The sequence below is a fragment of the Canis lupus genome, chromosome 33 (assembly GCF_011100685.1).
Source record: "Canis lupus familiaris isolate Mischka breed German Shepherd chromosome 33, alternate assembly UU_Cfam_GSD_1.0, whole genome shotgun sequence".
Taxonomy (NCBI): domain Eukaryota; kingdom Metazoa; phylum Chordata; class Mammalia; order Carnivora; family Canidae; genus Canis; species Canis lupus.
The window spans coordinates 15,293,911-15,365,999 of NC_049254.1; the positions used below are offsets into that span (position 1 = coordinate 15,293,911).

A 72,089-nucleotide genomic window follows, 5' to 3' on the forward strand; every position below is an offset into this window, starting at 1 on the left:
ATTCTGACACATTACCACACAGATAAACCTTGAAGATATGCAAAGCAAAATAAAAAACCAGTGACAAAAAAAGAGATATCGAATGATTCCCTTAAATGAAGTAACTAGAGTATTCAAATTCATAAAGAAAGAAGGGAGAATGGTGGTTGTCAGTGTTGGAAGGTGGGAGGAATGGAGAATTTGTGTTTAATGGATAGAACATTTCAGTTTGAGAAAATAGAAAGTTCTGGAAATGGTGGGGGTTGCTTAGGAATGCTAATGTGTTTAATGCTGCTGAACTGTACACCTAAAAATGTTTAAAATGGTGGCTACAATAAAAATGTTTCTTAGAAAGATAATAAAGAAGGGGGACATATTTGTTGTTTTTATTGGGATTGAAAAAATTGATGGCTTTTAAGTACTGTGTCTTACTAAGAATAAGATATATCCTTCTAGTATTTATTTTGTATGTTTCTCAGTAGAATGTTGAATTTTTCTTCATTTAGGTTCTGAACTCTTTTCTCTCTTAGGGTTTTTTGTTGTTGTTGTTTTTGGTCTGCTTTTCTTGTCCTTTTGAATGCAACTCTTTTTCCAGTGTTTAACTGATTCTTGGTCAGGTGGGTAGGGAATGGGCGAAATAGGTGAAGTGCATTAAGAAGTACAAACTTCTAGTTACAAAATAAATAAATCATGGAGATGAAAAGTACTGTATAGGGAATATAATCAATACAATTATGATAATGTATAATGACAGATGGTGACTATACTTCTTTGGTGAGCAGTGAGTAATGTAGAGAATTGTTGAATCATTATGTTGTACACCTGAAATTAAAATAACACTATAAGTTAATTATACTTCAATAAAAAAGTAATCACAATGTTCAGTTATTTTATATTATTTTTTAATCAGGTATCTTCTCTCATATTATTCTCTAATACTCTGTTAATTCTTTCAAATAAGCTTTTAGTGAGCACTTTCTTGAGTGTAAAGAAATATTAGTATATTCTTGACCTCAAAAAACTTACAGCCTATCTGGGAAATGAAAAAACACAGAAGATGGGATAGGGAGAGAGAGAATCTCAAGCAGATTCCCCATTGAACACAGAGCCCAGCTCTGCCTCCAGGCTATATTTCATTACTCTGAGACCATAACCTGAGCCAAAACCAAGAAGTGAACACTTAACCCACTGAGTCACCTAGGTGCCTTCTTGACATGTTTAATAAATTAAAACAACCTCTAAAATGGTGGGCTAATTTTTATGTGATACTTTCTATTTCACATTACATTTTACTGTAATGGTAGCAGAAACAAAAAATAAATGCAGGAAATCACTTGTTTAATGTATGGTCCCACTAGACTCCTGGGAGGATCTTGGTGGTAGCAATAAATAATCTGGGTAGTGCCCGTACTACCTGGCTTAGTGTAGGTAGAGGCTGCAGATCCCTTTCCAGCTCTGTCCTTGACCAGCTTGAGTCTGGGTCTTGGATACATAGACAACCTTATAGTCTTCCTCATCTCCAGTGCAGTATGTTTCAGTCTTGAGTGTGCACCTCAATCATGTTGGAAACTTGTAAAAGCTTTTTCCTATACATGGCAAGGAGTTTCTGACTCCAATCTTCCATGGGGCCTATATATCTCTATCTTAAATATGTATCCAGATAATTCTTCTGATGCAGGTATCCATGAAATACATTGCTCTTCTATAGTAATGAATTCAATTACCAACTCTAAACTGTTTTTTGCTGAGACTGGTAGGCATTGTAAGATTTTTCTTTTTAAATGTCCAATCTCATGTTCTAGTCCCTGATATAATCATGACTCCCACTGTACTGGACCTTTCTGATGGCAGTGCACATACTGAGTCCTCCTATCCTTTTCAGATAGCTTCATATTTCTGCCTCCACTCTCTTTCTTGGAATTACTTCAGTCTCTCACTATTGTGCCCAGTGCACCTAGTTTTCCCTAATTTTAACAGCCTCTCAGCAATCCCCAGCTGCCCTGGCACACAGTGTTACCACCTCTGCCATTTCAGCTTGGTTAAAGCTTCAGAAACCCTATTAACCTTATGAATCTGTCATTTAGCTCTCCAGATACCACTGTATTCAATTGCTCTTCACTTCAAACCCACATATTCTAAATCTCAAGGAATCTACTGGGACAGTAGTACTCCCCAGCTCTAGCTATGGTAATTTTTACAAATATAGAGCATTTTGAATCTTGTCATTTACCTGCAGACGCTACCATGCCCAGTTATTCTTCACTTTCAAATCTATATAATCTACATTTCAGGCAACCCACTGTTAATTACACTTTTCCTCAGTTTATTTTTATAAATCCATTAGTTAAATTAAATTTTTTCCCCAAATAGTATGCCTCCTCTTGTCACTCTAGTGGTTGTATGTGTTGATAAAATTGAGCTATAACATGGTAATTTTGTTGCTCAGTATATTTATAAAAATTGCATGCCATCTGTACATTCCCCATAAACATATTTCCAACCCTTAGTTTCTGAACTCATTGTAATGAAAAGTTCATATAAAGTCACCTGATCCTATGTAACATTCCATGTGGCAACGTGATGAAGTCTGCATACGCTATTCTACTCCGTTCCCCTACGCTTTCAGAGTGGTGCCCAGTCTCTGCTAGGCTGGAGCTTTCTCTGACCACTTTTCCTCTTTCCTCATGTTCCTTACTCTCCCTAGCCCAACTCCTTTTCCCGCTATCCCTTTACAATGACTGAATAGCTGGCATTTGTAAAGCAGTCTTAATGTCGGGGCTGGGAGATTTGAAAATGATAGACATCAGTGTGTTGAATAAGAAGGATGTGTGGGCAGGAAGGAATTCATTGTCATCATCATGTATTATCTTACTTTTTAATCTTGAAATCAGTTCTTTAGGAACAAGGAGGTTAAGCTCCCACTGTCACAACTTCAGAATGTGAGGACTCCTCTTTTCACAACCGTCTATGCATCACTTGGAAACTGGTTTTTCTAATGGAGCCCTGGGAAATCTTAGCCTGTTCACTGGTTTACAATAACCAAAAATGTACTCAGAAAAAGTGGTACTTTGACCAATATAACCAGAGAATATAGCCCAGTGGTACTTCAGCTCTTTCCCTGTGACTGTGACTATGACTACTGGAGTTTTCAGCGACCTGCCTAAATGTCTTCATCTTCTCCAGAGAGTTAGCTAGCAACCTGTACAGTTTCCCTCTTCACTGTTATTTGCAAATTGGCCTTAAATATACCACAAGTAAGAAATGGCCTGGGACTTGACATATTCTTTCTAGTTTTCCAATCCATGCCCTGATCAAATCAAAGGCAGTATTAAGAAATAGCACAGGTTCTTAGAGCAAGGTATCTCAACTTCAGCATTATTGATATTTTGGGCTGGAGAATTTTTTTGTTGTAATGGACTGACTATCCTGTGCATTGTAGTATGTTTAGCAGCACCCCTGACTTCTACACACCAGAATCTAGTAGCACCCTCCTCTCCAACCAAAAATGTTGCCAGATGTTGCCAAATGTCCCCTGCAGTATAAAACGGCCCATGGTTGAGAAAGTGAAATTTAAGTAATGTAATTCCCACTTTTACTTCTTTTGAAAATGATTTATGTATTTTAATCTTTGATATTTTTTAAAGATAATTTACATGACTTTAGGGAATTAGCAAGAGTTCACTCTTGGTCTAAAAGTTAACAGAACAGGGCAGTAATGGATTTCTCAAAGGAATAGAAATGCTAATACTAAAGAAGGTGCTCCATGCAAATGAGATGCCATTTAAATTTATTACAGCTGAGGGCCTAGCCTGGGCCACAGGCATTTAATGTTAACCTTCCATTCAGTAACGTAGTAAACCAGGATGTTCAGACTATAAATTAGCTCACTTGGAAAGACAACATAAGGTGTTTCTCTAAAACAAAGCTGTTATCTTTTCAGATGTCTAATTTTTGAAGCTTCTGTTTGGCACTCATCTGATAGGATGCCTCACACAGTGGAGAATGAAGGAATGCTATGCTAGTTCATAGAAAAAAAAATGGGAGTATGTGGGTAGGTGGCTGTAAGGCATATTTCAAGCTTTTTTCTGTTCCTAAAGTATTTTCTTTATAGTATTAGGACTCAAAGTGTGGTCAGCAAACATGCAGGACATATGAGAAATGCAGATTGTACGAAGTGAAGAATCTCAGGTCTCATTCTTGATTTACTAGATCAGATTATGAATTTTAATACTATCCCCAGGTAATTCTTTTACAAATTAACATTAGCCCCCAAACATTAGTTCCTTAGATTACTAAAAGATAAATTCTGGGAAAGGATTCTGTAAAAAATAAGTTTGGAAAAAAGTGGGTTTAGTATAGAGATATAAGTTCTTATATGATACCACCTCTCAAGAAATATCCATATTTAAATTTTGACTTTCTAATTGGGAAGTAGTGGAAGATGTTAAGCAGTGTTTTCTAAACTTGTTTTATAATGGGACTTTTTTCTCATAGACATCACTTTAGAAAATGTTGCTGTAGTTACTTGGTATAGGCATTTACCTCAATTAAATGTCAACTGCATCTTAAGAAAATAAATTAATCAGCTAGCTAATCATGTTTAATGATTACTAATAATATGCTGAGGAGAAGGAAGAAACAAAATGCAGAGAAGAAAAACTAATCACATCATGATCATCATAAAACATAAAATCAATCAAACATAATCCCTTAGATTACTAACTACTTACATTTAAAAATTATTAAAATAAAACAATTATAAGAATAGTAGTTGGTGCACGCGGGTGGCACAATTGGTTAAGTATCTGAGTCTTGGTTTTAGCTTAGGTCGTGCATGATCTCAGGGTCGTAAGATTGAGCCCCATCTCTTATTAGATAAGATAAACAACTTAAAATAATACATTATTTTTAAAATTTTATTTATTCATGAGAGACACACAGAGAGGCAGAGACATAGACAGAGGAAGAAGCAGATTCCCTGTGGGGAGCCTGATGCAGGACTTGATCCCAGGACCCTGGGATTATGACCTGAGCCAAAGGCAGATGTTCAACCATTAGGCCACCGAGGTGCCCCAAATAACACATTTTTAAATAAAAATCACGTTATTAAGGTATGAGTGACATACGAAAACTGTACGAATTTGATATAAAAAAACTTGATGAGTTTGGAGATAAGTATACACACCTGTGAAACCATCACCATAATCTATGCCATAAACATAGCCGTCATCTCCAAAAGTTTCCTCCTGCCTGCTCTCTTAAAAAATATATATCTTGGGGTGCCTGACTTGCTCAATTGGAAGAGCATGCGACTCCTGATCTTCGGGTCATGAGTTTGAGCCAGTGTTGAGTGTACAGATTACTTAAATAAATAAATATTTTTTAAAACAAACATTTATGTTAAATAAAAGTATTACATATTTGGGGAACCTGGATGGCTCAGTTGGTGGAGTGGGCAGCTCTTGATCTTGGGATCATAGGTTAGAGCCACATGTTAGATATAGGGATTACTTAAATAATCTCTTTTTAAAAAGTATTATATTTTTATCACAGGAAATGGATAAAATATACAATAGCACAAAAAGGAAATTATATAATCTTACTATTCATAGAGAAGCACAGATGCCATTTTAATTTATTCCTTTCTAGTCCTCTTTTCTGCATTTATGCATATGAAATGTTGAGAAGTATAAATACTATCTTGTATTTTACTTTTTAAACATTATACCATGAACATTTTTCTAAGATATTAAAAGTTATTTTAAGACATGATATTTCAAAAATGAATGATATCCCATTAGGTGCATTTGCCATAATTTACAAATCGTATTTTAGTGAGAAGAATTGAGTCTACTGATACAATTTAATTGTCATAAATAATGCTCAGAAAAAGTCCTAATTTGAATAGAATTCTAATTATTTTCTTAGAATAAATTCCTAGAAATGTAATTGTTTCAAAGAGAATAAATATGTTAAGGGGCAGTTTTAAAAAATGAGAGATTTTAGAGTTTTACTATAGTCTTCATTTTTATTTATACTTTCTCAAAAGTATATCTTCAGTTTTATTGCTTAAGGCAAAAATAATATTTAACTTACAAGTATTTACATTCATGAGAAATATTATAATGAGGTTTTTTTTTTTTTTGGTATTAAATTCATATTCTTACTGTTCTTAAAGGACTCTCCTGGTTTTATAGCAGGAGCATCTGGCCTAGTGGTTGACTCCATCACGATGATTGACTGATCAAAGGACATTCTATAACTCACTTTCTGTTGATAGATCCATAATTATTAAAAAAGAAGAGAAAATTAATGATTCAGAATCTACCAAAAGCTGTTCTTCAGTGACATCTTGGAAAGTTCCCCAGGAATCTCCTAATTTTTTATTATGCATATGGATCGTATCATAATGGTACTGACACAGGTTTTCTTACCATCGTTCAATCACATCAACCATTTTTGTTTAACAAGAGATTTAGATGGAGAAAAAATTCTATAATGTTCTGAATGAAGAATGTTAATGTTGTGAGCATATGTGTATACACGAGAGTAGGTGCATTTATAAGCATGAATATAAGATATAAATAGTGAGATCTTTCATAATCGTTCATACTTTGAACGAGCTTGATTCTCTATATAAATGTTTCTAAGGAAGTTACATTCTTGGCTGTAGGGCTTTTGACTGCAAGGAAGAAATTGAATTTGCCCTAACAGTCTATTTACTTGCAATTGCAAGATATGAGAGTAGATGATTAGGGTCATGGTGTTTCTGGTTTATTCCCTTTCCTTGGATATTATTTCTGAGAGCAGCTCAACCTAGAACAGCAGAGGAACAAGTTTGTCAAAAATCATCTTTTTGAGGCTATTTTGTTATAAGCCTCTAAGATGTGGAAAGTACGTGGAGTATCTCAAACAGGATTTGGCACGTAGTAGGTACTTAAACACCTTATTCTGATTTGTTCTACTTTGGCTTAAGTATATAAATAGAGGCCTAGGGAGTGGATGAATTTCTTATGATTGGGACAATAAGCCAGTAGTAATTTAAAAGTGTACCTAGGTTTAAATCTCTGAATTTTAGAAAATATGAATTTGCAATTCTTGCCCTTGGTTTGTTGTAGTTTAATTAAATTCTTAACCTACCTAGTAGGGGTTTTTCTTTCTCTTCCTTTTTTTTTTTTTTTGTAGTTACAATTCTTAAAGGGTGTCGACTCTTCTTCAGAAATGACTCTTTTAGAATATACTTCTATTAATTACAATAAATCTCAGCCATATGGAACTTTAATCTATCCAAACTGACAAAGAAAACAAAAATCTAAGGATATTATAAATTATTTATGGTTTAATTTTTAAAACTGATGAAATAATTTTCATAGAAAATTTGGAATCCATTTTTTCTCCTCTCCTCATTTTTACTGCCCTTGCACAAAACCCTGCCTGAGATATTTGGGATATTTCGGAAATAAAGGAGATAGCCTCAGCGAGGCCAGTCCCCATGAATGTCATGCCTTTTGACATGCATATTTTTACATGCATTTAGCAAAGATATTCCCCTTGATGAGGTAATGGATTATTTATTTTAAGATGTTATTTATTTATTTGAGGAGGGGCACAAGCGGGGGGGGGGGGTGCAGAAGGAGAGGGAGAAGCAGACTCCCCACTGAGCAAGGAGTCTGATTTAGGACACAGGACATTATCCCAGGACCCTGAGATCATGACCTGAGCCAAAGGCAGACACTTAACCGAGTGAGCCACAGAGGCACCCCTGGTAATAGATTATTTATGACAACCTTCAAAAACCTTCCTTTTTCTTAGAAGGTGATAGATTACTTAGTTAATACAGCAATAGAAGAATTTCTAATAAAATTATTTAGAAAGCCCAGAGTGGTGTATTTTTAGCATAAAGCTATATGATTTGGGTTGTTTAAAACAAAACCTGGGAAGAGATTATTTTAAATGTTCTTATTTGCTTTAACAGTCCTACGCTGCACATTGAGGACATCTCTCTCTCTCTCTCTCTCTCTCTCTATATATATATATATATACATATATATATATATTTAAAGATTTTATTTATTTATTCACTAGAGACACAGAGAGAGGGAGACAGAGACATAGAGGGAGAAACAGGCTCCATGCAGGAAACCTGATGCAGGACTTGATCCCAGGACTCCAGGATCACTCCCTGAGCCAAAGGCAGACTCCCAACCGCTGAGCCACCCAGGTGTCCCGGACTATATAAATACTAATATACATAAACATTTGGTGTGATTTTTAGCCAGCAGAGCACTTGTATTTACATGACACCATTTTAAGTAACTTTGCCTCTGTTAAAGACAGAATGACTGAAAAATCATTTTTAGGGACACCTGGGTGTCTCAGCGGTAGGGTGCCTGCCTTCAGCTCAGGTCCTGATTCTGGGATCCGGGATTGAGTCTTGAATCAGGCTCCCTGCGAGGAGCCAGCTTCCCCTCTGCCTATGTCTCTGCCTCTCTCAGTCCGTGTCTCTCATGAATAAATAAATCTTTTTAAAAAATCATTTTAGTCATGTCTTTTTTTAAATTTTATTCATTTATTCATGAGAGACACAGAAAGAAAGAGAGAGAGAGAGAGAGAGAGAGGCAGAGACATAGGCAGAGAGAGAAGCAGGCTCCATCCAGGGAGCCCGACGTGGGTCTTGATCTCAGGACTCCAGGATCACACCCTGGGCTGAAGGAAGATGCTCAACCACTTAGCCACTCAGGCATCCCTCATTATGTCTACTAAAAATGCATATGTTCTTCTCCCGTACCCATACCTCTTTACTCTTGATGAAATGAGTTAGGGGCTGATGGGGCTAGGCAGGGAAAGATAGGGAAAGGCCCAGAGTCAGGCTTCTACCCATCCCAAGGAAACAGGGCAACAGAAAAAGAAAACAATAACAACAACAACAACAAAACAAAACAAAACCTGGCTCTCTAGCTCCAAAATGTTAGGGAGTATCTCCATTTGATGGTTACTAAGTAATCACAGAAACTCACCAGACCACAAAGAAATAAGTCATTATCATTAAGTTGTTATCAATAGTCCCTGCTCAAACCAAGACTGCACAAGAATCTCCAGGCCATGGCTCCCTGGCTAGGTTCTCAATAAAAGACTTGCCACTAAAAGCCCTCAGTGGCAACCCTGTCGAGACCCCTCTCACTTCTGAGAGCTTTCACTCTACCTTTGCTTAATAAACTTCTGTCGCTTTGCTCACTCTGTTGTCCTCGAGTCATTCCTCGACTGCATGAGATAAGAACCTAGCTATCCTGTATCACTTTCCCTAATGACATTTATATCTGGGAATACTTTTGCCTCTAATGGTCATGGCATTCCCTTAGTACTGGCTGATTGTGCTGATTCTAGTTTTTTGTACCCTTTAATGATAATTATTCCATATATTAACTTTATCAGAGATTTTCCAAGACAATTATGTCAACTACCTGGAGTTAGGGTGGGTGTTTGTATCTGTTTCTACTTAAATCCTTGAGGGATATTTCTTCCCCTTGAGGGCTAGGACATGATTTTCCTTATTTTGGGTCTTTGGTTCTTGGCATGTAGTCAGAGTTCAATAAACTTTGTGCTCAATAAATTTGTCACTTTTGATATTCCTTAAACATGCAAGCACATTTCCAACTCTCTCTGCTTAAAATGTTTCTTCCTTATGTACTCCCATGACTCATTTCCATATTTTATTCAGAGTTATGCTGAAACATCACTACCATAGAGGAGTCTATCCTAAACCACCAAATCTTAAAATCCTAAACAGGGTTCACTTAGACATGAACTAAAAATACTCTGATCACTCCTTTGTTGTTTTTTCCCATTGGATTTGTCAATACTTTAAATATTAGTTGTTTATTTATTGCTTCTCTCCTTAGAATGTGAGCCATCCCCAAGTAAGGAGATGTGTTCGTTGCCAGATGTAGAACAGGTCTGGCATATTGTAGTCATTTGATCAATATTAGTTCAGTGACACACATACTACCCTATAGATTTCATGAAAATTAGAGAAGAGTATCTTTCTAGTTTGTCATGTGTCTAGGCAGCCGATGTTAAAAATATTTGTTGAATGACTAGACGAATGAGAGTTATATCGACTGGTCAGTTGCTTTGCAGACATATTTTGTGCACTCTTTGGGATGGCAGACTGTCAGGTAGTTTCTTTTAATCATTACTATGCTAAAAGGAAATGCTTATCTTGCTTTGCATCCATTTTGTTTCTATATGTCAACATGAAATTTTTGAGAATGGAAATTTCACAAAATATTCACACTTGACCCTCTGGGGGTGTTTAGTGGGTTAGGTCACATTTACTTTCTGTCCTTTGTTGGTCTCTGAAAGTGATAATGGGACTTAACTTTGCAATTACAGCTTGTGTAAGAGCTGGAACCTCCAACCCTCAACTTCCAAACCTTCGACTCCACCCTTATTGCCTCTCCCCAGCCCTGATTCAAATTTGAATGATTACAAAACCTATTTGCTAGGGGCAAATGGCCCAGTTCTCTACGCCTCAGATCCTTCGCTAGTGCATCTATTTCGGGGTCAGCTGCTGGAGGTGAACATTTCTCCATCCTTATTCAAAGAACAGTTAACCCTGAGGCAGCCAGGTGGCTATAGAGGCCACATGAAAAGAGACAATAAAACGGAACAAAGAAAGGAACGGCCCATGGAATTTTTACGTAGTGAGCTGCCTTTCTAACTCCCAATTCTCATTCTATGACTGTATTTTAAATAATTTTAGGGGATCCCTGGGTGGCGCAGCGGTTTAGCGCCTGCCTTTGGCCCAGGGCGCGATCCTGGAGACGCGGGATCGAATCCCACGTCGGGCTCCCGGTGCATGGAGCCTGCTTCTCCCTCTGCCTGTGTCTCTGCCTCTCTCTCTCTCTGTGACTATCATAAATAAATAAAAATTAAAAAAAAAACAAGATTTAAATAATTTTAGGGCTGTAGGTAACTACAAACTGATACTGGAACTATTCCAAACTGGATTTTTTTTTAAATACTGTATTCTTGAGTATCGTTGCTTCAATTTAACAATTTTGGTTGGAAATACCATGTGCATTGACATCTTAGGAGCTGATGTTTCTAAGGATGGGTCATACAGGGAAATTCCATATTGGGACCAGCTAGCACAGAAGTGTGCATTTTCATCGTAATTATTGTTATGTTTAAGAATAATTCTGCTAGCTCGCCCTCGGAGGGAGCGTGGGACAGACGAGGAGGAGGCCTTCAGGCTATGAAATCTTGGTGCCAGTCCGCCGCAATCTCTTGATGGAGCTGGACTCAGAGCACGTGCGGGCATCACTGGCACCTGCTGCTGAACCTGGGCTCAGAGCGCACGCGCGGTCGTCGCTGGCGCCTCCTGGTGGAGCCGCACTCAGAGCGCACGCGCGGGCGTCGCTGGGGCCTCCTGGTGGCGCTGGACTCACAGGGCACGTGCAGGCGTCGCTGGTGCCTCTGGGTGAACCTGGACTCAGAGCGCACGTGCGGGCGTCGCTGGCGCCTCCTGGTGGAGCTGGACTCGGAGCGCATGCGTGGGCATCGCTGGTGCCTCTTGGTGAGCTGGACTCAGAGCGCATGCGTGGGCGTCGCTGGGGCCTCCTGGTGGAGCTGGACTCAGAGGGCACGTGCAGGCGTCGCTGGTGCCTCTGGGTGAACCCGGACTCAGAGCGCACGCGCGGGCGTCGCTGGCGCCTCCTGGTGGAGCTGGACTCAGAGGGCACGTGCAGGCGTCGCTGGTGCCTCTGGGTGAACCCGGACTCAGAGCGCACGCGCGGGCGTCGCTGGCGCCTCCTGGTGGAGCTGGACTCGGAGCGCATGCGTGGGCGTCGCTGGTGCCTCTTGGTGAGCTGGACTGAGAGCGCATGCGTGGGCGTCGCTGGTGCCTCTTGGTGAGCTGGACTCAGAGCGCATGCGTGGGCGTCGCTGGTGCCTCTTGATGAGCTGGACTCAGAGCGCATGCGTGGGCGTCGCTGGCGCCTGCTGGTGGAGCTGGACTCGGAGCGCATGCGTGGGCGTCGCTGGCGCCTCTTGCTGGGCTGGATTCTGAGCGTACGTGCGGGCGTTGCCGGCGCTTCCTAGTGGAGCTGGACTCACCATGCGTGGGCGTCGCAGGCGCCTCTTGTGAGCTGTACTCAGCGCATGCGTGGGCGTCATTGGCGCCTCCTGGTGGAGCTGCGCTCAGAGCGCACGCGCGGGCGTCGCTGGCGCCTCTTGGAGCTGGACTCAGAGCGCACGCGCAGGCGTCCTTGGCGCCTCCTGGTGAACCTGGCCTCAGAGCGCAGGTGCGGGCGTCGCTGGCGCAGGCGCGCCTTGTGGTGCGCCTCAGCCCTGGTCCTTACTTGAGGCGCCACGTTTCTGAGTCTGTGCGCTTTGGCCGCGTGTCAGCAGCTCGTTGGGGTTCGTCTGTGTGCGGGATGTGGCGCCGCAGCTCGTCGCTGCCCCAGGTGAGTGCGTGGCCTCGGGCAGGTGGGCGCCCACGTGTCCCTGGTGCGCGGACGGGGGTCGGCCACCTCCTCTCCTGACTCGAGGTGACTTCACAGAGGGCCCCTGGGGGGGCCACGGGCGGTGTACGTCTCTCGGCTCAGTTTACACGTGTATAAATTTCCCCTCAGCGAATCTCGGCTAAGTGAGGCCCTGGGGAGGGACCGGTTGCTAGATGAGCCCGAGGGTATAATCCGCACATCCAACTGGCTTGAAATTGTAATTTAGGTGAATTGAGTATAATTCTGGAAAAATGAACAATATATGCCTGCAATTACCAGTCAAATTAGACACATTCAGTTAGCGGCCTAACCGTATGTGCCAATTTAAAATTGATGTTCTAATCTATGAAATTTATGCAAGTTTGAGGACTAAGAATAATATGGGCCTCATAAAAAGTCATATTTAATCCAGAGTAGAGCTAATTTATTTAAAATTAATGTGAAGATTCTTACTATGTAATTTAAAAAAAAAGTAGATTGCTAATGACAGTTTTAATGGCTAGGTGTTTGTAATGGAAGATGTAGCTCTTATAGAATAATACTTACACACTTTTTCCCAAAGTATGAATATAAATACCATCAGATATAGACCCAGAATATATTCTTTTTTTTAATCTTTTTTTTAATTTTTTATTTATTTATGATAGTCACACACACAGAGAGAGAGAGAGAGAGAGAGGGGCAGAGACACAGGCAGAGGGAGAAGCAGGCTCCATGCACCGGGAGCCCGACGTGGGACTCGATCCCGGGTCTCCAGGATCGCGCCCTGGGCCAAAGGCAGGGGCTGAATCACTGCACCACCCAGGGATTTCCCCCCCCCTTTTTTTTTTTTTTTGAAGATTTTATTTATTCATTTGAGAGAGAAAGAAGAGAACATGTGAGCAGGAAGGGCAGAGAGAGAGAGAGGGAGAAGCGGACTCCCAGGAAGTGGAGAGCACCCCTCGATCTCTATCCCAGGATTTTGAGACACCCTGACCCTGGACCCAGAATGTATTCATACTGATATCTTTATCATGAAAGAAAACTTACCTATGATTTACTGAGAATTATATTAAATTACCTTGAGAACATATGTAGTTTTAAGCTAATAAATTCGTCTTTGATCTTTCTTAGGGAAGCCATTTTTGGAATGCCGATTATAGAATCGCTTGGCTTCTGATAACCAGGTATGCAAGATATGCTCTTCAGGACACAATTCAGGTATGTAAGGTGTGTGTGTGTATACACATTTGTAATTCTTCTTCCTTTAATTGTCTATAATTTTTATGATTCTAGTTCTTATTTATTTTACACTTTGATTTGATATCTATCTTTAGTCTGCCATTTTACAGGGTGGAAGAAATGTAATCCCAGTCATTTTAATAGTAATCACCTGTGCTCCTTTTCAGCGGGATGGATTCTTGTGTCCTTTGTCCTCACAAAAGTGTACCTTTATGTACATCTTCCTATCTAATTCTTAATCTTTATAGGTCTTTTCGTAACACATCTCTTTTTCCTATCTTGGTGACCCCTTCAGTCTTGTGTCTGGTACTATGGAATCCCATGCTGTGTTGGGACACTGAAGTTCACCATAGTGCTGAGACCCATCTGACTAGATTCTTTGGACATCCTTTCTCTCTGGGATCCAGAGGTTTGTCTAGAAAGAGCACACAACCCAGAAATGAGGGCTCTTTGCCACCCTTCCCCACCCCATTAGCCTTCCTGTCTGATCCTTATATCTTCAGCTTTCTTTTTTTTTTTTTTCTTAAATGGAGGAATCTTTCTGTCTAAAGGCTAGAAGCAGAATTCTTCATTTGTTATTATTTTTCTGATTTCACCAGTTCTTCTGAGGACCTAAGGCTTCCGAAAAGGCTGGGGAGTGAATTTTTAAAATTTTGCTTAACTTTGCCATATTCTCACACCACATAGTAGTTCTGCTTAGTCCTTGTGTAGGAGGATGGGACTAGGGCTGAGTTGGGGGGAAAACAAAATAGAAGAAAAACATGACTTGATATTTCAAATATATTACTCTGTTCAAAGGTAATAATGACATCAAGTTCTGGATTTGAGACTGACTTGACTTAGTGTCCCACAGTCTATAGAATCTGTAGCCTTACTGAAGTCAACTGCACCATTAGTGAGTATATCACAAAGATCAGTAAGACTAGCAGTAATCAGGGAAGAAACTGGGGACATGACAGCATAAGTCAACAAAAATTTCAGAGAAATAACTGTTAAGTTCCCTGCCAAACTGTCCTAGTAACCTTGGCCCTCGTTATCCTGTGCCTCTCATTTGGCCGAGAATAATTTATATATTTAAGTAGGCTCCACGCCCAGTGTGGAGCCCAATATGGGGCTTGAACTCACAACCCTGAGATCAAGAGCTGAGCTGAGATCAAGAATCAGACAGTTAACTGAATGAGCCACCCAGGTGCCCCATCCCTATATTTTTGTAAAAATTATAAAAGTAAGTTTTTGTTCACCACAGTCATGTATGACATTTTCCTTTATAACAAGTAGCATTAGAAGTGGCCGCAGGCATTGTTGGAGGTCCAGCTAAGGGGAAGGCCAGTCAGGGATACAGTTGACATTTGTGGAGTAGAAGAGCAAGGCCAGATGACATGTAGCAATTTCACTGTGTCCTACAGTGCCTGGTGCAGGAGTTATGAGGGTTGTGGGGAACAAACAGTGGTTGAAGTGTGGAACACCAGAAGCTGATCTATGGAAAGCTATTTTAATCACCAGATGTATAAAGTTATAATTGGAGAATGTGATTACCATTGATTCCTAATAAAAACAGAAATGCTGTCCTATTAGGAGTATACTTAATTGTACATCATATAACAATTAGATAATGAAAACTGTCTTTTTAAAAGATTTTATCTGAGAGAACCAGCATAAGTTGGGCGTGGGGCAGGCAGAGGAGGAGGGAGAGGGATAGGTAGACTTCCCAGTGAGCCTGGAGCCCGATGTAGGCTTCGATCTCAGGACCTTGGAGCATGACGTGAGCCAAAGTATCTGGCCCAACTGTCCGAGCCACCCAGGCACCCTGAAGATTTTGTCTTTTTTTTTTTTTTTATTAGAATTCTATAAAATAGAATTTTATTCTCTGTGTTTTAACGTAAAAACTTACACTGTAAAAATTTACATGACTATCAATAATGAAATTATTGTGAAATTGTGAAACTGAAAAGGATGTGTCTAAATCACCAATAATAATGAAAAAAACTCACAAATTTTGATAAACTATTCCAGAGGAAACCCTGAATTAGCACCTTTTTATATAGAAAATATTACCAAATAATACAAAATAATTTTTATAGTCATTAAAGTTGTAGTCAAAAAAATGTAGTAAAACATGAATTATAGAATGTGTCAGGAAGGTAACTAATAAAAAGTTTATGGCATTTTTCCTGAACTTTGTGATGTTTTTCATTACCAGTTTTGTAAGATTAATAATTTATTTTCCTATTCTAAATAAGTATTAGCATGTATATCTAATTTTATATTTATTGCCTTTTGTGGTTTTACTTTTTTCTTTTAATAAGGGTCATGAAAAATTTTAGGCTTAAAGTTATTGGAATCCCCCCAGATTTATATTTTTCTATATTAAACTGTTCACATGTTTATTTTCTGTCACCTCCTACATAACACATGCTCTATGTGTGCATAAATTTTGTTTTGTCCTTAACTGCATCTCCAGCCCATGGAACCATGATAGCACACAGAAGGTACTTGATAAATATTTATTGAATGATTGGATGAATCATCTTGTTAACCTCAAAGTATGGGTTATTGCTGTTTCTTCAGTTATTTTGATAATTCTTATTGATGGCTTATACTGTGAATTTGAAATAGCCTGCTTCCATTAAACATAATAAATTAAACATAAGAACAGCATTTTTGGGCTGTTTTCAAAAATAACCATTTAGAGTGTTTTTCTTAACAGAAAAAAGTGAGAAGAAAACAGTGCTGCCATTAACTCAGCTCTTGCTTCCCATCGGATCATTTTATTTAGACAAAACAGTGTACGTATCAAATCTGTCTAGTGTTCAGATCAATAATAATCAAATTGGGTGGAAATTAACAAGGTCACTAATTATTTCATCAAGTATTTATTGTGTGCCTATTTTGTATGTAGCAGAGAGAGGTGTTTTGGGGGAAATAGGAAATACTTTGTTTACATCAGGCTTAATCTCTTTTAAGGGTGGCAGTCATGTCATCTTTGTCCTTTGCACTACATGCTGTATATGATGACTTTTTGATATAAACTTGGCTTGACATCTATAGTCCCCAGAATTCTTTATTGAGTATGTGTCTGGTAGGGCAGATTACCAAGGATATTCTCTCCTGAGAGTAGGAAGACAGGAGTCCTTTTGGAACATACACATAACTTCTTCCAGTCAATGAAACACTGATCTAGGTGCTGCTCTGAAGGGATTTTGCAGATGTGATTAAGTTCTCTAATAATCTAAGGTCTCTTTATAATAAAAAAGAATACTCTGGGCGAGCCTAATTTAATCAGTGGCAGAGCCTCTTAAAGAGGACTTAGGATTTCCCTGGAGTTAGGACTTCATACAGCATCTGCCTCTGTAATGCTCTTCTTTCTGGATCTTCCTTCCTTCCTACCACCTGTGAACAGAAAGCTTCTGTTTGTGCTTGTGGATTCCAGACTGCTTGCTTGTCATCTTCTCTTCCTGACTTCCTGTTCTCCTTTCCCTGACTTCCTGTTCTCCTTTCCCTTTCCTGCTTGACTCCCTTCCTGTGGACTTTGTGCTTGCTTAGCCAGGAAGGTAGTACTAGGCAATCCCTTACAATAAATATATGTGCTAATGGTTCTACTTTGGTTGAATCCTGACAGATATGCTCAATAAATAATTCTTGACAAAACACAGTCTCTCTCAAAAGGCTCTCAATCTTGTAGGAGAACTGGTCTATGATGATGAAAGTATAGACATTAGGTCAGGATCATTTTTAGTTATAAGGTGAAATATGTGCTGTAGAAATAAGCACTATAAGATGGCAAGATACTGAGAGGTCAGTGTGGCCATAGATTAGAAAACTTTCACCAATAAAATAGAATTGGAATGTGTTCATGAAGGATGGATAACATTTAAGAGGTCAGAAAAAAGAGAAAGCCATTGTGTTTAGTGAAAAGCATTTCCAGAACTATTGAGATTAAATCAGTATGATAAGTCTAGAGTATCGTAAATTAATTTCGCTTTGGAGCAACAGTTCATTTAAACTTTCATGTTAGGGGATCCCTGGGTGGCACAGCGGTTTGGCGCCTGCCTTTGGCCCAGGGCGCGATCCTGGAGACCCGGGATTGAATCCCACATTGGGCTCCCGGTGCATGGAGCCTACTTCTCCTTCTGCCTGTGTCTCTGCCTCTCTCTCTCCCTCTCTGTGACTATCATAAAATAAACAAAATAAATAAATAAATAAATAATTTAAACTTTCATGTTGTCATTCTACAAGAAGCTAAAAAGTCTAATAATGTCCTTAAATTATTGTAAATCATTACCAAGGAAATGTATTCAGCCTTAACAAACTTTAGTTAAACACAATGTTACTATAATTTTTGTTGTAATTTTTCAGAGTAAGGTCAAGAATCCTGGGTAAAGTGGCATCTTTTGAAAAAGAAAAAAAAAATAAGGCTCAGGAGGAAGGCAACAAAAACAAAGATTTCCCTTCCTACTCCTGCAAAATAGTCTTTAGCTTGTGGGCAGTCCTTCAAAAATCACTGAGGCATGAATGAGCCAGTACACATTTATTGCAATGGTCAGAAGAATCAAAAATGGTAGGTGTGTGTGTATGTGGGAGGGGTGGTGTCATTGAGGGAGCAGCTAATGATATTTGGGGAAAGATAATTGCAGAAGACAAAAGTCTTCTGGAAAAGACTGAAGGTTTTGGGGTTGCTTTGTTTACTCAGAATACATTTGGGGAATCAGGGCATATATCCTTGTTTTAAATATATTTTTATTCTTGTTTGTGAGCAGTAAACACTTCTGGTATATACATTCTTTGGGGGGAAATGGAAAAAGGGTCCCCAAATTTCCAATAATTTCTTAATTTTAGATGCAAGCACCATACTGGCAGTCATAGTAGGAAATAATAACTAATATGTTTATAGCATTTTTTAGCTTACAAAGCAAATGGCATATGTGCTACAGAATTTTCTTCTAGAGTCAGTAGAACCTCTTGGCAGGTCGCAGTAACCCTGTGACCAGGTTTAGACTGTATTTTACACATATAGAGTTTATTTTTAATTATTTTTTTAAGATTTTATTTATTCATGAGAGACACACACACACACACACACACACACGGGGGGTGGGGGCAGAGATGTCGGCAGAGGGAGAAGCAGGCTCCATGCAGGGAGCCCGATGTGGGACTCAATCCTGGGACTCCAGGATCATGCCTTGGGCTGAAGGCAGGTGCTTAGCTGCTGAGCCACCCAGGGATACCCTACATACAGAGTTTAAAGCTTTTATCATCTCTGTCTAGTTAGAACACTTTGTTCCTGGAATGGTTTACCAGCTGTTAAACCCAGGAAGTACTTCTATGTCAATTGATGGTTTCATCCCTCAACCTGCTAAATATCCCCAGCCTCCCATGGCCCCAAATTATCTACCTGGAGCTCCTGACTCTACATCATCTATCAATGGAACTATTAATATCTAGCCTAGCAGGGAGTTCCCAAAATCTAGATCTAAACTCTCTTGGTTTTTCCTCTGATTGGCTGTACCCAGGTCATGCTGACTGCTAAATATCATAAATTATATTTCCTAGTTACTAATTTTACATCTATTATCCAAATTTCAAAACTGCTGAGATCTGTCATCTCTGATGTCTTTTTTTTCTTTTAGTTCCTTTAGTTTTGGGGGCTTATGCCTTAAAAATCCCAATACTGTGATTTCAGGAGCATGTCAGGAAGGAGAAGAAATAAATGTATTAGTCAATATGCTTTATTTAACCATAAGTTTGATTAATAATATTAAAGGATGCTGGGAACATCTGCTGGAATAGGGCTTACATAAAAGCACACTATGGAACCGTGTTAATAAGTGCTACATGAAAAGAAAAAGGACTCTTTGATCCAGTAAGTGTAGAAATGTTGGATTAGAACAATTCAAATATGCTCTCCTCCATTTTTTTAGTACTTTTTCTATGCTATTGTTCATTGTTAATTCCCAAGTTAAGTTTAAAATATGCTGCTTCTCATACTTTTTTTCCCTTCAGAATTCCCCTTCCTTTTAAATGGAACACAGATATCCTTTTAAGGTAATAACACCTTATCATGAGCATATTTTAGAAAGTGATGCATAATTTGAGGGAACTCACACTGGATCATCTGTAGCTTATTGGGTATCTGGTGACACTTTAGACACTTATGTCTAAAGCCTCATCTGGATTTCAGCAGAGAGGCTGGGAACTATGTTTCCCAGTATCCCTTTCCCTGTGTAATCCCAAATTTGAGCTTGCTCATGAAAGGAACATGGGAAAGAAGAGGAAATCAGTATTCCCTGGGCATAGTACAAGCAGATGTGCAGTCACAGGTGAGCTCTTGAGAACCACTAGCTAAGTGGATTCAGTCTGAATTAGTTCATAGAATGCTCAGAGATACTGGGGAATTACAGCATCTTTCAGGCAAGATCTTTAATCAACAATTTTAGTACTATAGAAGAGACTTCCCTAACCTTCAGGGACAGTTCCCTTAACTTGTGGTAAAAGCTTCCCTGACCTCTCCTCTAAGAAAAGTATAGGCCCCTAATTAATTTTTTTAAATTTAAGTATAGTTGACACACAATGTTACATTAGTTTCAGGTGTACAACATAGCGATTTGACAACTTTATATGTAATGCTGTGCTCACCGCAAGTGTAGCTACCATCTCTCACCATACAGCACTATTACAATACCATTGCCTGGATTCCCTGTGCTGTGCCTTTGAACCCTGTGACTTATTCATTCAATAGCTTTGGAAGCCTATATCTCCCACTCCTCTTCACCCATTTCACTAATCCCACTGACTGCCCTCCCCTCTGGCAGGCACCAGTTTATTCTTTGGATTTATGGGTCTGTTTTCTGTTTGTTTGTTCATTTGTTGTTTTAGATTCCAAATTGTAATTTAAATTTATGGTATATTTGTCTTTCTCTGACTTCTTTCGCTTAGTATAATACCCTCAAGGTCCATCTATGTTGTTACAAATGGCAAGATCTCATCTTTTTTTATGACTCAGTAATATTGTATATATATACAAAATATATATACTATACACGCGCGCGCACACACACACACACACCACACACCACATCTTTATTCATTCATCTATCAGTGGACACTTTGGTTGCTTCTGTATCTTGGCAATTGTAAACAGTGCTGCAGTGAACATAAGGGTGCATATGTATCTTTTTGAATTAGAGTTTCTGTTTTCTTTGGGTAAATATCCAATGGTGGAATTACTGGATTGTATAGTATTTTTGTTTTTAATTTTTTGAGAAACTTCCATACTGTTCTCAATGATAGTTGCACCAATTTACATTCCCACCTACATTGCACATGAGTTCCCCTTTCTCTACAATCTTGCCTACGCTTGTTATTTCTTGTCTTTTTGATTCTAGCCATTCTGACCTGTGTAAGGTGATATTTCATTGTGCCTTTGATTTGCATTTACCTGATGATGAATGATGTTGAGCATCTTTTCATGTGTTTGTATGTTTTCTTTGGAAAAATACCTCTTCAGGTCCTCTCAGCCCCTAATTCTTTATGAAACCCTTCAGATGCATTATTCGTAGGTTGGCTTCTGTTTTCCTTATGCATCACAACTGATTTAATACTGGTAAAGAGTAAGTGTCAGTGAGTCAATCAGAAATGTCTATGTAGCTGCCTATTCAAATGTTAGAATAATCACATAGGATTTTATGAAATTTACTCAATTTCAGGAAGCCAGTGTTTAGAGAATTTTTCTATATCCTTTCCCAATTTGGGGCTGAGCAGTATAAGCAGAAATAATGATGTTGTTCTTATAGGCAAGTCTTAACCCAAAGGGTATTAGTACTTAAGTCACCAAGACCTTGGCCAGTATATGTTACTTTGACATTGAAAAGAATAATTAATTAGTATAATATGCTACAGATGATATATCAAGTGCAGATAAATTAATAATACTGAGTTGATGAGCTTTCTTTTTGGAAAAAGATCCCTTCTTGAAAATTGGTAGCATACAAGGATGAAACTGAGATTAAACATAATAAACATAACTAAAAACATACAAAACAACATTAAAAAGACTCCACAACTTCTTCCCTACATCAGGGTATATAAACAAACCCCCCTGATATCACTCTCCCTATCCACTTTATTTACCTATTCACTCACCTTCAACTCAGTGCACATTTGCCTTTGAACATTGTATATTACGATCACCTTATCCTTCAGTAGTTTAGATTCCAGAAACCAGTGTATTGTGATTTTCTACAGGGCTAGGACCAGTCCCTTTTTGTTTCCTTTGTATAGAAACTTGAACAACACTCACTTTTGTGCTGGAAAGCTTTCTTTGTGTTGATTTTGGGGGTTAGATGTGGACTTATCTTTTCTGTTGTAAACATGTGTCACTTCTACTCCATTTGTGTTATGGAAGGTCAGGTATACACAACTGAGGATCAGTTAAATCTGAGTTACATATCCTCTCAGCCAGTCCAAAGAAGAATAGACAAAATAATAGAACTGGACATTTAGGCACTGATCTTTTATTTATTTATTTTTTAAAAAAAGACTTTATTCATCCCTTTGAGAGGGAGTGAGACAGAGCTTAAGCAGGCAGAAGGGCAGAGGGACAGGGAGAGGAAGAAGCAGGCTTCCCACGGAGCAGAGAGCCCAACGACTAGGACGATATGGGGCTCAATCCCAGGACCCTGGGGTCACTACCTCAGCCGAAGGCAAATACTAAGCAACCCATGCGCCCCTAGGCACTGATCTTTTCTTTCTTGAATTAGTAGTGTATTTCCTGAACTACCCAATCTGTATATTATCCTGAAGGAGTCACACAGATCATTTACATGTTAGTCAATCAGTGAGAATGTAACAGGCACTTCTGATGTTCTAGCACTGTCATAATTGCATATTATTTTCATTGTCAATAAATAATAATGTTTTGGCCCTTAAACAGAGTAAATGTATTAAAGATTCAATTCTTTCCTTAAAAGAGAGTCAAAATTATAGTGTTCTGAGTGAAATTTTTTTTTTTTTTCTGAGTGAAATTTTAATGCACATCAAGTCATCATGAAATCTTGGATAGGTGTGCTTTAATCTAGCATAGGGCAGAACAGGCTCAAGATAGCACATCACATCATCTTCACAAAAATATATCTATTCTTGTTTTCAAAGATGGTCTGGAAGATTCTACAGTTTCAAGAAGTGGGTGACATATAGTAGCTGAAATGTCACCAGCCTGAATATGAAAGAGATCTTTGCAAGGCCAGAATTTAGTTGTTTGTTTAATTTTCCAAGCACAGAAACCATTTAGTTCTGAAGAGCAGCCAGGGAGAAATTTGTTTAAAATGCAGTCTAGAAAGAGAATGCAATTTTCCCAAGTTTTCAGTCAGCATAAGGAGGTTGTTAATAAGACTTGCAAGCTCCTAAAGCTCTAATAATCAACATTTTTTAGTAAAGCCCAGGATTGGCAAGCTTTATGAGTGGAGTCTGATTTGGAGTTGGGGTCCTGATAATGAGTGATTTCTTGGTCTTTTTGTTCTTCTAGTCCTTACCAAACACTCTAATGAGAAGAATAAAACACAACAAAACTTAACATATTTCTTCTGTTGACCTATGGAATAGTTTTGAGCAGATTGAAGAAAAGGGAGACATCTATAAAACAGTTTTATAAAAAGGGATATTTTTAGAAGCATGATATTTCAATAGTTTCAAATAATTAATTTTGGAATTGGCTTGGATGGGGAAATGAGCAAAAATAAATAAATAAATGAGCATTAAATAAATAAATGAACAAAAATTATTTTATAAATAAAAAATAAATTTTAAATAAAACTTAAATAAAATAAATAAAAATTTAAAAATAAAATAGATTATATAAAAATAAAATAAATAATAAATTTTAAAAATGGAGTTTAAATAGACTTCCATTTATAAAAATTGAAAATTTTTTCCTCACTTTAAAATAATCCTTTGTTGTATGAGGTGACACAAACCTATGTGATGACTAGCTGATATGGTTACGTAGTGCATATACTTTATATTATTTCTGGTTTGTTTGCAAATACATTTTGCTAATTACATAGCAAAAAAGTTTTAGAACATAGACAGGTCTGGGAAAATTAGAAGTTCCTGAAACTGAATCATTTCATAATTCATGTATGATTAAGAATATGTCATCTCAAAAATAATAAAGGTCAATGTATATTCAGGATGAACGGGTTTAAGTAGAGTGTCTACATGGTGATATATTCAGATATATGGCGCTGTTAGGTCACTGTGCTACTCTGTGGCATGTCAGGTCAGCCCTTGTGCTTATGGACAAATGATTCAGAGCAGATTTAAAACCAGGCTTTATTGTTGATATTTATTTATTTATTCGTTCGTTCATTCATTCATTCATTGCAGATTTAAAACCAGACTTTATTGTTGATATTTATTTATTTATTTTTCTTTCCTTTCTTTTCTTTCTTTCCTTTCTTTTCTTTCTTGACACAGAGAGAAAGAGAGAGGCGGAGGAGACACAGGCAGAGGGAGAAGCAGGCTCCATGCAGGGAGCCCGAGTGCGGGACTTGATTCCAGGACTCCAGAATCACACCCTGGGCTGAAGGCAGCACTAAACCACTGAGCCACCCGGGCTGCCCTGTTGATTTTTAATATACACATAATGAAGTGGATAAAGCACAATAATCTTAGGTGTCAACTTAAGAAACTTTTTACACACTTATCCAAGTAATTACCACTCAGGTCATGATGCTGTGTATGTACATCATCCCAAAACTTCCTTTATACCATTTTTCAGTCAAAATTCAGCCTCTTTATTGTAGCCACTACTCTGGTTTGGTTATTGTCAATTAGTTTGGCCCATTTCTTTCTTTCTTTTTTTTTTTTTTTTAATTGCTGTGTCATCTTCCCTTGTGTTAACCATCACATTTTATGTATCCATTCTCCTACTGATGGATATTTTGGTGGTTTCCAGTTAGAGAATATTATGAAAAAAGCTGTTGTGGAAGTTCTTGAACACATCATTTACTGAAATCAGGGCAGATTTTTGCATCTCAGGAATGCTTATTTAGGTGAGATCTTTATAATTCTTCCTCTTTAATAAGTAAACCCAAGGTGCCCAGTCATGTATGAGCCATGTAGCTTCCTCCAGAGCAGGAGGCTTCTAGCCCTGTTGATGTGCATAGTTTATTAAGGATGTCAGTGGTACAGTTCCAGACAGAACAATTCACGTTACAGTCAGGGCTCCAGGGGCATTCAGAGTAGTGCAAGGAAACCAGCCTGATACCATTACTATTGGCCACATGGATAGAGGAACTGGCAAGTCTCTAGGTCTAGGTTCCTGTTTCCCTGAGTTACTTGGTTAATCTGTGTTATACACAATTGCTACTTAAGAATATAGGGTAATAATAATCTACAAGGACTTAAAATGTGCCTTGTATGTTTTGCTACACAGTTGTTAAATTTTGGCATTATACTATTTTTTTATCTCCCTGTTTTTTGAAAATTGGCATTTCAAATAGAAACTGTAAATAACATTCATGACTGTTTTAAAGAATCTTAAAGAATCTTCCTACCAGGTGTTTTCTTTATTCATATGGCTGCTCTATGTATTTAGATAATCAAGTGTCAAAAAAACATCCCTCAAGGCTTCTTGTAAACTGCAAAGCATGTTGAAAAGACTCACTTGCTAGTCAGTTGCAAAGACATAGTAAGTCTTCTATATAATTTGTTGCTCTTGCTTGCCTATTGGGCTTTACATACAGATAAGTGGCCCTTTATTCATTATGTCCATAATGTTTTTTAAAACAGTATTTTAAGAGCTGGGAAATATTCCCTGAGAAATGGTTAAAAACAAAGTACCTTATAGAGAGGCAAGGTAAATTCTGTTCCAGCATGATAAATGGTGATAATGACTCCTATTTTCTCATAACTGGACCAGGAATAGAAGAGACTAAAAGCCCAATATCAACATGTCTTCTTTGGGATAGGCCCTGGTAGGATGAAATTCTATTTCTTTTATAGACATTCATATATAGTTTATTTTCATTTTTAAAATAAATTCAGTAGCCTTTGTATTTAGTCAATCAAGATTATCTTGTTATAACTGATAGAAATATATTTAAAATAGCTTACACATAACAGTAATATCAGTAATAATAAGTTACATTTTTTTTTTTAGACCTTGCTCCATAAGTCTTCTATTCCACCATCTTTGGACCTTGAAAGGGGGCTTGAGGCACTCATCCTTTTTTTTACCTTTCAGTATTAAAGCTTCAACACCAGTGTTTGTCTTGCGCCTAGTAGGAGTGATCTCATTATGCTCTCCACCCTTGTTTCTTTTTGCTTCTCCTGAGAAGCCCCAGCCTCCCAGATCAGAACCATCTTCCACCCTGTAATGTCTATAGGTTCTGCATACTTACTGTTTTTTTAAAAAATCCAATGTATTTAAACTGAAACAACAAAACAAAAAACAGTTCACTCTCCATTTTTCCCACCCATCGGCTCTAGTAACCACTAACTTGTTCTCCACACCTATAAGCTTAAGTATTGATCTACAAAATTGCGAAGTCCAGGAGTATATTTGACTCTCAGAATGGATTCAGGCATGATATGGGGCTCAGATGATGTCAGCAGTGTCATTTTCATTCCATTGCTTGGAAATGTGGGACCCAGGAAATGAACAAAATCCCCTACCCCTGGACAAGCAGAGCAGGACTGACTCTATTTTGGGCTGCACCTGCCTTGTGCTGACCTGCTTATTACTTAGGGCACTGCCCCGCCCTAATCAAAGACCAGGACACACCCTAATCGGAAATCTGGCTCAGGGATACTGCCCCGCCCTAGTCAAAGACCAGGGCACACCCTAACCGGAAATCCGGCTCAGCGGACCTGCATGACTGCAACTTTCTGTATATCCCATTGGCCACTGGACCCTATAAAGTTGCTAAGCCTCTTAGTCTCGGGGTCCAAGTCCCTGCTCTGCTGCGTGGGGTATACTTGGACCCAGGCTCGAGCTTGCAAATAAACCCTCGTGTGTTTGCATCGGTGTCGGCTCCTTGGCGGTTTCCCGGATTTGCGATCTTGGGCACAACAGGAAATACTGGGTGGATGATGTCCAGGAGTCCAGTAATCTCATCCATTTGCTTAGCAGCTGTCACAGGTTGCATTCTCTGTAAGCAGATACAAAGGTGGAGTAAGATTTTGGTGCATGCAGTTTGTTAGGGTTCACCACCTGTGAAAAGAGGGAGGGGAAGATTGGGTAGAGGGAGAAGTCAAACTGAAATTCAGTTCTGATGAACCTCATCCAACCTGATGAGGAAATTTCGGATGAGTATTGCCTTTCACATACGGCACAAATGTCCAGGCCTTTACACCCCTATCCCACCCATCACTGGATACAGGGTGCTGTAAAAACTGTGTGATCTCTGGCAAGGTGGAGCTTGCAGCTGGAGTGCTGCCTCAGATCCTGAGGGAGCTCACAGCTGGAGGCTGTCTATTAAGTGCAATTTGTGTGTTTTGTTGGACATAATGTTTTGCCCTCATAGGGGAATCTTCTTGTCTCCCACAGTTTGCCTATTGTGCTGCTCCGATCTACTTCTTAAAACTGCATGTGAGAGAGCATTTAGTGGGAAGAACTACATGCCCTGCCACTGAAGTTGGTCTTGGGGTCATAACTGATACGTTTCTCCTTCCTCTAGTATCTGCTCTAGATTATACTTAATCTTAGCTTCCATCTGTGCTTGCCTTAGTAGCCTTCTTTTAGTCATGATTTGGAAACTTGGTCCAACGGGTCTGGGTCCTGGGTTTCCATACTATTCTTAGTCACACTGTGTTTCATACCTGACAAAGCCTCAGCCAACCCTGTTGGAAACTAGCAAACATAGCCTGTCAGTTTCCTGCTTCTAGCCAAAATGAATGAACCTTTATAATCCCACCTTGCTCACTCGGGATGCAGGCTGCCTGGGAAGTGTGTGACCTCAAGTGGAGGTGAGTTTAAAAACTTAGGTAAAACCTGAAAAAACTGTTAACTGAAGGCCATTTGTTGACCATACTCTTAGCCCTAGTGCATCCCTATAGCTGGATCTGAGTAGAACATCTTCAGGTCTGCCGTAGAAAATCCAATAGAAAGAGGCAATCTTTTCCTAAAGCTATGGCAATCAGAACAGTCTAGCATGGGGAAGGGAGTATTAGCTCCTACTGGCCTGTTTGTTAAACTTGCTAATGTCTTACCAATCACTGTAGTTAGGAGTACAGGCTTCCCCCATTAACCAGACCCAAGGTAATTGACCACCACTGTAGTCAGAAGAGGAGTGGTTATCCCATCTAGCATGTGATGATGACCTGGATGGGATGGGAAACTTACCTTTAGTTATCAGACTAAAGGAGAGGGAGTGGTGAGCAGCCAAATAACAACTATGTCCTCTACTTCTAGGAATCAGAATTTTAGAGGCAGCTGTAAAATGTTTGCAAAAGTGAGCTGGTATTGGGGCGCCTGGGTGGCTCAGTTGATGAAGTGTCTGCCTTTGGCTCGGGTCATGATCTTGGGGTCCTGGGATTGAGGCAGTATTGGGTTCCTTGCTCAGTGGGGGGTCTGCTTCTCCCTCTCTGTACTCAGTCACTCTTGCTCTCTCACAAGTAAATAAAATCTTTAAAAGAAAAAGTGAGCTGGTATTAAAGTCAGAGGATCTAAGAGGCCCTGAGATCAACATTTTTAGTTCTCACAGTATAGACCTGCAGATGAGAACAAAAGGAAGAAAAGCACATTAAACAAAGAAACAGGTGTAGAGGCAGTAGCCGTAGTAGTGAAAACTTCATCCAGATCCCATCAACCTCATCTAGAGATGTACTCTCATTGTGTGCTGTTGAAAGGTAGAAGGGCACAGCAGTTAAGTCTTTTGCTTAGTAGGAAATCTCCCAGAATTTCATTTTTTTGAAGATTTTATTTACTTATTCATGAGACATATGCACCGAGAGAGAGACAGACAGACAGAGGGGCATAGGCAGAGGGAGAAGCAGGCTCCATGCAGGGAGCCCGATGCGGGACTCTATCCTGGGACTCCAGGATCATGCCCTGGGCTGAAGGTAGGCGCTAAACCACTGAGCCACCCAGGTGTCCCCAGAATTTCATTTTGATGTTCATTTTTCTTATGTTGAATCATTGTCAGAGTTCCATCAAGGAAAATAGAAGAGTCTCCACTGCCCAAGGGTAGTGTGAAGGAGAGGGAGAAATATCCCTGTCTTGTTCTCCTTAGCTTCCCGGCTATTCCAGTGCTTTTGAATACGGTTGCTGAGCCACAGGCCAGCTGATTGTAAATCCATCCTCTATCCATAAGAAGCAGAGGCTGGAAAAAAACAAGGCATATGTGGGAGGGCAAAGTCCAGGAACAGCACTTGCAGCCAGGATGAAAATGCTATCAGCCTTAGACTAAGTGCCTTAAATTAAAGGTGAAGCAGATGGAAGGTAGTTCAGAGACTGACATAGATATTTCTCCTTTCTTAAGTAATCCTCATCCTTCAAAGTCCCCAAGACAGTAAATTGGTCCTAATAGTTATTTCTCCAAGTCTCTTATCTGTGACACAGGAAGGCTCTTTTCACTTTTCACATGATTTATAATTTGGGAAACGAGCTATGCATTAGTGATCTTGACTTTATCTTGTCAGGGTTGGGGAAAGCAGGCACTGAAGCAGTGTGGAAGTACAGTAAAGTACAAGAAAAATTTACAGCTTGAGGTGTCATTGCCTTCTTTACTACTGTGTTTTCTTGAAGAACTGCTGTTTGTCTGGAAATGAATGCTACAGCTTAAAATTGTTTCTTAGAAACTGTATGTATTTTAGTCTAAGAAATTATCAGATTATTATTATTATCAAAGACAAGATAAAGATAAAGCTCATTATAGCTGAATTCTGTGAAGAGGAACAGTGGGTCATTCTTTTCCAATCTGAATACTGGACCCTATGGGCCATTTAGGATCAAGTGGATTTTTGTAGGGGGATGCCTGGGTTGCTCAGCAGTTGGGCACCTGCCTCCGGCTGGCTTGGATCATGATCCCGGGATCCAGGATCGGGTCCCACATCGGGCTCCCTGCATAGAGCCTGCTTCTCCCTCTGCCTGTGTCTCTGCCTCTCTCTCTTTCAGTCTGTGTCTCTCATGAATAAATAAATAAAATCTTTTTTAAAAAATGGATTTTTGTATACAGCAATAGCCAGGGAGATCTTTGGCTCTGGACATTATGAAGAAATTAAAGGGATGTGCTAATAGCTGAAAGTCATGCTCTTAACTGGGAATTATATGTTGTTTTCTCTATTTACATATAATTGGTCTTTTTTTTTTTTTTTTTTTTTTTAGTGTTCCAGCTGTTCTCTATTTTTTTTTTAATTGGAGTTCAATTTGCCATCATATAGCATAACACCCAGTGCTCATCCCATCAAGTGCCCCCCTCAGTGCCTGTCACCTAGTCACCCCCACCCCCCGCCCACCTCCCTTTCCACCACTCCTTGTTAGTTTTCCAGAGTTAGTAGTCTCTCATGTTCTGTCTCCCTCTCTGATATTTCCCACTTATTTTTTCTCTATAATTGGTCTTAATCGCAGTTTCCAGTTTCTGCTTTCTAAGTATTATTGCCTCCAAATCATGTGAGCCAGATCTATTTGTACCTTCTTTTAGAGTACTTAGCATTATTCTGCTTGATTATGGAGTTTCTTTTTTCTTACAAGAAACCTATTACTTTGTTGTTTTAATTACTATAATTTCACTGGAAATTCTTTACCTGTAGTAAATAACATTGATTTTTGAATGTTGAACCAACCCTGCATTCCTAGAGTAAACCTCTTTTGGTCATAAAGTGTCATTTTAAAAAGATATTTCTGGATGTAATTTGCTAATATTTTGTTGAGGAGTTTTGCATTTTTGTTAAGGAAGGATACTGGTATATAATTGTTTTGTCCTCTGAAGTCTTTGTCATGTTTCCGTAAAAGGACTGCCATACTCAGCATAGCTCCTCCTTTCTCTGCCATTGTTAGGAAGGTGTTCCTGGGCAGAGAGCTCCACACAAGTGTGATTCTGCTTGTGATTTTTACCTTCTTTTGGAAATTGCAGCATTTTCCTGTCTTTTGTCCAGTGTCTGAAAAGTATTTACATCATATTTGTCCTATTTTTATAGTTGTTTATGGTCGGAGGGTTAATCTGGAATATGTTACTCAGTCCTGGCAGGCAGTGGAGGATCTTTGAAGTATTCTGATATATGATAGGGTATCATTCCTTTTCAAAAATATGTAGGGTCTGGTTACATGTTTAACTATGTCAAATTTATTACTTGGATTGCATCTATTTATTTATTCAGTTAATATATAATCAGTCACAGGTTTATTATGTGCTACCAAGAATACCAAATACTGAATATAAAGGTGAAGAGTGAAAGAGGTATGATAGGTAGCCATGTGGTCTAGTTATATTTTGGGACTGGCTTATGGCCCAACAAATCCCTTTGCTTTCTTTAAAGTTTATTAAAAATAAACCTTATATTTTACTAGATTTAATTGTATTTATAGATTAGTTAAGGGAGTGTATCTTTGCAATATTTCTTCTTCCATTCTACAAAAGTAAGTTCACATTGCCTTTTTCTTCTTGAAGAAAAGCTTTATAAATTTTGTCTCTCCTTAAATGTGGTGCCCACATGACTCTTTATTTATTAATGGGTTTTGTTGCTGTTGTCAATGTGCTACTTTTCCCCTCATTACACTCTGGTGATTATTCCTGGTATAAAGGAAAGCTATTTTTTTTTTTTAATGAATCAATTACTATCTCTCTATGAACTCCTATAGTTGTTTCTTTGGGATTGCCAGACAGCTTATTGGATCTTTATTTTTATGAAATAAGCCTCACAAAATACTAGTTATCATTGTGAATTGATATTGTGTCTAGGTTTATATAATGTGAGCAGACTGCATATGCATTTTCTCTGCAGGGATTGGTATTCAGTGTAGAGTGGCCATAGAGGATTTAAAACTCTCAGAAAGATCAGCCACTTCCTGCTTAAAGTCAGAGTTGAAAATAGATTTCCCATCTATGCAGCATTGTATCTTATTCTGTGAAATACCATTAAACATCTTCCTAGCAGTAGTCCCTTAGGACAGGCCTTTTTAACTGCGTAAAGATTCATGGTGGTCAGGTTAGATAATTTTCATTTCGTGTGAGACTATGAGAAGAAGTTACACATTACCCGTATACTATGTCCAATTATCATATTTTTTCAAATATAATAATATAGTTGAAGTCATAAGTAATTAGATGAAAAAAATCATTATAGTATTACATGATCTCAAGACCCTATTTCCGTTTATTCTTATTTATTTATTTATTTATTTAGAGAGTTACAAAGAGAGAGCACGTGCACAGAAGGCTGGGGAGGGTCAAAGGAGAGGGACCTTCCCATGGTCATACACCTCCATGATTTACTGATTTAAGTGGAAATTTATACTTCTTGGTTCCTTTCACCCATTTCACATATCCATCTGGCATGGGACTGTCTCCCATTTGGATACCACAAATCTCTTCTCTGAATCTATGAGTCTTGTTTCATTTCATTTTGTTTTGTTTGTTCACTTTTTTTTTTTAAGACTCTGCATATAAGTGAAATCATACAGTAATTTGTCTTTCTCTGACTTATTTTACTTAGCATACTACCCTCCAGACCTATCCATGTTATCACAAATGGCAGGATTCCATTTTTTCTTATGGCTGAATTGTATTCCACTGCATCTGAATACCACATCTTCTTTATTTTTCACCCATTGTTGAGACTTAGATTGTTTCCATACCTTGACTGGTGTAAATAATGCTCCAGTAACATAGGGTTGTATATATCTTTTCAAATTAGTATTTTTCTTTTCTTCAGATAAATAACCAGAAGTGGAATTGCTGGATCATACTGAGGTTCTATTTTTAATTTTCTGAGGAACCTCCCTATTGTTTTTTCACAGCAGCTATACTAATTTACATCCCCAACACTAGTTTTTTGGTCCACATCCTCACCAACACTATTTCTTATGTTTTTGCTAATAATCATTCTGACATATGTGAGGTTTTATCTCATTGTTTTGATGGCATTTCCCTGGTGATTAGTGATGTTAAGCATTTTTTCATGTGCCTGTTGGCCATCTGGATGTTTTCTTTGGAAAACAATCTATTCAGATTCTCTGTCCATTTTTAAAAATTAGAGTGGTTTTTGTTGTAATTGAGTTGTAGGAGTTCTTTGTATACTTTGTATATTAACTCCTAGTCAAACTTATCATTTGTGGACATTTTCTGCCATTCAGTAAGGTAGCCTTTACATTTTGTTGATGGTTTTTTTCACCTTGCAGAAGCCTTTTAGTTTAATGGAGTTTCATTTGTTTTTTGTGCCTTTTTTTTTTTTTTTTTTTACCTTTACCTTTGGAGTCAGGTACAAAAAAATAGTTGCAAAGATCAATGTTAATAGCTTATTACCTACATTTGCTTCTAGGAGTTTATGGTTTCAGGTATTACATTCAATCTTTAATCCATTTTGAGTTAATTTTGTATATGATATAAGATACTGCTGCAGTTTCATTCTTTGGCATGTAGCTTTCTAGTTTTCTCAACACCATTAATTGAAGAGACTATTCTTTTGACATTGTATATTTTTGCCTGATTTTCATAAATTAATTCACATGTGCACGGATCTATTTCTGGGCTCTATTCTGTTCCATTTATCTATGTATGTATTTTTATGCCAATATATACTCTTTTGATTAGTATAGCTTTGTAATTTAGTTTGAAATCTGGAACTGTGATACCTCCAGCTTTGTTCTTTCTGAAGATTGCTTTGGATATTCAGAATCTTTTGTGGTTCCATACAAATGTTAGGATTATTTATTTCTTTGAAAAGTGTCATTGGGATTTCGATAGGGATTGAACTAAATCTGTAGATTGCTTTGAATAGTATGGACCTTTAAAAAATATTGATTCCTCTAATAACCTGAACAAAGAATATCTTTCCATTTATTTGTGTCTTTTTCAGTTCTTTTCATCAGTATAATACGTTTTTCAATGTATAGGTAGTTTTCTTCCTTGGTTAAAATTTATTTCCAGGTGTTTTATTCTTTTTGGTGCAATTGTAACTGGGCTTGTTTTATTTTTCTGATAGTTTGTTGATAGGATTTAAAAATAGAACAGATTTTTGAATATTGATTTTATACCTTGGAATCTTACTGAATTTATTTATTATTACTACTAATTCTGACAGTTTTTTGGTGGCATCCTTAGGGTTTTCTATATATGAAATTATGTCATCTTCAAATATTGGTGACAGTTTTACTTCCAACTTCTAAGTCTTTTATTTATTTTTCTTGCTTAATTACTCTGGCTAGGAATTCCAGTACTGTGTTGAATAAAAGAGAGTGGGCATCCTTGTCTTGTTCCTGATAGTAGAGGGAAAGCTTTCAGCTGAAAGCTTTCACCATTGAGTATGATGTTAGCTGTGGGCTTGGCCTTTACTATGTTGAGGTAGGTTCTGTCTATAACTACTGTGTTGGAAGTTTTATCATAAATGGATATTGAATTTTGTTAAATGCATTTTCTATGTCTATAGATATGATCATATGATTTTTATTTCATTTTGTTCATGTGGTGTGTCACATTGATTTGTAGATGTTGAACCATCTTTGCATCTTTCAAATAAATCCCATATAATCATGGTGTATGATACTTTTAATATATTGTTGAATTTTGTTTGCTAATATTTTATTGAGATTTTTTGCATCTGTGTTCATCAGTGATACTGGCTTGTACTTTTGTTTTTTGTTTCTTTTTTTTTTTTTTTTTTTTTTGGTGATATCCTTGCCTACTTTTGGTGTTATACTCATAAAATGAGTATGATAGTATTTCCTTCTCCTCCATTTTTTGGAGAAGATTGGAAAGGGTAGGTATTAAATCTTTGTATGTTTGGTAGAATTCACTAGTGAAGCTAGATGATACTGGGCCTCTGGTTTTGGAAAGGTTTGGTTACTGATTCATTCTCCTTACTAATAATTGTTCTGTTCAGGTTTTTAATTTCTTCATGATCCAGTCTTGGAAGATTGTATGTTTTTAGGAATTTATCCATTTCTTCTAGGTTGTCCAATTTTTGGCATATGTTTCTTCGTGTAATCTATTAGATCCTTTGTATTTCTGTGGTATAAGTTGTAACTTCTCATTTGTTTCTGATTTATTTGAGCCCTCTCTTTTCTTCTTAGTGAATGTAGCTAAAGGTTTGTTAATTTTGTTTATCTTTTCAAAAAACTACTTCTTTTTTCATTGATCTTTTCTGTCTTTTTTTTTCTTTTAAATATTTTTTTTATTCATGAAAGAGAGAGAGGGTGGGGGGCAGAGACACAGGAGAGGGAGAAGCAGGCTCCATGCAGGGAGCCTGATGTGGGACTCGATCCTGGGTCTTCAGTATCAGGCCCTTGGCTGAAGGCGGCACTAAACCACTGAGCCACCCGGACTGCCCGTGAGCCACCTGGGCTGCGCTTTTCTGTTGTCTTTTTAATCTCAATTTCATTTATTCAGCTCTGGTCTTTATTATTTCCTTGCTTCTACTAACTTTGTACTTCATTTGTTTGTTTTCTAGTTCATTTAGGTGGAAAGTTAGATTGTTTATTTGAAATTTGTCTTATTTATTTATTTTTTAAATTTGTCTTATCTTTTGAGCTAGTCCTGAATTACTATAAACTTCCTTATTAAACCTTCTTTTGCTGCATCCCATGGATTTTGATATGTTGTATTTCCATTTTCATTTGTTTATGCCTATTTTTTGATTTCCCCTTAGATTTCATTGTTGACTCATTGGTTTAGTATCATGTTGTTTAATCTTGACGTTTGTGATTTTTCCAGTTTTATTCCTGAAATTGATTTCTAGTTTTATACCATTGTGTTCAGAAAAAGATGCTTGGTATAATTTCAGTGTTCTTAAATTTATTGAGACTTGCTTTGTGGCCAAACATGATTAATTTTAGAGAATGTTCTATATGTACGTGAGAAGAATGTGTATTCTGCTGCTTTTGGATAGAATGTTTTGTATGTATCTGTTAAGTCCCTATGGTATAATATGTCATTGAAGTCCTGTGTTTCCTTATTGATCTTCTATTTGGTTGATCTGTCCATTTAGTAAGTGGGATGTTAATGTTCTCTAATATTACTGTATTGCTGTCAATTTCACGCTTTAGGTGTATTAATATTTGCTTTGTGTATTTAGGTAATTCTATGTTCAGTGCATAAGTTTTACAAATATTGTGTCTTCTTATTGGATTTAATATCATTATGTAATGCCCACCTTTCTCTCTTGTTATGGTCTTTGTTTTATATTTTGTTTTCTCTGACATAAGTATAGCTCTCCCAGCTTTTGGTTTTCATTTGAATGATAAAAAATTTCTGTCCATTCACTTTCAGTCTGTTTCCTTGCATCTGAAGTGAGTCTCTTGTAGGCAGCATATAGATGTACCTTTTTTCCTAAAAATTCATTCAGTCACTCATTGTCTTTTGATTGTAGCATTCTATCCATTTAGATTTACAGTTGTTATTGATAATTATGTTTTTATCACCAATTTGTTCATTGTTTTCCAGCTGTTTTGTAGTTTTCCCTGTTCCTTTCTTCACTTGCTTCCTCCCCCCACCCCCGGCTTGTGTTTTGATAACTTTCTGTAGTGTTATGCTTAGATTTTTCTTCATCTTTTTTGTATTTACTGTAAGTTTTACTTTGTGGTTGGCCATGAAGCTCACATACAAGAGCCTATATATCCTACTGTTTTAAGTTACCAAATTCAGTTTCAACACATTTTAAAACACTACATTTTTAATACCTCCCATGTTTTATATTTGTGACATCACATCTTACACATTTAAATTTTATGTATCCCTTAATTATTGTAGTTATTTTTGCTTCCTTTGTTTTTTAACCTTCATACTAGCTTTATAAATGATTAATCCTCTGCCTTTACTATATGCTTACCTTTAATAGTGAGATTTTTATTTTCATATTTTCTTGGTATTAATTATTACTCTTCCTTTTCAGCTTCAAGAAATTGCTTTAATATTCTTAATAAGGCAGGGTTAGTGGCAATAGACATTTTTCACTTTTGCTTGTCTGGAAAACTCTTTTTATCTGTCCTTAAATTCTGAATAATAACCTTGCTGGGTAGGATATACTCTTGCTTAAAAGTTTTTACCTTTCAGTACTTTGAATATGTCCTTCTTTTCCCTCTGGCCTGCAAAGTTTCCACTGAGAAGTCTGCTGGTAGTCCTGTGAGTTTCTCTTGTGTGTAATTTTTTCTCCTCTCACTGCTTTTAAGATTTTCTCGTTATCTTTAACTTGATATTTTAATTATAATGTGTCTTCACCTGAGTTTCTCTGGGCTCATCTAATTTAAACTTTCTGGGATTTCTGTATTTGAATGTCTTCCTCCTCATCTCCCCCCCCCCCCCCAAGTTAGGGAACTTTTCAGCCATGATTTCTTTAAGTATGCTTTTTTGCCCCCTTTTCTTTCTCTTTTCCACTTGGGACCCCTGTAATGTAAATTCTAGCTTGTTTGCTCTTGTCTATAATCCCATAAGCTGTCTTAACTTTTCACAATTCTTTTTTCCCTTGTTGCTCTGTTGGAGTGAGTTCCACTTACCTGTCATTCGGATCACTGATTATTTCTTCTGCTTCATCTAGTCTGTTGTTGAACTCCTCTACTATATTTTTCAATTGAATTATTGTATTATTCAGCTTTGTGACTTCTGTTTGGCATTTTCTTATATTTTCTATCTTTTTGTCAAAGTTCTCATTATGTTTATCCATTCTGTTTATGAGTTTAGTAGGCATCTTTATGACCATTACTTTGAACTCTGTATCATGTACATTATTTACCTCTGTTCTATTAAGGTTTTTTCCTGGGGTTTTATTTTGTTCTTTCATTTGGAACATATTCTTCTGTTTCCTCATTTTTTACTCTATGTTTGTTTCTATGCATTAGGTGACAAATCTCTCTCTCCCAGTCTTGAAGGAATGGCCTTGTATAGGAGATGAACCATAACATTAGGCCTTGCCTAGTTCTTGGTTATCTTTTAAACTTTTGTGGTTGTCTAAGCAGTCTGATTTATTATTGATACATCCCAGTTGTTGAGGGTGTGCCAAGACTTGTGAGTGTTCCAGAGGGCAGTTTCTCAATCAGCACCTAGTTTCAGGCTGATTGGAAGATAGTTCCTCAGGCAGAAAATTTTGAAGTATGCAAATATATATATAGTCTTGTGGGACTACAGTTGTAAACCCTGCTGATCTCCTGACCAGGTGATCTGCAGAGGTTTTCTTGGCAACAGTTGCAAAAAGCAGCATTTTAGACAAGTATATAAACTCCTTTCTGGGAGGTAGTGGTGAGCTGTAGTGAGGCCATGTGAGAGAATAAAAATATATCCTTTGTCTTTGTTCCCTGTGAGCGCCTCTGTAACCTCTGGATGCATGGTGAATCTGAAGTTTGCTCCTCAGACTGAAGTTCACAAATAAAGTGAATATTCCTTTTTCACAGGAAGACAATGGGTGTGTTTCAGTCTGCCCTCTGGGTGGTAACTTGCTAGGAACTGTCTCTTGATTGTTTCAGTCCTTTTGGACTCAGAAGTATAATCCCCCCAGCCACTAGAGCTAGGCGCTCTTGGGGCATCTCCTGTGTGGGTGGTGCAGTTGGAACAACTTTGGTGTGGCAGTGGTAGGGAAGCAGGAGTGTAGCATGTGCACTGGTCCTAGGGGGTTAGTGGGTGAGTGCAGCATGGCACTAATAAGGTGGAGGGAAACCTCAAGAATGTGCTTGCTAGTTGTTGTTCTGTCCCTGGAGCCAGTCCCAACAGGCTCTTGTCCGTCCAGCAGACACTTTAAAGTTAAATGAATCTTATTCACATATGGTTTAAAATGGTGCTTTTCCAACTGCTGCTTTTGTAGTGATTCCCAGGGCAAGCGAATGTGTGCATAGACCCTTTAAGAGCAGAATCTTTATTACTTAAATCTCCATAGTTCTCTTGGATGTAGCCTTGTGGATTCAAAACTCAGCGTTTTGAAAACTTATCTCTCTGGTACTGGTCCCAAGGGTTAGGGTACCTGATGTGGGATACATCAGTCCTCAGGGAAGAAGGTTTGTGTTGTTGAGATCCTGCTTGATTGTGGTATGGATAGGGTTTTGGTGAGACCAGGTCTTTCATACACATCTTTGTGTTACTGTTCTATCCTTTGTTGTGGAAGAGCTATTTAAGCTAGTTTTTAGGTCTTTTTTAGAGGGAATTGTTCCACATATAGCTGTAGATTTGTCGTGTCCATTGGAAGAGGTATGTTCAGGATCTACCTAACACCACCATTATGAATTGTCCCCTCCTCTTACATTTTTTATTTAAGGTCATTAGTGACACTCTTAACATCACCCAGATTTTATTTATTTCAACATAGTTTCTAGTAAGTTTTATTGTTAATACCCATTGAATTTCTTTATGTGGTAGCATTAAAATAATTTAAAACCAGAATTAGAAAAACATACACATAAACACACACACATATCATAGGGAATTTTCATTCCCTAGAAATATGTGAGTACTTTTTGAGGTTATATTGGGGAAAATGACTCTTTTTAATGCCAGGGTTGTTTCAGGTATTAAGATAGAACAGAATATTGATTGGCTAGTCTAAGTAACAGACCAGCCATGGTTTTAGAAAAACTGATATATGATGCCTCTTCTTAAAAAAAAATGCATGTCAACATAGAATTTTACATTCAACTTTGATTTAGGCCAGCCTCCTCACTTTACAGATAGTAAACATATACAGGGAGAAAAGTAAGCTATATGAGTAAGTAGAGTTAAATTCTGGTTTGTAATGTCTTCTGATCTCCTGGTCACATCCTTCCAGGGTGCTATATAGGATAGCAAAACAAGAAAGGACAAAGGGGAATAAATAGAAGCGAAGTGAACCGACATAGAAGGGATGCAAACAAAAGCAAAGAAATATTTAACAAAGTTATTTGACTGCCTAAGTGAATGACTAAAGAGGAACCAATATACAGGTGACAAAATGACCAATAAAGTAATTGTCTTTTGTACTAGAGGATAAGACCTCTTTACTGGCAATGTTTCAAACAAGAAGCAATTTTTTTTAAAGATTGTATTTATTTATTCATGAGAGACAGAGGCAGAGACATGAGGAGAAGGAGAAGCAGGCTCCTCGCAGGGAGCCAGACGTGAGACTCAATCCTAGAACCTGGGATCACACCCTGAGCTGAAGGCAGCTCAACCACTGAGCCACCCAGGTATCCCAAATAAGCAATTTCTAACATTATTATAGTTAATAAAAGTAGACTTTTAACATATTTATACAGATAATTTTTATTTTATTTATTTATTTAAAAGATTTTATTTATTCACGAGAGACACAGGGAGAGGCAGAGACACAGGCAGAGGGAGAAGCCTGGCTCCATGTGGGACTCGATCCCAAAACTCCTGGATCATGTCCTGAGCCAAAGGCAGAGTCTCAACCACTGAGCCACCCAGGCATCCCATACAGATAATTTTTAGAAGTGAAACATACAAGAGGACTTTGTATTTGTAGAACTGGAAGGTTAATATATGTAGGTTTGATTATTGCTCTGAATGATATATGTATGTAGTGTTTGTTATAAAAGCAAGAACTATTTTATTTACTTTAAAATTCAAAATAAATAGTCATGCTAAAAGCAACAATTAAAATATCTCATAAAAATGTTCAGTATCTCTGTTGCACACAATGTTGGATCTTCTCATGAACTATTGTGAAAGTAGAGAATTTCAGTTTATTTTTCTTGACTTCAGAAAGTTCTGCTTTGCAGATACCTAAGGTAAATGGGATTCTTCTTTCCTGAACTATGTGTTAACATAATAAAGTGATTGATTTCCATTCCAGAATCCCAGTTGCTACCATAATTTATATTTGTTAGGAGCTTCTCTATTTTATTTGTTGCATTAAAATTTTTTGGTATTGTAGTGAATAGTCAAGAAGTACCTCTTAACAGCTGATTTATTTCTCTCAACTGAAATATAGTGGACAAAGTCTTGATTTTTCTTAGAAAATTTCGTTTTTCCTAGATCATCCCGTTATTGGAAATTTATAGATGCTGGTCTCTTCTTGTGTCCTATCCTTAAAACTCTGGATTTGGTCTTGAGTGAAGCTTAAATGTATTTTTTCTGACTTTCATTAAATTTTCTTAAGCAGTAACAACTGAATATTAATAAAAGGTCTCCATCATAGACCAGATTCTGTTTTGCAACCAATTGGAGGACAGATAAAATTTTTTTGAAAGGTAAGAGTAAAGCATCTAAAAACTGTTTTATATAGCAATAGTTTGAAGAAGAAACAAGATCTGATAAGAGAGATTTATCTTGTCTTATCAAAAGAAGGCAAATCTGTTTTCTACTGATCATCCAACGGTATTTGATGTATGCATGCCAAAGTTATTACGGAGATCTGATGTTCAGCTCCTAGCCTGAGATCAAGTTCATGGACAGCTAACTTTTCTTTTCTTTTCTTTTTCTTTATGTTAGTGGGAGGGGAAGGGGCGGGGAGGGGAGGGGAGGGGAGGGGAGGGGAGGGAGGGGTAGGGGAGGGGGGAGGGAGGGAGGAGGCGGGAGGGAGGGGAGGGGAGGGAGGGGAGGGAGGGGAGGGGAGGGGGGAGGGGGGAGGGGAGGGGAGGGGAGGGAGGGGAGGGGGGAGGTGGGAGGGGAGGGGAGGGGAGGGGCGGGGAGGGGAGGGGCAGGGGAGGGGAGGGAGGGGAGGGGAGGGAAGAGAGAGAAGTAGAAGAGAAGAGAATGCGAGAAGAGAAGATAAGAAGATGAAGGTAGAAGAGAAGGAGAAGAGTGACAGAGAAGGAGAGAGAAGAGAAGAAGAAGGAGAATAGAGAGAGAAGAGAAGATAAGAGAAGCAGAAGGAAGAGAAGATGTGGAAAAAAGTCTCCTTCCCCCTGTCTTCCTTTCCCCCTGTCTTCCTTTCTCTCTTTCTCTTTCTTTCTTTCTTTCTTTCTTTCTTTCTTTCTTTCTTTCTTTCTTTCTTTCTTTCTCTTTCTTTCTTTCTTTCTTTCTTTCTTTCTTTCTTTCTTTCTTTCTTTCTTCTCTTTCCTCTTTCCTCTTTAATGGCATTACTAATTTAATGTTCAACTTCTAGAAGCACATCATTAGTCTTAAGGAAGTCTCATGAGTAATATCTTGGACAAGAACAGTGTTTAAAAAATGTGCTAATTTGAGTATAGATTATAAGAATATTTCAGCTCTGGGGACAGTTCTTTTTTTCCTAGATCTGGTCATTTGCCCTTGACCTAATTCTCCTTATTTCTCCTGGAACAAGTTCATGGCCTGGAACTTGGGAAGGTCCTGGACTGCCAAGTTTAGGTCAGGACACAATGACAGTAGGGTTGTTTGGAAGTGAGAGTGAAACCAGTGCTCCAGCACAACATACAGTTCATAAGGGCTTTCCCTATATATCTAAATAATGCAGTCTAAGAAATAATAGCTTTTTCTTGGAGCTGCCAGCTATCTATCAGAGAGAGGAATGCAGAGCATTTAGTTTCTCTTGCTTAATGTCACCTTTTTCATTTGCTGTCCTAAAGGACAAAATGGTGTCACTGTCTTCTCAGGAGTTGAAATGTGTTTACAAAGGCTTTGAGATCTTGACTATGTAGTGACCTAGTAGGATTTTTACAAATAATAAAACCTTTTAGAAATAATACAACCAATGCATTATTATACACATCTGCTCTATTTTCAGAACTGTAGGAAAGACAAAGGAAGTATGTTTGCTAATTTATATAGAAATAAAAGGAAAGCTTAATCCTTGGAAACTAACATTAAAGAGTTAGTTAAGGAGAAATCTTTCATTCATTCATTCATCTATTTTCTCATTCAAGTAACAAAGCTGTCTCAAGTACTTCTGATATATCAGGAACCATGTGTGTTGAAGATGCAACTGTAAATAATAAGTGGCACAAATTGGTAAGTGCTTTCAGAGTTCACTTCAAGTTGAGGCGCCTGTGAAAGGAAGGGTAAAAAGAGAGAAAGGTAGTGTTGTTATAGTGAATAGTTATGGTGGTGTTATATTTTTACTTGATTTTTTTTTCCGTCTCAGTTCCTTGCTCTAGATGAGCATACATAAAGGAGCAGCACAGAGAACTAAATTAAAAAATGTGTAAGAAGCTTTAAGCTAGTCTGTTTCTGCCATGGAAGAGATGTATCATGTATAATGGATTTATTATGCTGTACAGAATCTGGTTGACTTTGCAAGAGGATGGAAATAGCAGTTGTCACATCTCCACTCCCATCTCAACTTTTTCCCTTTCTTGAATAAATGGAGCTGTTTGTTTATGCTCATCTGCTCAAATTTAACAACTAAGAATATGCTAGAACATCCGCAGTTTTGCCCTGGCAGAAAGCATTCTGTGAGTGACCCTGCTGACAAACTTGTATTGTCCTAACTGTAGCACAGCTTGCATTTATCACAGGTGAATGGGTTCAATTAGCAAGAGAGAGAGACAGCGTTTCAATCATTAAAAGATAAATAAACATAAAAAAGGAACAAAGAACAAAACATTTTCTTCTTTATGAGTTTTGAAAGAGAGGTGACATTGTAAGCATATAATTTTTTGGGGGGCTTTTCAAAGAAAACAACTAAGCCAAAAAAACACATTATTTAGCATTGGCAAAGTGATTTAAAACAAAACTTCAGGGAAGTATTCTCAAGTGACATTGATAGGGAGTCAGGTTTTCCATGGGTAGTGAATGTGTTATTGTACTTACTAAAATGACATGCTTCCTGTTCTGCTTATTAAAATCCAAGGAGAAAAAAAAATCCAAGGAGAAATATTGAGCATTTGCTGTAATGGATATAATGAAGAGGATAACTCCCAATTTTGCCTGAACTTACGCAATTTGGGAAGAGAGATTACTTCTTTGAGTTTGTGGGATACTACTTAGTGCAGTGGAAAAGGAACTTTTTAGGTAGTATTGTGATGGGTTGGAAGTCTCAGCCTATCACTAACTGGTTAGATAAGCTACGTGGGCCTTAACTCTAGTGAGGCCTATACAGTCCCAAATTTTGTGAATGAAATTAAATAGAACTGTGGAAGCAGCATGGAGGATACCTCAATATTAGAAAAGGGATACGTAAAGACTGCTAACTCTGGGAAACGAACTAGGGGTGGTAGAAGGAGAGGAGGGCGGGGGGTGGGAGTGAATGGGTGACGGGCACTGGGGGTTATTCTGTATGTTGGTAAATTGAACACCAATAAAAAATAAATTAAAAAAAAAGAAAAGGGATAAATTGGCATTTAAAATGAAAATCTGACAATATAGTTTCTCAAGAAGAGTTGAGTATTAAACTTACATTATGAAGAACAAGAAAAGATCAGTGTTATAGAGAGTAGTATAGAGATAGATAAAAGAGAAAATAAGTTGAGACAAAACCAAAATGGAGATTGTGGAAGCACCTTCCAAGAAATACCCAGATATCCTTGTTACCTTGCTGCCTCTAATTTATTTGTCCCTTTATTAACTCAGTAAATAACAAGCCTTTGCTTAACTCCTCTTAAATGTCAGGAAACAGAGTAGGTATTGGTGATACAATAATAAATAAAATATAGACGCATCCAAACAAATGTTGATCTACAATCAGATATAGATATTTAAACAAAGAATTGCAGATAATGTTAAGATAGGCTGGATTCTACAGGTAAGTAAAAGTACATTAGGAGCAGAAAGAACAGGGTAGATAGCTTTGCTTATATCCAAACAATGAGTTGTGTTGAACAGGCAATACCTGTTATTACCTTCAGAGGAAGAGTTCTGCATGGAGGACAGCAAAGAGCTTTACAGTGCTGCCACCAGGAGCAGCAGTCCCTGATGTCAGCCCACTGCATGGTTTGCAGTTGTTGGCTAAGGAAGACAGGACTCATACAAACATGAGAATGAACAACACTTTACTCACAAAGAGAAGAGGCAGAGCAAGATCAGCTTCAACTATGAGTGTCCATTCGCCATTGCCAGTGAGTCTCACCCACAGCTGATGCAGGGAGATGGTCTGCATGCAACCCTCTCTACTGAGGGTGAACTCTATTCTCTCCCCACCTTCTGGGAACAGATGTGGCAGTGGATACCATATGCTACCTATCATATGACACCCATGCTTAAGCAGAATGAAGAAATACACACCAAGTCTGGAATAGGGGAAGATATTTCCAAGGAGATAGATGTGTCCAACACAGGCTATGAAGGCTCTTTATTTCTTTGCAAGGAAATGTTCCAGGCTCAGGGTCATTCTTAAGCAGCTGTGCAAGGGGAAACAAGCTGTATGCAACTTTCTCAGCAAGGAGAAACTTGTGTAGTGGATAAAATGGAGAAGAGATTTTAGGTAAAAGGAACAGCATATGCAAATTTTAGAAGAATAAAATGGCAGAGCATGTTTCTTTGGGGTCTGTACATCATATTGTTTGTTTATTTCCCACACATAAAGTGTACAGTTGTCTTAAAAATTGCAATAGGAAAAAATTTTAGGGTAGAAGGACACGAGTTACTATCAGTCAGCTGAGTTTTTGGTTATCTGGTAGTCAGAACAAACAGGTCAGTGTTAGTAAGTTTTTGTGCCATCCACTGTCCTCCTGAGAGACAATTGCAGTTTCTTCAGAAGAGAAAAAACTTTTGCTTAGGGATGCCTGGGTGGCTCAGCGATTGAGCGCCTGCCTTTGGCCAGGGCGTGATCCTGCAGTCCCAGGATCGAGTTCCGCATTGGGCTCCCTTCATGGATCCTGCTTGTCCGTCTGCCTGTGTTTCTGCCTCTCTCTCTCTCTCTGTGTCTCTCAAGAATAAATAAATAAAATATTTAAAAAACAAAAAAACATAAAAACTCTGCTTAAAGAGAAGAGGATGTCTCTTTTATTTATTGATCTAATTATTGATTAATTATTGATTGATTACTGATTTACAGGTTCTTTCAGTCTGATTGGTGGGAATGTGTGGTCCCACCTCCTCTCACCAAACTAATCATAATTTCTTTTAGGAATTTGAGTTTTTAAAATAGGGGATAGGAAATGGCTTGTTAATAATGATTAATTCTGTCAGAATCAGAAAATGACACTTCCATGTGTCCATGCTGCTCAGATCCTTTCATGAGATTTGACTGCTCAACTCTTTCGTTCTCTGAACTCTCTGTGTGTGCTTCTTTTAAGTACCCTACCCTCCAGCTTCCTTTTACCTAGAATTAGTTTCACTTTCTTTTAACAAAGTAACATGAACCTTCTGATTCAGTAACCAGTGATTTTATTACTCATGACCCAGAAGCATCATGAATATCCTTTATGTGTCAATTCACTTTGCCCATCATGTCCCACAAAAGTAACATGATGATACCTGGTTAGATGCTACAGATAGAATGGATGTATGTTATAGTTAAAGCTGAGTTACCCTGAATATAGGGAACCTTAAGCATTTATGATAGGCAGTAAAACAAACTTGCCCTTGCTCTAGAGAGAGACGTCTTCTAAGGAGATTCAGTATAGGCATACCTAAGAAATATAAGATCCAGGCCATCACAATAAAGCAAATACCACAGTAAAGCCAGTCAAACGATTTTTTTTTGGTTCTCAGTGCATATAAAAGTTCTGTTTACACTACACTGTCTAAAGACATTATATTAAAAAAACAAATGCCTTACTTAAAAAATACTTTATTCCTAAAAAATGCTAATATCATCTGAGCTTTTAGTGAGTTGTCATCGTTTTGCTGGTGGAGGGTCTTGCCTTGATATGGCTGCTGACTGATCAAGGTGATGGTTGCTGAAGTTTGGAATGGTTGTGGCAATTTCTTCAGACAACAGTGGTGTTTGCCACACTGACAAAATCATTCACAAACGATTTCTCTGTAAGATGTGGTGCTGTTTGATAGAATTTTATCCTCAGTAGAACTTATTTCAAAATTAGAATCAATCCTCTCAAATCCTGTCCCTGCTTTATCAACTCGTTTACATAATATTCTAAATCCTTTGTTGTTATTTCAGTAATCTTCACAACATCTTTACCAGGAGTAGATTCAATCTCAGGAAACCACTTTTTTTGCTTATCCATGTGAGGCAACTCCTTGTGCATTAAAGTTGTATCATGAAATTGCAATAATTCAGTAACATCTTCAGGCCCTACTTCTAATTCTAGTTTTCTTGTTGTTTCTACCACACCTGCCATGACTTCCTACACTGAAGTATTGAACAAGCCTCTGGGTAACCTATGAGGGTTGAAATCAACTTGTTAAGAATTGCTGTTAATGTTGATATTTTTATTTCTTCCAGTGAATCATGAATGTTCTTAATGGCATTTAGAATGGTGAATCCTTCCAGCAGGCTTTCAATGTACTTTGCCCAGATCTATCAGGGAAACTACTGTCCATGGTAGCTGTAGTCTTAAAAAATGTATTTCTTAAATAATAAAGCTTGAAAGCCAAAATTGCTCCTTGATCCATGGGTTGCAGAATGGATATTGTGTTAATAGGCCTGAAAACAACATAATTCCTCTCCATTTTCATCAGAGCTTTAGGGTGACCAGGTACATTGTCAGTAAGCAGTTAGATTTTGAAAAGAATTGTTTTTCTGAGCAGTAGGTCCTAACAGTTGGTTTAAAATACTCAGTAAACCATGTTGTAAATAGATGTCCTGTCATCCAGGCTTTGTTGAGAGTAGATTTAATATAATTCTAAAGAGCCTTAGGATTTTTGGAGGGTAAGTGAGCATGGGCTTCAACTTTAACTAACCAGTGCTAATAGCCCCTAACCAGAGAGTCAGCCTGTCTTTTGAAGCTATGAAGCCAGGTATTTTTTCCTCCCTTGCTATGAAAGTCCTAGATAACATCTTCTAATAGAAGGCTGTTTCATCTACATTGAAAATCTGTTGCTTAGTGTAGCCACTTTCATGATTTATCTTTGCTATATCTTCTGGATAACTTGCTTCAGTTTCACATTAGTATTTGCTACTTCACCTTGCACTTTTATGTTATGGAGACAGCTGCTTAAAGCTCATGAACCCACCCTTTGTATCTTCTGGCTTTTCTTCTGTAGCTTCTCACCTCTCTCAGGCTACCGAGACTTGAAGAGAGTCAGGACTTTGCTCCAGATTAGGCTTTGGCTTAAGGGAATGCTGTAGCTGACTTGATCTATCCAGGCCACTAAAACTTTCTCCATATCATTAATCAGACTGTTTTACTTAACATTTATGTGTTTCCTGGTGTAGCACTTTTAATTTCCTTCAAGAAATTCCTTTGCATTCGTAACTTGTCTAACCATTTGGCTAGAGGCCTAGCTTAGCTTTCAGCCTGTCTTGGCTTCCAACACGCCTTCCTCATTAAGCTAAATCATTCTAGCTTTTGACTTAAAGTAAGAGACATGTGAGTGTTACTTTCACATGAACAGTTAGAAAACAATGTAGGGTTATTAATTGACCTGATTTCAGTATTATTGTGTTTCAGGGCATAAGGAGTCCTGAGGAGAGGGTGAGAAATGGGGAATGACTGGTCAGTGGAGCAGGCAAGACACATACAATATAAAGTTTGTTGTCTTATATTGGATATAGTTCATGGCTCCTCAAAACAAGTACAATGGTAACATTAAAGATCAATAATTATATATCACCATTTATTAATAGTAATGAAAAAGTTTGAAATATTGTGAGAATTACTAAAGTAGGACACATGGAGTGAGCAAATGCGGTTGGAAAAATGGCACTGACAGATTTACTAGACTCAAGATTGCTAAAAGCTTTCAGTTTGGAGTACAGTTGGTATGCCTGTATGCAAACATATTTGTAAAAAGTGTTCATATGAAAAGTTAGTTGGATCCTCTGCTCATAGGATGTGCAGAACATGAAAGACCCATGAAGAAGTACTTCTCAACACAGTTTTTGTTAGGTCTTTGAGATTGAGATGTTTAATGGCCACTTTTATATAAACTCACACTATTTTAAACAGTACTTGCATTTTCCCAATATTGTGCTATTCCTGATTCAGTGATGCTGTCCCTCAGATTCAGTGATGCACTTCCATTCTCTTTATGCCCAGCAGTTGTTATTATTGTTGTTCTTATTTGTTAAGCCATGCCATGAACTACTGGAAAAATATTAGATAAAAGACAGTAAGTAAAAGATAGGATAGCAGACTATATTAAATAAGAATGGTTTAAATAGCCACAGTTATGAAATATGCTGAAAATGTTTTATTTCAATAACATATTTAAGTTTCATTATCCAACTATTGATTCATTATTGGGAAGTTACTTTGTGTAAGACTGAGTTGATATATATTGATCTTTAAGAAACAGAACCTACAGGCACCTGAGTGGCTCGGTGGTTGAGTATCTACCTTTGGCTCAGCTCATGATCCTGGGGTCCTGGGATCAAGTCCCACATTGAGCCCCCGCTGGAGAGTCTGCCTCTCCCTCTGCCTGTGTCTCTGCCTCTCTCCCAGTGTCTTTCATGAATAAATAAGATAAAAAAGAAGAAAAAAGAAACAGGACCTACTGTCAAGAAACTCACTTCTAGAGGGGAAGGCAATACACATACACAGAAATTAAAATACAATATGGTGCTGAGTTCATTTAAAAAGAATACAGATTGGGAATCCCTGGGTGGCTTGGTGGTTTGGTGCCTGCCTTTGGCCCAGGGCGTGATCCTGGAATCCCGGAATCGAGTCCCACATTGGGCTGCCTGCATGGAGCCTGCTCCCTCTGCCTGTGTCTCTGCCTCTCTCTCTGCTCTGTGTCTTTCATGAATAAATAAATAAAATCCTTTTTTTAAAAAAGAATACAGATAACAGGTATCCTTGAAGAGTTTAGAGGAGACTTTTTTTTTTTTTCTGATGATATCAGAAAGGAACATTTGAAAAATGTGTAGAATTTTTATATCTAGAAATTCAATGCGGGTGGAAGGAGAGGGAAAGAATGTCCAGTTTATAGTGAAGATGTGAACACTGGCAAGGAGACAGGGAAACATTATGTATGGTGAAGAGCAAGTAGTTATGGTTTGGCTCTAGAATTGAGTGAAGGCTGTAAAGGTACTGGAGGACTTTGAATGTTATTTGTAGAACTTAGAGTAGAAATGGTGGGGTGAATAGGAGAGCTAGGGTGTTGAGCATAAAGGGGAAAAAATACAAAAGTGTGAAAACTCAATGAGTACTTCACAAGATTTAGGATGAAAAATGAAGTAGAATGGGTCTCTGTAGCTTGTCTTAACCACACTCCTCTCTCCCAGAGGGATCCTCAAACCTGAGAACACAGAGTGGTACCTCTGCCTCAGATCTCTACATTTATTCTATGCTTTTGATATACCTGTCCTTCCACCTTAGGTTAGTCCACGTGAAAGGGACCTTTGGCCATTATGCAGCATGCTTCTTTTGCACCAGTTAAGGCACAAGCCTCTTTTACCCTTTTTCCCATTTCTAGGAGCAAGCTAGTGCTTGTTTGGATAGACAGGATGGCAGCCTCAGCCAAAGCCTGGGGCCCTAGAAAATGCGTTGCCTTTGTTTCTGTCTTGTGTCTTTGTTTTTCCCCATCTGTATGAATTATTTTAATAGGAATGAATTAAGTTGCTCATTGGTCTCCTGAAATGTGGTAGAAGGGCCAGGGATCAAGACCTGGTTAGGGAGGGCCATAAACTGGATCCTCCTGAATGTGGATCTGTGAACAGCTGCTGCTTGGAAGAGGTACTGTGTTTGCCCCTGGCCCAAACTCCACCTTTTTCAGCCTTATTGAAGGCAGAGGCAAGAGAAGATGAATTTGTTCATAGCACTTTTTTTTTTTTTTAATGGAGAGATAAAATTTGTCATTTGAGTTTGCTGAGAAGGTTCCACCTTACACCCAATACACTATTTTTATCTTGTGCTAGGATAATACATTAAAAGAAGAAAATACTGAAATATTTGAATAAACCTGTAGTATAACAGTAATACTATTGTCAGTATCTGCTCTTCAGCCTGATGTGATTCATTAATAGAATATTCTTTTTTTTTTCATTAATAGAATATTCTAATGTCACGTTAGTCCTTTGTAATTTTTTTTTTTTAATTATTTATTGGGGGAGAGAGCACACACAAGCATGGGGGAGAGGAAGAAAGAGAGATAAAAGCAAACTCCCTGCTGAGTAGGGAGCCCAACATGAGACTAGATCCCAGGACCCTGAAGTCATGAGCCAAAGGCAGATAGATACTTAACTGACTGAGCCACCCAGGCGCTCTTTATCTTTAATTTTTGAAAATTATGTTATTCCTTTTTATTTAAAAAAGTTTAGAAAAGAAAAATTTGAAAGGATAAAGTAAGTAGAATAAAATTGCCTGTGAAAAAGACTTACTGCAGAATAATGCAATTGACTGTGTTTAAGATAAATGCACTTAACCATATTTAAGATAATTGGGATCCCTGGGTGGCGCAGCGGTTCGGCGCCTGCCTTTGGCCCAGGGCGCGATCCTGGAGACCCGGGATCGAATCCCACATCGGGCTCCCGGTGCATGGAGCCTGCTTCTCCCTCTGCCTGTGTCTGTGCCTCTCTCTCACTGTGTGCCTATCATAAAAAAAAAAAAAAAAAAAAAAAAGATAATGAAATTGACTGTTGCATTATTCTACAATAATACATATCAATAAATATTCAATATTTATAAAATCATTTTGAAATAATCCATGTTTAATATGTATATATATTCTCTAATAATTACTGCTCAACAAAATATACATTAAAATTAAACTTATAATTTGATCATCAGAAGTTTCAATCAATGATCTTAAATATGATCCCTAGTAAAACGTTTTAGCAGGCCGGGAAAACCAGATATCTGAAGTGTGTGTGTATGTGTGTTTGTGTGTGGTTTTCTAAATAGAATAATTATAAAATACGAAGCACATATATGCAGACTATTCAAGTCCTTGGTTGATAAACATATAAGCTCATGGATTATGATCTTCCAAAATGAATATTGAGGAACAGACTTAACAATATATTGAATAGGAGATTCAATACAGTTTTATTAAAACTTCCTGTGTGCAAGAATCTATGGTCATTTTTCCTTATATTCATCAATCAGTTCTTTTTCTTTCATTTGTCCACCAGTAAGATCTATTCTAGGCACCGAGATGCAGATATAAAGAGATACAAGATAAGTCTCCTTATGATGAAGCTAATATTTTTGTTAGAGGTGCAGTTAGTAAACAAGTTTATAAGTATTTAATACCATTTTGAAAGTGTAAGTTTGGTGAAGAAAAGGATACAAGGTAAAAAGATATAACATAAGAAAAGTTTAATTTCTTAGTAGCATGTCAGGCCAAATCTTTCTGAGTAAGTAATACTTGAACCGAGGCCTGAATGAAGTGAGGAAGCAAGCCAAGTGAAGTCCTGAAAGAAAAGAGTTCAATCTAAGGGATGGAGTGAAGCAAACAAGGAAAGAGCATGGAGAAATGAATTCATAGAGGTAAACAGTAATCAGATCACAGAAAGCCTTGTAAATGGTGGTGTGGATTTTGGAATTCCGATAATGATGGAAAGCCATTAGAGAATTTTGAGCAGGAGAATGATAGATAGTTGATACTTGAATGATATGGTGGTTAGGGTCCCCTCTCCCTATACAGTCAAAAATCCATGTATGACTTTTGGCTCCATCAAACTTTATTGATAGCCTGGTGTTGACCAGTAGCCTTACTGATAGCTTAGGTAGTCAATTAACATATATTTTGTATGTTCTGTGTATTATATACATATGTATGTATTCTTATACTAAAGTAAGCTAGAGAAAAGAAAATGTTATGAAGAAAATCACAAAGAAAATATATTTATAGTACTGTATTACAAAAAATTGTGTATAAATGGACCCACAGAGTTCAAACACATGTTGTTTAGGGGTCAACTGTAATTCTGTTTACATCTTAAAGTTGTTAGTCTGGTAGCACAATGGAGAATAGAATGCAGGAGAGTAAACATAAATATAAGGGAACAAGTGATGAAGCTAACAAAGTAATTTAGACAAAAGATATGAAAGGTTTGGGCCAAGTTGGAATTGGTGAATAATGAAAAATGCTAGTACTGATAGAATTTGTTTATGATCTGGATGTGGTTATGTTGGAAAGAGAAGAAATAAAAGATGAGCCTTGGTTTTTTGCCTTGAGCAACTGTGTATATGGCAAAACTATTTGCCTACATGAAAAAGATTGGGGAAATAATAGTTAAGGGAGGGAATAAAAGAATTTGGTGTGGATAGGTGAAATATCATATGAATATTAGATTTCACGTGGTGATGGTAAGTAGACAACTAGATATATGAGTGAGAATTGAAGGGAGATATTCAGGCCAAAGGTACCAATTTGGATGTCATATACATATAGGTGATTTTTAAAGCCGGTATGCTGGGTGAGATCACCAGGAAAGAAAGTGTGATTAAGAAAAAGGGCCATAAAAAAAAAAAAAAAAAAAAAAAAAAAGAAAAAGGGCCATGAACTGAGCCTGAAGTCACTGCAACATTGAACAGTCTGATATAGCAATGAAGACCAAGAAGGAGCAACAAAAATAATAGGGAGAAAGAGGAGATGTATTGTATAAAGGCCTAGGGTTGGCAAACTAAAGCCCTCATAGCAAAATCCTGTCTGCTGTCTGTTTTGTATGACTGTCAAGCAAAGAGTAGGTTTTATGTTTTTAAATGATTGAAAAATATCAAAAGAACAATATTTTCTGAGACATAAAATTTATACATAATTCAGATGTTAGTATCTGTGAATAAAGTTTTATTGGAACATAGCCATGCTTCTTAAGTTACATTTTGTCTATGGTTGCTTTTGTGCTATAATAACAGAGTTGAATAGTTGTAACAAAAACCATATGGTCCATGAAGCCTAAAGTATCTACTGTGGCTTTTTATAGTAAAAGTTTGCCAATCCTTCTAATCACTCAGAGAAGAGATTAAGAATTATTCTCTTAATCACCATGGTTCAGGAAGGAGATCAAATGCATTAAATTCTGCTACAAGGTCAAATTAGAGGAGAGGAGAGTCAGTCCCTGGGTTTAGCAAGGTAGAAATAATTGATGGACATGTCAAGAATGGGTTCAGGGGGAGGAAGGAAGATGGCAGTGGAGTAGGTGGACCGCAGACTTGCCTTGTCCCACAGATACTACAAGAGAACTATCAAATAATTTTAAATACTCCAGAAATCGACCTGAAGACTGGTAGAACAAACTCCACAACTAATGGTGGAGAAGAAGCCACACTGAGGAAGGTAGGAAGTGTGGAGATGTGGTTTGGGGGAGAAACAGATCGTGGCTAGTGCCGTAGGGAGGAAGCCATGGTAGTATTCTGTGAGAGACAGAATGTCACACAGGGGAACACATGGGGAAAATGAATCTCCATAGTAGTTGGCTTAGAAAGTAAGAGGGCCTGAATTTCCTAATTCTTGTAATCAGCTGAGTGTAAAGTCTAGAGTTTTAAAGTCAGTGTGATTGGCTCTTGAAGAGTTTGAAGGACTTTGGGGCTTCTCTTGGAGAGAAGGCAGGGCAAAGAGCTCTTTGTGTGGAAACAGCAATCTGAAGAGCGCCTAGAGCACACAGTGGGGAGGTTAGTTTCTCATCTTGGAACGTGTACTAGAGAGGCAGCATTCATGAAGTGACCCCTCTGAGAACAAAGGAACTGGCAGATGCTATTTCCTTCCCCTGTCTCTCAGCGTAAGCACAGAGCTACCTGCAGGAACCAGCACAGTGCCAGCATACACTGAGCCCAGGTGGAACTGCCCTCCTAGTCATGCTTACCTCTGACCCAGTGTAGCAGGTTCTCTCTCCCAGAAGATAGGCCCAAATTTCCTGCTATCACTATGTCTCCCAGCTCAGGAGTTTTGCAAGGTCTCAGTTTTGGTGGTGGCAGTGACAAGTCTCATTTCAGAAGCAGACTAGAGCACACCACATTCAGAACAGGGACCAGACACTGCCCACAACAGGCAAAGAGAACCTCTGCAAATGACTGGCCTGAAGGATAAATCAGCCAGGATGCAATAGCAGAGGATACACAGCACATGTTGGAAATGTTCCCAGAAGTACCAGGCCCTAGAGAACAGGGGATGCTACATGGCAGGGTACTGCAGGGCTATTAAATGCATAAAGCCATTACCCTCAAGAACAGGAGATGTAGCTTACTTTCCTAACACACAGAAACAGATACAGAGACTTAGGCAAAATGAGAAGACAGAGTAATTTGTCCCAAGTGAAAAAACAAGACAAGGCCATGGCCAGAGATCTAAGTGAAACATAAAAATAATGTGCTTGATGTAGAATTGAAAGCAGTGATCATAAAGATCCTGAGAGGACTTGAGAAAAGAGGGGAAGACATGAGCAAGACTTTTAACCCAGAGGTAAGGAATAACATAGCAGAGATAAAGGGCCCAATAAATGAAATGAGAACATGCTTGAAGGAGGGAACAGCAGGCTGGAAGAGGCAGAGGAATGAATTAATGACCTAGAAGAGTAATGGAAAGTCAAGCAAAACAAAAGAGAGAAAAAAGAATTAAACAAAATGAGGATAGATTTAGGGAATTCAGTGACTCCATTAAATGTAATATTCATGTTATAGGAGCCCCAGACGAAGAGTAAAGGGGGCAGAGAATTTATTTGAAGAAATGATAGCTGAAAACTTCCCTGGGGAAGGAAACAGTTATCCAGATCCAGGAGGGATAGAGAACTCCCAACAAAATCAGCAAAAGCAGATCCACACCAAAGCAATCTTGAAGAAAGGAAAATAAAATGGGAGAAGATATTTGCAAATGACCTATCTGATAAAGGGTTAGTATCCATAGTATATAAAGAAATTATACAGCTTAACACTCAAAAAACAAATGAGCCAATTAGAAATGGGCAGAAAAAATAGACATTTTTTCAAAGAAGACATACCGATGATCAATGGACATATGAAAAGATGTTAATCATCACCAATCATCAGGGAAATGCAAATGAAAGCTATCGTGAGATATCTCCTCACAACTGTCAGAATGGCTAGAATCAAAAACAAGAAACAACCGATGTTGGCAAGGATGTCGAGAAAAAGGAATCCTCATGCACTGTTGTTGGGAATGCAAACTGGTTACAGCCACTGTGGAAATGGTATGGAGGTTTCTCAAAAAGTTAAAACCAGAACTACCCTCAATCCAAGAATTGTACTACTGAGTTTTTACCCAGTGAATATAGAAACACTAACTCAAAGGGATACATGCACCCCTGTGTTTATAGCAGCATTATTTTCAGTAGCTAAAATATGGATGCAGCTCAAGTTTCCATTAGTAGATCATTGGAGAAAGAAGATGTCATATCTATGTGTGTATATATATGTACATATATATGTGTGTGTATATAACAATATATACTGGAACAGGACTCAGCCATAAAAGGGTGAAATCTTGACATTTGCAACAACATGAATAGAGGAGCTAGAGGGTATTATGCTAAATGAAATAAGTCAGAGTAAGACAAATACCACATGAATTTCGTTCATACGTGAAATTTAAGAAACAAAACAAATGAACAATGGGAAAAAAAGATGGAGAAACCAAGAAACACTATTGGTTAGTATTATAGAAAACAAACTTATGGTTACCAGCGGAAGAGGGGATCAGGGGATGGGTGCAGTAGATGATGGTGATTAAGAAATGATACTGTTGTACTGAGCACTGCTGATTAAAATAAAACTTAAAAAAAGAATGTATTCAGGAGACTAGTGGGTACCAAGCCTGATTGAAGTGGATTGATGAAAGGATTGAATGAAATACAGGAATTAAAGGTAGAAATTCAAAGGAAAAAAAGGAACACCCAACACTCTATCAAGGACATGCCCTATAAACATTAACAGAAATGCTGTAGCAACTTGTTGAAGGGGATTTGGATTCAGGGAAGATATACTGTAACATAATGTGTAACTGTGAAGCATGTTCTCTTTTATTATAGCCTTTTACTTTAAATACTTTTTCAACAGTCTTGCCAGTCATGTCCATTATATAGTGGAAAAAGCATGTCTTGAAGAATATATAACTGTAATTTGTAAGAAGCTGAATAATTGTCAAAGCTTATTGTGGTAAGTATATGTTAATACTAATGCATCTAAAAAAATAGCTAAAGCATAAAATAAAAAATTGAAAAACATTTGGGGAAGTGCTTGAGTTGCTTACTTAGTTAAGTATCCAAATCTTTATTTTGCCCAAGGGTTGTGAGATTTAGCCTCCCCATTAAGCTCTGCACTGGGCATGGATCCTGCTTAAGATTCTCTCTGCCTGCCTCCCCCTAAAAGAGAAACATTTGTGGATACAGTTAGATTGCAGATATTCCCTACAATGTAAGGTACTAAATTTTGTGTAAAAATTATCTTGGGAGAAGTTTTCATTGACCTAGTAAATAACTTTTAATTATTGTTCTATGGGTATATTCAATGTGATAGAGGTATAGAACAAAATATCATTGATATATAGAAAGATGCATTTTCTGTTATCATCATAAACTAAACCTGATTCAATTAAATGATTGGTAATTGTCAAGCGAAGAAACAATAACCATCATTTTTGTTTAATATAGAACTTACTCCCCATTAGTAAAATGGCTTCACTTAATTTATTTATAAATCACAAGTTAAGTGGAGGTATATGGATTTATGCATATGATCTCTCACTCCTGAGGATCAGTGGAAAGAGAAGGAATATAATGATTCAGTTACCAAGCACATTCTGTGACCTTACAGGTTTAAAAATTCTGTCCAGGTACTGCAAAGTCTTTAATAATAATGCCTATTGATGACCACCACATAACAAATATCTAGGATCCTGGGAATTTCAGTAAGAGTCTAATAAGAAGTGAAGTCATGAACTTGAACCTCTATGATGTATAGAGATATCTAGACTTTAAGTACAGCCTTTGGGGAAGAGCATTATAGGATTGAAGCTGTCAGAAGAGATCAAGCACTGCCTAATGAGCAAAAAAAGCTCTGCTAAAGCTGACACAGATTAAGTGTCTAGGAACAGTACACTTTTTCACAATAACTTGAGCCAAAAATAGCAGAAGTAGATAATATAAAGAAGTTAAGTGTAAAATTAAACTGGCTTATAGCAACTAGAACTTCTGCATATCACCAAATATTTATTGAGTAGCCACTTGAATAAGGTACATCAGTTGCAAATAATGAAATTGCACTGTCTCTTCTCTAGGTGATATGATCCATTTCCTTAAATCAAGAAAAAGAACCAAGGCCCATATTAAAGGTCAAAAGAAAATTTTTGTGAGGTTAAACCTTGAATACAGATTCTGGTATTTATATCTGTTTTTCTCAATGTAGTAGCCTTCTCTTGGTTCCTGAAAAAATATCACCACCTTCTTCTGAGGTACTCACCCTTCTCTTAGATGTGATAATCGGAGGTGGGGTTGCAGGTCAGAGAATTGTGCCCTTTTTTATCACCCTCTGAGTCAGGAGAGTGAATTTGACCTATTATTTCTCTGGTCACAGTGACTGAGATAGTTAGAATCTTCTTTGAGCCAGTTAAGAGTCTTCCTGGGATTTTTTTTTTTTTTTAATTTTTATTTATTTATGATAGTCACACAGAAAGAGAGAGAGGCAGAGACATAGGCAGAGGGAGAAGCAGGCTCCATGCACCGGGAGCCCGACGTGGGATTCGATCCCGGATCTCCAGGATCGCGCCCTGGGCCAAAGGCAGGCGCCAAACCGCTGCGCCACCCAGGGATCCCCTTCCTGGGATTTTATATGCAAAAGTTGATTACAGAAATCTCTCCTTCTCTGCTTTATAATCTAGGATGATATAAAGTTGGAGTTGCTTCTGGTCATATACTACCAATCTGCTCTCATGCCCGAAGCCATCTGAAGTTGGAGAAAATAGTCAAAACCCAGAGAGCAGCCAGGATGAGAGAGTAAAAGATCAGAGTGTCATTTCAGTCCTTGGACCCATGCTATCCTTCCCAGTTACAAGAGCCAATATCTCTCCCACTCCCTTCCTTTTTTTTTTTTTTTTCATAAACTAGTTACAGTGGAGTCTTGACTAACATGGACAGTAATCCACTAGTAGCTTAGTTACAATTATGATAAATAATGCAGAAATAAAAGGTATAGCATACAATAATTTGATACTGTATGATCCTATATAAGCTAGATGCAAGTTTCTCAAAAGAAGAGAATCTTGCAACCATCTTAAGATCTACGGGGTATTTTGAAGGTGCCATTTAAAAAAAGTGCTTCATTATATAACTGAGTAAAGTCAGGGAAGACCAGTATACCTCCTAAGGTTAAATAGCAAGTCACTGGAAGACCTGAAACCCACATCTTCTGCTAATAGTTCAGTGACCTTTCTCCTAATGTTGCTGTGCCCATGATGAATTTCAGCATTGTCTGGGAAACTCTGTTAGTATTGAATCTGCAGTTATGTCTGGACAAAGTAAATCATTATAACGATAAATTCAATGTCTAGATTACTGAAGGGCAAAAAACAGAGAAAGTCCTCTTTAGTGGATTTGTCTCATTACTATAGGACAACAGGAGAGTAGGGGAAAGTGGCTTGATGGAATGAATACCTTGTGGATGTTTATTAGCTCCAAAAAAAAAAAAAAAGGGTAACATTTATTCTTTCTGACATTCAGCTCTTTATTGGTCCTATTGTTTCTGTTGAAAGCCCTGGATGACAAATAGACGGTCTTATCCATAAAATGTTCTTCCAGTTTCTGGGTCACTGAACCTCAGTGTTGTTCTGTCAGTCACATTAAGAGAGAGGGAGTCCCTTTATAAGGCTGATCTGGTTTGATGTACTTATTAAGGTAATTTGAAAACTCACAGTTTGTTTCTCTTGGGATAGCTGGTTGAAACATGAGAGATGTAATGTAAAACTTGACCACAGTGGGAAGGTGACCACGATGATTAAATACTTGCACAGCAGCTTTCAGGGACTGTGACTCTGGGATGGTGAGGTCCGACTGGGCTGAGCACATTGGATCTCCCTATCCTCCTCCTCTTCCACTTTTCCCCAAAGCCCCACAATAAAATGGATTGATCCAAAAACAAAAAACAAAAATCATAGCAAACTACTAATGTTATGTGTCAGATTTTAGGCCACCATGAAATGGTGCTTTTAAGTAGGTTTTTATCAAATAGTCAACTACCTCCTCGTGCATCTGGGGATAATGAATGAGATTTCAATATTGCCAGATTCACAGTTGAAATAGTAGACTTGGGGATCAGCTGGGAGGCAGGATGACTTTATCTTCACACTCTTTTGTCTTTTTCTTCTAACTTCCTGGTCTCCATTCCAGTCTCCCCTGACACTAAGATGGGGAGAGGCTGAACTACTCAAGTGTGCCTGAGCAAGATGGCAGGGACAGGCAGTTGGAGTGAGAACATTAGTACTGAATCTAGAATTTCCACCCCTCTCTCACTGGTGCCTCTTGGGCTATTGCTGCCCAAGAGAACACAGCATGGTATGGGGAAGAAACTTCTTTATTTTCTCTGCATTAGAGAAGAGACAAAATAGGGATGGATGTTATTAAGAGCAAAAGACTTAAATGGAGTCTGGGTAGGATATAGGAAAGATGGAGCAAGTTGGGAAAGAGTAATTAGCTGAAAGGAATTTTATCCTTTAGAAATATGGGTTCATTCTTGATGCCTGTCAGATTATCTCCTGTATTGAACTCATCAAGTCCTGTCTATTTTCTCTCATAAATGCCTCTGTCCATTTCTTTTAACCACATCTACAGTTGCCCAGTGCGTATTACTAGGCCCCCATCTCTCTTGCTCGGATGGCTGCTGAAGCTTCATGGCTGGCTTTTCTGTTTACACACCTGCTACCCTACACTCAGTGGAATGTGCTGGAGCTGCCTTGTTTGGGCTCTCAAGAGCTGTTGTGCACATCAGCTTCCAATACTGCCTCTACCTTGGTAGCTTGAAATCGGCTATGGTGGGAATATTTACAGCACCAAAATTGGAATACTCTATGTAAATTAGGACTTTTTAATATGTATCTTCCAGAGAGCTAATTGTTAAACATGTACTGGCACCCCACAGACTACAATTCATTTTCCGTACAGCTGCAAAAGTGGTATTTTAAAAATATAAATTACATCATGTCATCTCCTTGCTTTAAAGTGTTTAGTGGGGCGCCTGGGTGGCTCCATGGTTGAGCCTCTGCCTTCAGCTCAGGGCGTGATCCCAGGTCTGGGTATCGAGTCCCACATTGGGCTCCCTGAGAGGATCCTGCTTCTCCCTCTGCCTGTGTCTCTGCCTCTCTCTCTCTGTATCTCTCATGAATAAATAAATGCAATCTTTAAAAACAATAAAAAAAAGTGTATAGTGATATCCAGTAAAATCTAAATTGCATTCCAGATATGGATCCTGTAGACCTAAAGAGTTTGTGACCTCAGCCTACCTCGTACTTCACTTTGTTCCACTACCCATCTCATTTACTACAGTCCTACCACCCACATCTGCTTTCCATCTCCCAGCATACCAGATTCATGATCATTCGATGCTAGGACTGCTCTTCCCTTGGATCTCTGCATAACTAAGTTGTTCTTATCATTTAGGTCTCAGAATAAGAATTACTTCCTCAGAGAGGAAGTCTTGGTCGTGGTCTTCCATGACCACTCTGTTTTAAGTTGTTTCTATGATATTATGTTGTTTTTCCTTCAAAATGCTTACTATATGAAATGTTATGTATTTCTTTTCTTTCTTTTCCCTCTATTATGAAGTATGCTTTGTGCAAACAAGGGTCATGCTTTTTAGTTTCTTTTGCTGTGTTACTAGCACCTGGAAAAACGTGTGGTTCAAAGTAGCAATTGAATGCATTTGTTGAATCAATTAGTAATTAGATGAACATATGTAATTCACAGGTACACAGCATAGTGTGTGGCGTAGCAATTTGTTTGAATAAATGAATGAAAGGGTGAATCATGATTGAAGTCTTATTTAAATTTCATTCCATTTCTACTTACATTGAGTGGAGAAACTCTGCCTAGCCATAATAGTGAGAGGCTTAGTCTGAAGCTCAGGATATACCTGTCAGTTGCCTAGAGGAAAATCTAAAGATAGCACCAGAATTTTAATCTTGATGTTTTTGATTCTGCAGACTTATAGGTTGTAAAGGCTGAAATGATCCATGCCCTTAGGTTTAGACTGTTTTGTTCCCTAAAACATTATTTTTAAGACCTTTCTTTTAGTATCGAATTAAGAGATGAAATTTCAAAACCACCCCCCCAAAAAACCCCCCAAAATAAAACTTGTCTTACAAGACTATTTATTTATTATAAGCATTTAGAATCTCCATAAGGTTTCCTGACATTTGTGCCATTTAGATGCTTCTGATGAGTTTGATAAAAGCTAAAAATGAGAGCCAGAGTAGGTTTTGGAATAAAAACACATGATCCTATAAGCTCTCCACATATACAGAGCATACACCAGCTTTGCCTCTCACTCTAGGGTGATTCCCTTATGTTGGCTACTTGTGAGCCCCGACTGCTTACGGTCCCCTGCACTGCTCACTCACTGTTCCTCTGTTAGGTGGCACTCCTCTGACTTGCAACTTTCTCTGGACCTGTTCTGCTGCCGCCTGCCACCTGACACATTTACACTGAAAAAGAATAACCCCACATCCTCAGAGTACTCACTCGTCTTTTTTCCATGGATGATAAATGGTGCCACTTCACTCCAGTTTTAATATGGGGAGCCTTTGGCATCAAGGTCCTTGGAGCCCACCACAGTTTGTTGTTGGTACTAATACCATTGTCATTGTTTGGAAATCACAAGACAGAAGAGGAAGTATCTGCTTTGGGACAGATGAGCATTTTATTTATTTATTTATTATTTTTTAAATTTAAATTCAGTTTTCCAGCATGTAGTATAACATCCAGTGCTCATCTCATCAAGTGTCCTCATTGCCCATCACCCAGTCACCCCATCCCCTCACCCTCCTCTCCTTCTGTAGCACTTTGTTTCCCAGTTAGGAGTCTCTCATGATTTGTCTTCCTTTCTAATTTTTCCCACTCTATTTCCCTCCTTTCCTATATAGTCCCTTTCACTATTTCTTATATTCTGCATATAAGTGAAACCATATGATAATTGTCCTTCTCTGATTGACTTCCTTCATTCAACAGAATATCCTCCAGTTCCATTCACTTCAAAGCAAATGGTGGGTATTCATCTTTTCTAATGGCTGAGTAATATTCCATTGTGTATATAGACCACATCTTCTTTATCCGTTCATCTGTTGAAGGACATTGTGGCTTCTTCCACAATTTGGCTATTGTGGTTATTGCTGCTATGAACACTGGGGTGCAGGTGTCCTGTCATTTCACTACACCAATATCTTTGGGGTAAATACCCAGTAGTGCAATTGCTGGCTCATAGAGTAGCTCTATTTTTAACTTCTTGAGGAACCTCCACACTGTTTTCCAGAGTGGCTGTAGCAACTTGCATTCCCACCGACAGTACAAGAGGGTTCCAGATGGGCATTTTAATCTTTAAAGACCTACAGAAGGTGCTAAGCCTTTTTAGGCTTTTCAGAAGTTTTTCCATTGATATAAACCAATTTTTCTAATTGAAATACGGATCAGAGTTGGCAAGACATTGCTATATAAGGGATAGGCTTTTCTTTTCTTGTTATTGTCGGTCTGGCCACTTATTTCTCTCTAGCTCAATGCCTTTGAAATGAAAGTCATGACAAGAAACTTGTTAATTTCTAAACATTTATGCTTCATACTCGGTACTCAGTGCTCAGTATTTAGTATTCATTCATTCATTCAGACATTGCCCATTACAGAAGCTGGAATATTAATTTCAAGATTTTTAAAGGTTAGTTATACCCTATATTCTTTTCATATCTCTATGAGTAAAGATAACAGTGTGTGCTTAGATACTGTTTACTGCCAGTCCATTGTTCTAAATGCTTTGCACACAGATTTATAATTATGTCCTCTCACTAAGTCTATGTGATTGTTCCCATTTGCAGGTGGGAAACCCAAGAACCAGAGTTTAAGTAACTTGTTCCAAATCACACAACTATAAATGGGGGTAGCTAGAATTTGAACCTGAACAGCTGGGATTCAAAGCCACTGCTCCCTTTGCTAATGTCTATGCAGTTCTGCCTCTCAAAAGTTGGCCATTGTGCCTACTGAAAAATGGAGGGAGAAACTGCAGACACCTACACTTTTGCACTTACGTATACTCTGAATGTAATGGAGGTTACTTGTGCTCTCAGGAATCCAGAACACAGTGGAAAAAGCGTTTGACTAAGAAATCAAAGCACCATGATTTACTCCTGGTGTTTCTACTGTGTTATCTTCTGACGTGTAAAATCAGTGAGACGTTTAAACTGGAGCTGCAGTGTTCAAAGTCCACTCCTATCCACCCTGGGATTCTATAGAGGTGTAGCAGAGTTGGCTTGTGGAGTAAGGGATGGCCAAGGATGCACAGTTCCTTTTTGGTGCTGGAAAGTGTCCCTACTTCTGCCTTGTTTTACCTTACTAAATTGGTACAAAAAAGGTCTTGTAGAAGGCAGCCTTCAATTTTGAAGCCACTTCCTACTTTGCAGCCTTTTCCAGCAGTCTGACTTTACTGTCCTTTCTCTGTTACTAATATAACAATCTACTACCTTCCAGAGAGAGCTAAGGATATCTTCAAAATGACATGAATTTCCATGGACTTTTGGAGAGAGACCACATTTTTGCTTTCTAATTCAAACTCCTCGATGTTAATGGTGAAATTTTAAGCCAAGTGGGATGGGAAGTTATTTTCATAGCAGCCAAGAAGTGCCTTCCAAATTACAACACATAAATGGTCATTTATTCTAACTGTGCATGTTCTAAATGTGTGTGCACACACGCAATGCCAGTAATAATCTTCAGTTCAGTATTTTGCTACTTACTATTCTTATAAAAGGGGATGTGCACACACACTTTTTCTTGCCAGTCTTCATTATCCCACATCCCTCTTTCCTTGATACTCAGCAGGTGGGCCCATCCTAACTGGGTTTAGGTACACATCTCTTTGGTAACTATTCTAGGCTCTAACCAGAAGTCATATCAATTATACCAACATATATTTATTAGCACTCAATCTAGAGGATGGGGGCTTGCAAAGAAGTACAAGACACCTATGTCATTTAAGATCTTAGCACACGTGAATCATTAGCAGACAACATATAATTAAGTGTTAAATTGTCTGCCATAGGCTGTTAAGTGTAATGGGAATTTCAGAGAAGAGGAAGAGAAATGAGAGCTAGTGAAGTCAAATAAGGCTTTGGACTTGGTGAGACTTGCAATAGACTAAAAGAAGATGAGGGGGAAGTTCCTGTTCTGGCTGGATCTATCACATTAACTTTAATGACTTGATATGTATCACAAGGGTATAATTTGAGGGGCAACCGGAAAGCTCTTCTGTTGTATCACATATGAAAAATATTCTACTATTAGATGTAATATCACATTTATCTCAACATATAAATATTTTGGGGGATTCTAATATATTAAGACAGGTTATCTTTTATTTATACCTTAGCTAAATACAGTTAATATAATTTCCTTCCATTAAAAATTGTATGGACTAGGAAGGATTTGATGTCACATGTTTCAGTGTCTTCTGTATAGGCTGATTTATCCTTGTGTCCCAAGCTTCGGCAATGGAAACATTTGGTTCCCTTACATGAATTGTTTTCATCTCCTTGTAAGAAGGAGGAACCATAGATATGATGACTTTAGTAGCAGTGGAATCTTTGGCCTGCTTTTCTCCCTTGTAACTTTCTCATAAGCCTCAACCATTTATGTATGTGTAACCCAAGCATCAGATTACCCTTACTGACATCTAGGTTTGCTTATTGTAACGCTAGTATAGGGCGAATTTTTCTCATCATCCTCTGAGTCGTTCAGGTGTTAGTTGCTTCTCAGCATCATTTCCTTATCAGGATCAATTTTGAGACACCACTCTCATAGCAAAGACTGTTGGTTACCTCCTGTTTTCTCTTCTCCCTTAGTAGTAGAATCTTTGATTTTTAGCAAAGTGGCTATCTGCCTATAATACAGATCACTTTCTCAGATTTCCTTGCTATGGGTATACTCATGTGATATGAGCAGAAGTAGTTACATGCAACTTGCAGTAAGTATTCCTATGGGAAGTGGGCATGCCCTTATTTGTTGCATCTCCTTCCTGTTAGAATATAAACATATTATCAGGGCTTCTAGTAGCAACTGTGGACAATGAGAACAGTAAGAAAATAGTACCTACCTGAAAAGCTGAATGTAGAGAATAATGGAAAAAATGAATGAAGTGTGCTTAGGCAGTGCTTGCCAGATAAAAACTATTCAATAAAAAATTTTGATTTCAATTTATATTGAATTCTGACATTTTTTGGGAAGACCATGAGTTTGTGTATGTGTATGTTCCAACCTTTATCTATTCACTATCAGAAGAATATGACATCAGGGCTGCAGCTTATACTCAGAAAGAACCAGACTTGGAAAGACCACATCCACTGAACTATGCAAATATTCAGCCTAGGCTGTCATGGTAGAGGTTCCATGATGTTGTGCTAGATTGGCTGGCTCAGATTTGGAGAAATGTGTTACAGAAGTATAGAAGTTAGATCCTGAGAGAGACCAGCCTCTAATAATGGAAGAGATAAGTTAAGCTTTAAGTAATAAAGAGCTGAGATAACACAGAGCTTAACAGACAATCATTTATATTCTCTTTCATTTGAAGATTTGTGTAGCCACTTTTAAAAGGTGTCATGAGATATTTTGGGTCAGCTTCTGTAGTTCTCCTTAGAAAGTTGCAGAATGCGTGTCATTCTTACAATTAAGTATAGTTACTTGGCTATAATTGTTAATTTAAAAACATTTTTGTGTTTATTAACATACTTTCATAAGTGTCCTTGAATCATTGATGGACTAAGTGGCAGGGGACATAACCATAAAAAGAGAATTAGAGCAAAAAGCTGCAAGATTTAATGGGGGAGAGGGCAGAAAGAAGCCTTTCTGGAAGCTGGAGTGATAATATGTGATCCCGGAGACTGGGTGCAAGCCCTGCTGAAGGCAGCAGGAAGGCACTGGCCTGGGTGTCTGGAGACCTGAGACCCTGAAGGGCCTGGGGCCCTCAGGTCAGGTCTGTCATCTCACATTTGCTTCTCTTAATTGGGTTGTTGTCTGGCAGATTTTTTTTTTTTAATGAGCATTACTGTAGTAGAATATCTATGACAGGTTTTTAACATTTACTGAGTGCCAGCATGGTACAGATATGCCGATATGTTCCAAAAGAAAGAAAAGGTTTTTTAAATCTCATTTTGTGAAGGTCGGTTTATTTGTTTAGAACTAAGAAAACATTGTATCGCACCCTTTAACAAGCTTTCTCTCCAAAATCAGTGTGCAGTTTGGGAGTTCTAGTGAACATTTAAGGACTGAGAAAAATAATAAAAACAGGAAGAGAAAACATAAACACAAAGCAGGTTCATCAGCTAATAGAAATCATTGTGTTTACTTAGTCCCTTATGAAGAATAAGACAGGCCAACCCTATTCTTCTATGCAGAGTCAAGTATTGAGAATCGAGTGTGTGTTTCCCAATTTGTTCTCTGTAATATAAAAGAGAACTAAGGATAGTCTGCAGGTGAAAAAAAAAATTATGGGTGGAGATAGAGGAGGAATCTGCAATCCCCAAATGATGTGCCTTAGCGAGGGTGGCCTAGTTCAATTCCATGTGGTTTATACCTATTCAAGGATTCTTTTCTTTTTAATATCTATTGAACTCCTTTGTGGAAGGTAAAGATATCAGAAATCAACTTGAGCTAGATTAAGGAAAAAAAAAGAGTTATTATAAGAAAGCAGGGATAATGCATGAAAATTAAAGGCAGGAATGAAGTGGGGCTTTAGGAAAAGCCAGGAGGCAGGAAGTGGAAAGCCATCAGGGCCAGTGCAGAACCCTGGGTCCTGACTGCTTCTCTCTTTACCTGTGCTCTGGTCTGTCCTTGTCCATCACATGGCAGGATAGACAGCCCATAGATCACATGTTCTATGTTCTATGTTCTAGTTCCGTGCACTGTGGGAGATTTCCTCATTGGCCAAATTGGGAATATCGGGAGAGAAACTGAACAGTTTGAATTTATGTCCACCTTTAGCTCAGACAGCTGTGGACAAGGATGAGGGACTTCAGGGTCATGTAGTAAAACAGAGCTGCCAGGAGCCCACTCTGATGTATACATGGGGTTATTTTTGGAGAAGGTGATTTGGCCCATGGCCTAGGCAGGCACTTCATAAGATTCAGTACTGCGTTTATTTAGCGCACTGCTTAACTCCGTGTATGTTCTTCTGAAACAAAATGGTAAATAAAAAGAGAAGGGTTTATTTCCTTTTCTTAATTAACTTCATGTCTTGCAAATTCTGCTATTCACAGTCAGCGTAAAGAAACAGTGAGCTTCTGTTAATTTGGTATATTCATGTTGGAGGGTGAATTCTGAACCACCTGATCTCCCCGTGTGTAAGGACTTCACTCTAGGTAAATTTAGAGCAAATAGATAACCGAAGATAGGCAGTTTATTTCATAGATGTTTTTAAGTCGTAGGGCCTGTGATTCATGTGTTTATAACCCATCATTGATACCTAGGGACAGGTTTAGAATCTCCCATAGCAATTTCCCTGTCATCCAACAACTTAGCAGACCATCCTGAAAGAAAAAAGAAAACTGGCACACAACATCTAGTCACCTTGTGGGTGTATTTACAGAAAGAATGCAGTAATCAGCCTATACTTGCGGAATGATACATCTTGCAAAATAATTTCTCAGCAGTCTTTGGATTGATTCTTGTTTGGTGCAGAAGGCTCAGAGTCAATCTGTTGAGCTAGTAAGACTGAGGAAAGCAACTGCAGAGCCAGTATTTATTTGCACACCTGATCATGTCTGCTAAGTCTTCTGGAATCTGGAAGAATGGCACTCAGGTTAGCATGCACAGAGCCAGCATCTCCAAGCAAGCAGAGAGAAAGTCTTGAAGGAGACACTGTCCAATTTTCAGAGAAAGAAAAAAAAATTCATCTCTTATTTTTGTTACTCACAGATCATTCCTGGATGTGAGACTTCCAAACACTAAGACTGAAACAGTTTCCACTAGGCATGATTTTTTTTTTTTTTTTTTTTGGATACCGAATGGTCTAAGTTAATTGCACATGAAATGACCTAGATACTGTAGAGATAACGCTTTAAATTTGGGCCAATTATTATGCTCAAGAATTATTAGGTAAGACATGGCTAATCTCTCCAAATAACTGAAAAGATAATCAGATCTCCTCCCCACCCCAGAAAATAATAAATTCGGTAATTTCTAAAAATAATATGAATCTTCTTAAAATAATGAATTAGTTGATATGAGTTTGTTTTAAAATAATGCAAGAAGTTATAGGGGTCATATAAAATAAACCTTTGTTCTGCTACCTGCAACTGAGAGGCCATGTGATTTTTAAAACTTTTTGTTTTTGAACTGTATATTATGCTTAAATATTTTTAAACCACTTTATTGAGGTATGATTGAGGTACAAAAAGCTGTGCATATTTAATGTTGCATGACTTGATGCATTTGGAGGACTTTTTTTTTAAGGTAAAAGGAAGAGAACATGGTTATTTTTGAAATAGATTGTTTTTTGGACTTTTTTTGTTTAATATTTAGTTTTTAATAAAAATGCATATGAAATGTTGAAAGTTGCATGGAAAATTGGATTTTACTGGATCTTAGCCCAATGAAATTATAGTCAAAATCCACTAGACTGACAAGACAAAAGGCAAAGAAAAGATACAAATTCACTCAAGGGTCATGTCGGTAGCAGTGTGGTGATATCAGGAATGATTCTAAAATTATTGCTTAGGGTGTGTATGTGTGTGTGGTAGTGGTGTAGGGGTGTATGTGTGTTTTTCTGAACCTAAATTGCAAATTAGATAGAAAAAATTTTCATATCTCTGTATTGACTTAAGATAATATCTTGACAATTCTGATACTCTGAATCAGAGCAACAAAATAGCATGCTTTTATTTATTTAACATATTCTCTTTGGAGACTAAATTCATGATATGACATTTATTAACATGTTTTAGTAAGGTTTTTTTTTGTATGAAGTATTCTGAAACCTCTACCTTCTGAAACATGGAGAGAGCTGTTAAATTAAAAAATTACTAAACCAATTTTATATATGTTCAGAATCTATTTTTACTTTGAAATTTCTCTGACGTAGTATTTTCTACTCTGTTTCTCCTTCTCTTTTACATAGTATCCGTTCCTTCCTTCAACATATGATTATAAGGAAACCTGTAAAGCTCACATGAACAAATGTCTGCCTTAAAATGCAATTGAGAATTCCTGTTTTTTTTTTTTTCTCAACTTTGTGCATATTATGCATATCCTGTCATCAGGGAATGATTTCATCATATTGGTTGCCTCCAAAACTTAAAATGCTCTTACACCCAAATATTTTGTTAGCTCAGCATGGTCCCTGGAATGAGAATGGTTGTGTTCTAATTCCAGATATTGATTGACCATGTGTTACTTTGGGAACAACAGGCAGCTTATTTCCTTAGCAGGGTAATGAGAAAATTACTGACCTCCTCTCAAGAGAGTTTTGGCAAATAGAGAATTACAAAATGCTTTGCATTAGAAGTGCTAAATATTCTTCTAAGTGCTTTCATTTTTCTTGGCATAGCAATGTTCAATTTGTGGCCTGTTTTATGAGAAGACTTAAACCTCCAGGAAGCACACGTGACTTTGTTTTGGCCATTACAAACATCTGTACATTTAAGAGGACCTGATCAAAAAGAGAATTCTAGAATTAGAAAATGCCCTGATGGAATCTGACCATGTGCTTATTAATGAGGACACTAAGAGCTCCCATGCCATATTTTCCAGATGGATTCACTGCAATACCTGCAACTTAGCCAATCTGAATCCTTGCCTACTCACTTTTAGACAGTCTCCTAATAGGGTCATTACTGAGAAAGGTGGAAAACAGTGTAATTGAGATCATATGGGACTCGTAGCACAGTGACGGGAATTGCACAGTACTGGTGGCATGGGAGTCCAACACAACCAGGGCTGTTCCAGTATTGGCAAATGCTTTAAAAATAAAATAAATGGGGGATCAACCAACATTTCATTTGTCATTGTCTCAACAGCCCAAGGCAGAGCTCTTTTGCCAGCCACATTTTTAAATGGGAGCGTGTGTTCCAATTGCATTTGTTTTCTTGACAGTTCACGTGGTTGGAAGGCCAGCTGCAGCTCGCTTGCCCTCGGCCTACTACTACTCTGGTGCATCTCCACAGCCATTTGCTCATAAGCTTCAGGTTTCCGAACACACTGGGGTTTGTGTTGGTACAGTATTTAGTTGCACTAGAATCTAACATCTACAAGGGTCCCCAGGTGTAACTGAGTAGAAGTCATTCTAAAGAGATAGCAGCCTACCTCTTTTAAAGCACACACACACACACACACACACACGCAAAGAAAACTAAAGAATTGTCATATGCCTCAAAGTCTAGTGAAGGGTAAAGCTGTAAGGATGCTTAGCACCTCCTTCCTCACTGTCACACTGTAAATAACTAAGTTCTGGCCTTATTTCTAGGACTATGTGTATGATCATGGACAAGTCATCGTCTCTGTGAGGCAGAGTCTTATGACTAAAACAAAAATTGTAATCTCTCTTGTGATCCATGCTGATCTCAGATATCTCTGAGATTTGATTAGAACTCAATACAGGGTATATATCTGTGTGGAATGTGGAATTGACCATAGTTGATAACTGTTGAAGTGGGTAGGTAGTACATAGATAGTGATAAGTTCATTATGATCTTGTCCACTTGTATGTTTGAAGTATTCTATAATAGTCTTTGAAATACAAGATGTGAAAATAAAAACTGGCTTTGTCTATGTCTCAGAAGAGTTATAGGTGAGAGTCATAGAAGCTGATACATAAAAGTGTTTTGTGAATAGTAAAAGCCTAGAACAGGTATATCTCAAAATAGTATATATATTTGCAGGGTACCCACATTAGACTCACCTTGTGTATTAAAAATAAACAATTGCAGAGTTCCACAGACCTATGGAATCGGACATGATGGCAGTGTCTCCCAGAGGATTCTCTATTTTTAAGTAACCCTTCATACTTCCCATCTCAGAGGATGTTTCTGCATTATGCAACTTGAAAAACTATATACTCCATAAGTCCTTGTTGACATTATTCAGGTCTTTGAGTGGTGGGGAACTTGCTTTTTTTTAAAATAATATATTTTTTATTGGTGTTCAATTTGCCAACATACAGAATGTTGTGCTCATCCCGTCAAGTGCCTCCCTCAGTGC

The 72,089-nt window shown here is 38.0% G+C and overlaps 1 protein-coding gene and 1 long non-coding RNA gene across 2 annotated transcripts; both read right to left on the reverse strand.

Annotated features, from left to right (window-relative positions):
• Positions 1-415: 415 nt before the first annotated feature.
• On the reverse strand, positions 416-12,512 carry LOC119877831 (uncharacterized protein C2orf16-like). Its single transcript, XM_038582755.1, has 2 exons — positions 11,430-12,512; positions 416-801 (listed from the first exon to the last, which is right to left on the reverse strand). Exons 1-2 carry the CDS (start codon positions 12,006-12,008, stop codon positions 712-714), a joined length of 669 nt encoding a protein of 222 aa, XP_038438683.1. The 5' UTR covers positions 12,009-12,512; the 3' UTR covers positions 416-711.
• Positions 12,513-51,229: 38,717 nt separating this feature from the next.
• LOC111093723 lies at positions 51,230-58,264 on the reverse strand. The gene is made up of 3 exons (XR_005383270.1): positions 58,117-58,264; positions 56,909-57,020; positions 51,230-51,290 (listed from the first exon to the last, which is right to left on the reverse strand). It is a non-coding gene; the product is annotated as an uncharacterized LOC111093723 (long non-coding RNA).
• Positions 58,265-72,089: the final 13,825 nt, after the last annotated feature.

Excerpts from the sequence above, each read along its gene's own strand:
- LOC119877831 (XM_038582755.1), bottom strand. The coding sequence starts at position 12,008 with ATGCGCTCCGAGTCCAGCTCCACCAGCAGGCGCCAGCGACGCCCACGC. Across the intron at positions 802-11,429 it reads GCGACGCCTGCACGTGCCCT|GTGTACAACATAATGATTCA; the intron begins GTGAGTCCAGCG and ends TTTTAATTTCAG.